The 58,116-nt window shown below is 33.8% G+C and overlaps 1 protein-coding gene, 1 long non-coding RNA gene and 1 pseudogene across 5 annotated transcripts; all 3 read right to left on the bottom strand.

Annotated features, from left to right (window-relative positions):
* Nucleotides 1–2,157: 2,157 nt before the first annotated feature.
* On the bottom strand, nucleotides 2,158–14,104 carry LOC18438505 (plasma membrane ATPase). 2 transcript variants are annotated; one of them, XM_088853543.1, is made up of 17 exons: nucleotides 13,739–14,104; nucleotides 12,035–12,154; nucleotides 10,493–10,591; nucleotides 10,222–10,359; nucleotides 9,569–9,883; nucleotides 8,427–8,753; nucleotides 8,226–8,345; nucleotides 7,988–8,110; nucleotides 7,489–7,593; nucleotides 7,092–7,401; nucleotides 6,458–6,696; nucleotides 6,277–6,309; nucleotides 6,083–6,164; nucleotides 5,821–5,981; nucleotides 4,395–4,751; nucleotides 3,469–3,651; nucleotides 2,158–2,743 (listed from the first exon to the last, which is right to left on the bottom strand). In XM_088853543.1, exons 1-16 carry the CDS (start codon nucleotides 13,790–13,792, stop codon nucleotides 3,499–3,501), a joined length of 2,736 nt encoding a protein of 911 aa, XP_088709669.1. In that variant the 5' UTR covers nucleotides 13,793–14,104; the 3' UTR covers nucleotides 2,158–2,743; nucleotides 3,469–3,498. The 2 variants fall into 2 exon arrangements, with proteins under 2 accessions (XP_088709669.1, XP_020525755.1); XM_020670096.2 differs by lacking the exons at nucleotides 12,035–12,154; nucleotides 13,739–14,104 and adding an exon at nucleotides 11,164–11,269.
* Nucleotides 14,105–28,302: 14,198 nt separating this feature from the next.
* Nucleotides 28,303–33,259, bottom strand: LOC148779521 (uncharacterized). Of its 2 annotated transcripts, none has more exons than XR_016045717.1 (3): nucleotides 32,740–33,259; nucleotides 29,635–30,032; nucleotides 28,303–28,726 (listed from the first exon to the last, which is right to left on the bottom strand). It is a non-coding gene; the product is annotated as an uncharacterized LOC148779521 (long non-coding RNA). The 2 variants fall into 2 exon arrangements; XR_016045718.1 differs by lacking the exon at nucleotides 32,740–33,259 and adding an exon at nucleotides 30,351–30,389.
* Nucleotides 33,260–38,831: 5,572 nt separating this feature from the next.
* LOC18438435 (plasma membrane ATPase-like) lies at nucleotides 38,832–49,983 on the bottom strand (annotated as a pseudogene). The gene is made up of 18 exons (XR_016045716.1): nucleotides 49,782–49,983; nucleotides 48,263–48,382; nucleotides 46,727–46,825; nucleotides 46,467–46,604; nucleotides 45,814–46,128; nucleotides 44,877–45,203; nucleotides 44,674–44,793; nucleotides 44,436–44,558; nucleotides 43,937–44,041; nucleotides 43,544–43,850; nucleotides 42,846–43,087; nucleotides 42,665–42,697; nucleotides 42,471–42,552; nucleotides 42,209–42,369; nucleotides 40,786–41,142; nucleotides 39,871–40,044; nucleotides 39,090–39,129; nucleotides 38,832–38,992 (listed from the first exon to the last, which is right to left on the bottom strand). The product of XR_016045716.1 is annotated as a plasma membrane ATPase-like (transcript).
* Nucleotides 49,984–58,116: the final 8,133 nt, after the last annotated feature.

Raw genomic sequence — 58,116 nt, 5'->3', positions numbered from 1 at the left:
GACCGCTTGTTTTGACTGTCGGACCACAATTTTGACTGAACAAGGGAAAGAGGAGAGAGAGACGTGGGTAGATATTTTCTAGGAAAGTATGTTTTGGGGTAAAAAATGAGAGAAAATGTTGGGTTGAGGGTAAGTTGCATAGGAAGTGTATACTTGGGGCTTTTTGTAATTTTTCCTATTTTTTTCTCCATAAATCTTATGCTGGAAATGTATTCTTTTTGTCCCTGGACTCCCACTCTTCATAAGTAGGATCACCTTTGAGGCTGGTTTTTTTCCATTCACAAAACTTAACTTACATTTGTTGTTGAGATACATAGTTGCAGCTCTAGAAGAAGTTTCACAATCCCCCATTTAGAAGAAAAAGTTTAAGAGAATACCTAAGTTAAAGCAAAGATTATCCATTTTCAAGAAAGACTGGGTGCTGCTGCTGCAAAGGGCTAGTTTCAAAGTGCTGTAAACTGCAAACTGCTGCAAATTGAGATTTGGTCATCAAACTGAAATTTGGTTTGCAAATATGGAGATTTGCTATGATTTGTACAAAAAGTATTTGCTTTGCAAATTTGCATCGCAAGGGTCTATGGAAGATGCAAGATTTGGAAGATAAGTCAAATTTGGAAGGCAAAGCGTGACAGAAATTTGGAAGATTTGCAAAGCAAAACACAGATGCAAAGCTTGACAGAGATTTGTAGATTTGGAAGATTTGCAAAGCAAAGCATTGCAAAATTTTTGCCGATTGTGATTTCTTGCAAAGCTTGACGGAGATTTGGAAGGCAAGAAAGAAATTGATCAGTCCTCTAATACCATGCAGAAGAAGAGGCAAGAAAGAAAGAAAAGACGGCTTTACGGTCTTTTGGCCCTACATCGCCGTTGAAAGGCTATTAAGTTGTGCCAATTATTTTATTCACCTAGTATTAAATAAAAGATAGAAGATAACAACAAAATAGAAACTACTTATCTAAATATCTCCAAAATATATCCAAAGATGTTATTCACATTTAGTTACCCCAAATATGAGATTTGGATAACTATATCATCCGTGTACCATATTTGAATAGATAGCTACACTCAATTATGTTTAACTATATCGTCTGTATACCATATTTGAATAGCTAGCTGTACTCGATTACGAACTAGGTGCATATTTCAACAAGAGACTAAAGTGAGAAAAGTAAATGAAGCGAGAGAAATTGCTTTTTCAACTAAGAGAAGAGAGGGGCGTGTATGCATCAGAGAGAATGGTTGTGATGGCAATTGTGAGTATTATTTAAAGTTAAGAACAAAAATAGAATATATACAAATAAGAAAGGCAAATGAGATGAAAGAAAAAGAGGGGTCATCCTCTTACTATATATACTATATACTAAGTACTAATTACTAAAATAAAATTTCAGTATTAAAATAAAATTTCAATATTAAAGTAAAATTCTCAAAAAAAAATCTTATACAATGCACAATATCAAAGAAAGTGGAAATCAACATGCCTAATGTAGAGAAAAAAGTATGATGGCCTTGGAGAGAAATAGGATAGTCGCCTTTGTCGCGTGTGAAGCCGAGGTTAAAAGTTTTCATTTGGGATAATATGAGCACTAAATCTAGTTGAATACATAATCTCTTTCTCTCTCTGCAAAACTATCTTATTGATATGTAATACATAATCTCTCTCTTTCTCTCTCTCTCTTATTGATATGTAATACATAATCTCTCTCTTTCTCTCTCTCTCTCAGTGAAGGCTATATGGAACCAAAACAAGGAGTCAAATACACCTATAAAGGAAATACTATACAAAAAAACCCAAAAAATTGCAGGCAAAGATTTTCTCAACATCAAATGACCTTAAAAAAATATTAAGGAAAAGAGAAAAAAAAAAAAAAGAGATCCAAACCACACAATATCGAAAGACAACAAATGACCTTAAAAATATATTAAAGAAAAGAGAAAAAAAAAAAAGAGATCCACACAATATCAAAATAAAATGGAAGGCAACAAACTATATATAGAGAAAAGAGGGATGATTGCATTTGATAGAAAGAGTGTGATTTCATTCGACAGAGAATGCTTGAACTTGAAAGAATGAGAAAAGGGGAGAGACATGAAAAGTTGTTAGAGACAGAGAGCATGGAGGAGTAATCACAACTAATAACATAAACAAATGGCATGTTTTATATTACCCCATTGATGAATTAAAAGCCGCGAAAAAGATAGATTATAAAAATTATTCTCAAATATCAACTTACAAACCCTCCTGCCTAAAGAAAAAAGATTGATATTTACAGAGAGAAAAAAAAAAAATAGAAGAATACAAATAATCTTCTACTTAAAATTCAAAGAAAAAAGATTAATATTTAGAGATAAAGAAAAAAAGAAAACACAAGAGTGTATAAACAACCTTCTACTAAAAATTCCCCTAACTTCTAAGTCCCTCACATTACCCATTTGTCTCTCTCTCTCTCTTGCTTGATTTTGGTGAGTCAATGGGCTTTTTTTCTCTCTTAAACAGTGTAATGTTCTTGGATGGTCTTGATATCTAGACCCTTCAATTCAACTTCACCACAGACTCCACATTGTTGGATGGTCTCGATATCCAGACCCTTCAACTTCACCACAGACTCCACATGCCCCTTTAGATTGTGCAGTTCTTGAAGCTTGTCACCACAGACTCCACATGCCCCTTTAGAGCATGCAGTTCTTGAAGCCTGTCACCACATACTTCACATGCCCCTTTAGAGTGTGCAGTTCTTGAAGCCTGCCCATAACACCACCACATAAAACAGTTTGATATTATTTACTTTGTCATTTGAAATACAGACATATTAATTGAACATAGAGAGAGAAACTTGCATCAAAGACAGAGAGAGCAGTGCTATTAGAGAGAGAGAGAGAGAGGCAAATAGGGCCATTAAGATAAGAGTATGTTAGCCAGTGTGTGTGAGAGAGAGAGCAACATTGACAGGATTGAGATAGAAGGAAAAACTTTATGTAAGGTTGTGACCCCATACTAATAAGTAAGGTTCACCTAAAAAATCTGATAGAAAAAAGCATTTTGATGTTGGAAAACTTTCTAATTAATCATCTCGATCTTGAGACTGATGTACTATAAAGAAAAGGAAAATTCAGTCTTAAAAGTAGTGCATATTGTAATTATTTGAACCGTCTGTTTTAAGATTTTCAAAGGTTTATGGATCTACTTGATCTGCATTGTTTTTAGGAATTTAAATTTCACAATAGGTTTAAACATGAATTTTCAAGCCATATTAAAATTTTAACTATATCTTTCAACAAAATTTAGAGGTACGCCTTACTTATACAGCATAAGATAGGCACTGTACAAACCTCACCCAAGATAAATAGAGTTGTGCCCTTTAGAGAGAGAGGGAGAGACTGCATTATGTTAGTGTTTTAGCATTCACAAGAGAGACTGAGAGTTGTATACCCTTTTTTGTGAGAGAGAGAGAGGGAGATGAGCCAGACCTAGCAACTTCGGCACGACGCTTGGCTTGCTCAGCAAGCTAGGTGAGCTCCCTGTAACTGGTCTGGTAGTTGAAGAGCTGTGACGGCTCTGGGGGGCTGCAGGGTGTGGAGGGTGCGCTGGGCAAGTGCCCATTGCGCCTCTCGCTCACCCTTCCCGTAATCCTTTTTTGTTGTGAAAGCAGTCTGCACATCCAAAACATAACAACCATATCAAACAAACAACCAATGTTGAGATACTAACACAAAATGGGTTTGAACTTATAATTTATATAGTTTGGGTATATATTAACATTAGTAGGAGCCAAAAATATGAAATGAGTGTGGACATGTTTATTCTCAATAAAAAATGTACTAAAAAATCCTTGTGTAGAGGATAAAAATTAAGGTTTGAGAAAATAAAAAATTAAAAGAGCAAAATACAAGAATTTATATGGTTTAGCAAATTCAAATTGCCCTACGTCTATAGGATGGCAAAATTCTCTTCTGTTAATTGGAAAAGCACCATGCAAATATGGAGAAAATAAAGGCTTAGATAAAAGCATCTAATATCCTTTAAATTAGAATTCTAGAGGGATGTAGTGACCATGCTGTATTTTAGAGAGAGAGAGAGGAAGACATATGAGCATAGTGAATGTAAGAAAAAATAAATAGTGCAGTGAAATGAAGTAATAATGATGAGTGGAACTTTTATGTCATTTTATAAAAGACGGCAACTTGTTTAACAGGTAGTCCATATTAGTATGAGAAATTGTAGCACTCCATTTTGTATGTTTTCTCCATGATATTTCATCACGCAGTACCACAAGCAAACAAGAAACAGAGACATCAAAGAAAGCATATCACAAATAAAGGATGAGAGAGAGCTATAAAGCACGGATAGATAGAGAAAAATAGATAGATGTAGAGAATCAAAAGGGGGTATATGCCTTGTTTTGGAGGAAGGAGTCCCATGCCTTGTCACTGAGGGCATAGCGAACCACGAATTTGAAGATGTCGAGAGGGAAATATGTGATAATGGAGTAGAGCCAAATGACACCAGCCCAACCCCACCCAATGCCGGCGATCCTCGCGAAGCCCCAATTTGCATAGACAGCGATGAGGGTGGCAATGAGCTGAGCGAAAGTAAAGGCAACCAGCAGCAAGAGGCCAGGGCGCTCGATGAAGGAAAAGCTCCTTGATCGGGTGACAAAGATGAGGGCCTGGCTCACGATGCTTACTTGCAAGTACAGTGCCGCCATGAGCTCGGTATGGTTATCCTTGATAGAGTGGACTCCAAACACGTCCTGCACACAAGCACCACGATCACCATCACCATCACCACGTCACATTCAAGGATTTACTTCTAAATTTTTGTTTCACTTATGTACCCCCAAAAGAAACAACCTAAAAAATGATTAGATTTCCTCTACTCAAGATTGGGAATCTTAAAGAAGTACATAATAATTCAATGATAAGTTTATTTTCAATATCCACCGTTAGATGTAAATTGAGAGTGTTGGGTGTGTGTCATTGACTAGGCACAAACTTCAAAATAAAATTTATCGAACAACATGATGCATTTTAAGCTATTCAAATTTCACATACAATGGTTGAGGATGATTGCGACCTGCTTGTACAAAAAGTGAATGGTCTATAGTATTCAATCCCTTTAATTATTTGAAATCGGCTTTGACACCTTAAATAAAAGAAAAAATATACAAAGAGGGTTTAAGGAGGTCACGATCACTCTTGTCCATCAATTTTTTAATTAGACGGCTGTAAGAGTGTCATTGACTAGACTTGTAGTTCAAACACGAAACATTCTCGAACTTCGTAACAACCCCAAGCTATTTATTCTACGATCTAATGGCTAAGAGTAATTATAACTTCCATGACTAAGAGTAATTATAACATCCTTGTAACAAAAATAAAGGATACAATCCCTAAAAATTTTACTGTTATCTCTACAAAAATTTTCGCAGATGATATACAATCCCTATATCTTAAGGGGCCGTCACTTGGTGTGACGGTTAAAGACTCGGGTAGCCAGCACAAAAGCGTGGGTTTGAGTCTTAAGAGCGGCCACTTTGTGTATAAAAAGCTAAAGGTTAGGACCGTTTTTAGCCCACCCCTTTTGGGACCCTGCATAGGAAGGACCAGCACCCGATTACCGCCCTTTACTATATCTTGACAAAAAGAAAAAGCATATTGACTCAAATACACACGCTCTTTTTCTCTCTAACACGTTAACGCATACAAACATGTGCCCTTCCTCACTTTCCTCTGCGTGACTGCACACATGCCCTCCCTCTCTCAGCTAGTATCTATCAATCTCTCTCTCTCTCTCTAGTGGGGTGGCGTAGCGTGGCATACCGAGAAGAAGTCAGTCTTGTGCACCACCCAGAAGAAGACCACAGTCATGACGGCAAGGTAAGTCCCGAGCACCACGCCCGTTGTGAAGATTTCCTTCAATTTCCAGCTATCTGGCATTGGCGATGGCTTCACTCTGTCCTTTGAGATTGTCATGATCGTCCCTGTATCACCACGACATTCACATTACTATAAGTTTCACATGAACAAACAGTTTGGATTTTCTCAGTATGGAAAATGGACGGATGAGATCATTGTCTCTTACCGTCGTTGAGGATGGCGATTACGAGAATCATGAAAGGAGAGAAGTCGAACTTCCATATGAGAGCAATCAACATGAAACCCAACTGCCATATTTCTCCAAAAAATATATCACAAACATAAGGAAAAAGAAAAACCAGAACCAAAACTTACAAAAATAAAATGGCAAATAGCACAATTTCGGAAGTCGGAACGTACCACCATACGAATGGTGATAGAAACCGCATATATCTGTAAATAATAAGCCAGTGTTTCAAAAAAGAGTAAGAAAAGACAAGCAGAACATTAACAGGGATGGATTAGAACATTAACAGGGATGGATTGAGAAAAAGAGATTCAGTATAATAGATAAAGGAAGTACGAGAGAGAATAAGGATACCGTGTAGTTCTTCATCCTCTGGAAGATGGCTCTGCTGGTGAGAACAGCACCCACAATAACACTGAGGCCAGGCTCGGTGAGGATGATGTCAGAGGCACTTCTAGCAGCATCGGTAGCATCAGCAACGGCAATACCAATGTCGGCTTTCTTCAAGGCAGGGGCATCGTTCACACCATCCCCTGTCATACCACATATGTGCTTCCTCTCCTGTAGCTTCTTCACAATCTCATACTTGTGCTCTGAGAGAGAGAGAGAGAGAGAGAGAGGAGCTAATTATTAGTCCATGCTCTTCTTCGTAGGTTAGAATCAAAACCTTAAAGCCATAGATTATTCAAATCTTCATTATTCAGAATTTAAAATCCAAAAGCTATTATCTTTTCATATTTGTACATCTTCATATATAAAAACCCAAAAGCTTTTGTCTGTTCAGACTTGCTCATCTTCATAGTTCATAATTGAAAACCCAAAAGCCATTGTCTATTAATACTTGCACTGCACTTTGTCTTTAATTGAGAAAAAGGCAGTCTCAAGTAGTTAGTGGTTGTACTTATGGAGTTTAAAAATAAACCCCAAAAAGTGTGCTTTGATTTAGTCCCTACAAGCACGTGCGTGAAATTTTTTGAGAATTTATTACCAGGAAAAACTCCAGCAAAACCATCGGCCTTCTGGATGAGCTCGTCAACAGGGAGGCCAGCCAGTGATTTGTCCTTGCTCTGGCTGAGCAAAGAGGACGAAGGGTACATGTTGGTACCCATTCCGAGCCTTCGTCCCGTCTCCTTGGCAATGGCGAGCTGGTCACCTGTGATCATCTTCACATTCAAACCTAAGTGGAGAGCCCTCTTGATGGTCTCCGCACTGTCATGCCTTGGAGGATCAAAGAGAGGTAACACCGCTACAAACTCCCATGGCCCCCCGGCGCTCTCTTTTGTCGCCTCCGGCACCTCCTGAATCATCCATCAAACACATAATTCAGCTCTCTCTCACTCTCACACACACACACATCCATGATAACAAGAAGGGAGAGCAATGACCTGTCTGGCAACAGCCAGAGAACGAAGCCCACGATCGGCATATTTGTCAATGATGGAGTGAACCTTATTCCTGGCATCCTCTCTTAGGTTGCATAAATCCACAATCTGTATTATCATTTTTCAATATAAGCAAATATGAATTTCAGTAAATTATGCAAACTCTTAAGCTAAACCCGCTTCCAAACATCCCAACAATTTCAATCCCTACTGCTGAACTACCTAAGATAAACAAAAGGAAACATGTCAAAACACACCTATGAGATTAACTAGTTAATATACATATGATTTTGATTTGGAATAGTACAAAAAGTATAGAATGTTAAATAGTTGAAATGTGAGATGTATCTTCATAAATTTCCCATAAATAAAACCACGTTCTAAGTCAAACAAGAGGAAGCTGTTTCACACTAATGAAGAGTAATGTATCCTTCTAATTTAGGATCTAAACATGAATAAAACAAAATCTGAAACTAATTGATGGAAATGTAGAGTATCTCACCTGCTCTGGTGCACCCTTGCTAGCACGATGCCAGGAACCATCAGACTCGATGTACGTAATGGCGGTGCGCTTGTCCACAGGGTTGAATGGCAAGAAATGCACCTCCTGTATACCTGCCCGAGCCTGAGCCAACACCATGCATTTGTAAATTTCCTCTTTATCTCTCTGAGCATTGCATTCCTTCTTATTCAATCTCGATTGTTTCTTCTTGGTGTATAATAACACAGTTGAAGCTTACCTCCTTGGGGTCAGCCAACATGCTGACAATTGCAGTGTCAATGGCATCCTGGTTCTCGACTCTCGATGCCCTGGCAGCAAGCAGCACTGCCTTGTCCCTGTCCACATCCTTTGTGAACACCTGTAACCCAGATTTTATTTAGCCAAGATGATCTCTACCAGAGAGAGAGAGAGAGAGAGAGGAAATGTAAACCAGGAGTACCTCGATCATGGTCTTGTCGACAGTAAGCTTGTTAAGGGTTAGAGTTCCAGTCTTATCACTGCAGAGGACATCCATGCCGGCCATCTCCTCAATGGCAGTCATCCTCTTGGTGATGGCACCTTGCTTTGAGAGCCTGTGGGAACCAATGGCCATGGTAACAGAGAGCACAGTGGGCATGGCAATGGGGATTCCACCAATGAGGAGGACAAGGAGATTGTCAATTCCATCCCTGTACTTCCTATGTTGAATTGGGTACATCACTATGATCTCCACCAACATTCCCAAAGCAATTGAGCAAATGCAAAAGTTACCAATTGCTGCAAGAACCTGCAAATTCCCAATACAAATTGATGTTAACATTCTTTTCTCCTGTAGTTTTTACATGTTTCCTTTTAAATAATTCTGGGTGAAGAAATGATAACACTTCATTCTTATCAGAATTCTCCTGCACTTTTTGGGACGCAACATGTTATAACTAATAAGTGCCTGCTAATGCGTAGTCTTATATGCACTTACAATTTTCCTTGAGGCTTAGAAATCCATTAGTTTTGTGTAAGTTTGAAAGAAAGATTGGAAGAAACTTCAAAATAAAGAATTGGCAACATACTGAAAATGTTCTTTCTACACACAAATGAAAATAATGAAAACTAAATTCAAATAAAATGAAAATAATGAAAACTAAATTTCAAATAAAAACTGTTCTCTCTTTTCTTTCTTTTTTTTTTTTTGTGTGTAAGATTTTTTGTTAAAAATTTTCCCAGAAAATCCCAAATTTCTGTAAATTGACAGAGTTACTAAGTCCTATCCATTTTTGGTATTTGAGTATGGACATCATATTTATGTTTTTCATTATTTAAATGACGCAAGTAAATATTCCAAATGCATTTGTTGGGTATTCCAAAGGTTATTTGTTAATCTATTGTTAAATATCTTATTAGTAATCTCTCAAAAAAGTTTCATAGTCATCATCACCACCACTATTATCATCATCTGAGCTATATCCCAACTATTTGGGGTCGTCATTTTCTACCATCTTGCTATATTAAGGGTTGTACTCTCAGTCAGACTATACCCTCAGTCCCAAAATTTTTTTATAAAACTAATTTAAATTTATACTAATAGGTTTATATACTTCATCTCACCTTTTGGAAGTGACCAACTTGGTTAGTAGAGTCGACGAGATGTGCCGCCTTGCCAAAAAAAGTGTGGACACCAGTAGCAATGACAATGGCTTCGATTTCACCTTGCTTGCAAGTGGAACCAGAGAACACCTCATCTCCAGGATGCTTAGTAACCGGAAGTGACTCACCAGTTAAGGCTGACTGATCAATCTTTAAGGGATCGCCCACCAAAAGACGAGCATCAGCTGGTACAATGTCTCCCAACTTTATGCTTATAACATCACCAGGCACCAAGATAGCAGCCTCTTGCTCACTCCACCTCCCATCTCTAAGAACCTGTTGAAAATAAAGTAACATGAGAAGAAAGAGCCTGGTTGTCAAGCCAAAATAAGTAAGAGTGGAAAGTAAAACATTGTGGTAGTCCCCTGGTTTGTTTGTTTCTTGTAAATAAAAATGTATCTTTCATTTAGCAAAAGTATTTAGAGCTTCTTGCTCGAGTATTTTTAATTTTCACAAACACCTAGGAATGCAATCTCAGGGACATTTCTCCACACAAACTCTGAGAAATTTTTCTGAGCCCGACCATTGACACACAGAATCGGATGTATTTCTACCAAGCTTAGACAATCTTATTGACTGTTTTTTTTTAGTGTTAATGGAAGCAGTGACTTTACCTTTGTCTTTGGAGCAAGACCAGCCATTAGAGCAGCTGCTGCATTTCCAGCATTGTTTTCTTCAATGAAACTGATGGTGGAGTTGATGATCAATAGAACAACAATGCCCACAAAGTCTTGCCAATCTGGTGGCTTCCCCTGCAAATTTCCAATTACAAAATTTCAGTTTTAATGTCATATCTCTTAACTTAATATTAATGCTAAAATCAGATAGCTGAACTCCAACTCATAGATATATGGCCACAGGGAAGAAGTATAAAGTAGTAAATACCCCTCCATTTGCCAGAGCAATTGCTATGAGAGCTGCCACTTCCATGACCCATGATAGAGGATTCCACATGAAACCCAAAAACTTGAGAATCTTGCCTTCCTGTTAGCCAAAACCCCAAATTTGAGTGAAAACCATAATTTTTTTTTTCCTTTTTTTTGTTAATCAATGAGGAGATGAGAAAAATTACCTATCCAACTTCTTTGAAATTCATATGAACATGCATAAATGTTAGTATTGAGTGAGGTCTTTGAAATTCATATGAACATGCATAAATGTTAGTATTGAGTGAGGTGAAAAACGTATTTTAGCCTAAGATGGTTAAAATGGTGACACCTTATATAATATAGTGCCCACACTTCCTTGAATTTTTCCATAATTTTGAGTCATCAAATTATTTAATCAAATATGTAAAGCTTTTTGAACATCAGAAATTGGTGATTGTGGATATATATATATTTTTTTATCAATAATGGTATCTTTTATGATAAAAAGTTCAATCTTCTTCTTTTTAGTCTTGCCGATTTTATTTACAAGTATCATCATTTTTTACCAACAAAATTCATACTATGTGAAATTTTGTTGAGAAATTCATCATGCATAATACCTTTGATAGTCCAAATAAAACCCAATTCCTTTATATTTACAAAGGAAAAAATAGAGAAAAAACTTACCTTCGATTGAACCCAATCCAAATTGGGGATTGCTATTTACGCCCAATTTTCTCTATTTGCACCCATGCTTTTGCTCTTAAGCACCAAAACAAATGGGGCAAAAACCAAATGAGAATTTCCACCCAAGTCTCTTAAATTGCGCAAGAATGTTTTGTTTTTTATTTCTATTTTTTTCTCTATTTGCACCCATGCTTTGCTCTTAAGCACCAAAACAAATGGGGCAATACCAAATGAGAATTTCCACCCAAGTCTCTTAAATTGCGCAAGAATGTTTTGTTTTTTATTTTTATTTTTTTGGGTGAGTCAATGGGGAGAAGCCCTTGCCTTATTAGGAATTGAGCAAAATTTTTTTTTTTTTTTGGACGAGTCAATGGAGAGAAGCCCCTACCTTGTTAGGAATTGAGTCTAAGACATAATGTTGCAAATTGTCAAGTGCTAACTAGTTAAGCTGGGACAAGTTAGTGGTAGGAAGAAACTCAAAACATTAAGTTATGGCGCTCTACCACCCTATCTACCTAGTCTCGAACCCATTCCTAAGGTTGCAATATTTCTAATGCTCTTTTTCTTGAGTGTTAAAGATTTCTAATTCTCAAAATAAAAGATGAATTAAAATGGAACCTAATTAATTTTACATATTATATGGTGAACATAAATATGAATGGGCCCTTGTCTTCGGTGGTCAAGGTGGTTGAACCATTTAACATATCAAAAATTATGAAATGAAAAATCAAATAAAAAAATCATTTCGCTTTATTATTCCTATAAAAGAAAAAAAAAGAGGGTAATGATCTATGCTCTATTAAATATCAAAGTAAAAATTTTTAAAGCTAAAAGAGAAATAGAAGTACACAAAACTTGACAAGGGTCCAACCTTTTTTTCCTCTAACTTGTTTGGGCCAAATATTTGGAGACGCTGCTCCCCCTCCTCGGAGGACAAACCCTCTTTGGTGCATTTCAAATGCTCGAAGACTTCCTCGATCGGAATCTGTTCCTGCAATTTACCAAAAAAAAATAAAAAAAGGAAAAGAAAAAACCCTTAGAAGTAAATAAATCGATGAACAAAAGTTGAGAAATATAGTCGTGGCCATCAATACGGCCCAGATGCAATCTAGGATGTTGGGCTTACACTATCCCATCAACTCATAGACTTACAGGATCTTTAAGTCAAAATAGGCATACTATATTATAATGGGTGCGGTTTGTATAGAGCTGAGGCTCTAAACAATCAAATTTGAGCCTACCTTCAAATAGTGTCAAGAAATGTGGATTCAATATTGGAAATATTTTGCTCGCCTTAAAATATATTTTTATCTTTAATTATAACATTTAAAATTTCAAAAATAGTGTAGATCGAGCAGATCTATAAAAACTTGAATAACTTAAAAATTAACGGTCAAAAAATACATTACAAGATACGCTATTTCCAAAACTTAAAATCCTTTTTTTTCTCAAGTCTATGCATCTTGATGTCGAGATGATCAATTTGAAGATATTTGAGCATCAAAACAACCTCTTCTAGTGAAATTTTTTAGGTAAGCTGTAATTTGAATGCTTAGAGCCTAAGCTATATATAAACTTTTCCCTATTATAATATAATATATAGCCATATACTCCGCTCCCTTGCAATTTTTGAGTTAAGAAAGGCTATATAATATAGTATGTAGCCATAAAATAAACACAACCATCTAATTTCAAATCTAATGGTCAAAATAAATTGTGACCACCTTATACCAAAGGTAAATGTCTTATTGTAAACATTTTTATAACATATAGCCATATAATCAGTGTACAAAAATATTCGCTGGACTCGGCCAAGTCTGGAAACACCTGACGGTAAGCTTAGCTAAGAAAATATTGTTTTTTAACTGATTGTTGATGCCACAATGTTAGGGCTTCTTCATAGAGGTGTGGGTCTGGGGCTTTACATTTTTACATAAGGTTGTAACCTTAAAATATAGAATTAAAAAAGCACATAAAAAATTTCATCATAAAAGGTTGTTTGGATGTTGGAAAACCCTCTAATTAATCACCTCAACATCGAGATGTATGAATAACAAAAGAAAAAACGATTTCGAGCCTGCAAAATAGTGGATCTTGCAACACATTGTCTGGACTATCCATTTCCAAGATTTTCATGTGTTTGTAAATCTACTTGATTCGAACTATTTTTAGAGAGTTTAAAATTTTATAATTAGATATGAAAATAGATTCTAAGCCATCCTAAGAATTTTTTTATATCAAAATTACATCTATCATAAAATTTAGAGATGCACCTTGTTTGAGGTTGCAACTTATTATTGTCAAACAAACAAAAAAACAAAAAAACAAAAAAAAAAGAAGAAGAAGAATGTTGCAACTATATGGAAACCACACTTATATTTGTATTGTATATACTATATTTATGTAAGCCCTGAAACTGTGAACCCCATGGGGTAGGGAAAGAAAGAACCAACCCAAATAACATTAAACAAAAAAGAAACAAGAAACATAAGAGGTAAAAACTAATCTATCATCTATTTCGAAAAAAAAAAAAACTATCCTGTGTGTGTGTGGGTGAGAGAGAATAGAGACTTACAAGATCAACAGCATGAAGAATGTCTTGGAGGGCAGTGCCTTCATCATCTGCCATCTCTTCAAACCAACAAAAGAGAGGATTCAGTCCCTTTCAAAATCTCTCCGTCTCCCTCTCTCTATGTGTAAATAAATATATAGGTATCTCCTTCACCCACCGATTGCCCTCAATTCTAAATCGATAAGAATTAGATTACATTGCCCTCAATTCTAAATCGATAAGAATTAGATTACATAAAAACCGAAAGTTAAGGGAATCCAAAAATCAAGTATTATCAACTTTCAGTTTCCGTTGCAATCAAATTTGTCCTACATATATAGTACGTATAGGGTTATTTCAATTATGATATATCCACTTTCCTACCAATGGACAGAGATTTACAAAGTTATGATAGAGAGAGGAAAATAGGATAATTTTAAGGAAGCCTAAGGAGAGGAGTACGTGTCGGTAATTGGGTGTGTGTGAGAGATATTCCCCAAATTTTTAAGAGGCATATTAATCTCCCTCTTTCATCTATCTAATATTTGTGAAAAAAAAAACCATATCTTTTTTTTTTTTCTTTTTTGACCAAGGTTGCAAAAAATAAAAAAAAACCACCTCTTCATAACCTAGTTTTAGATCACTTGAATTAAATCATATTTTTATCTTTTGAAACTTTTTACTATTAGTTTTTAAATAACTAAAACTTTTAAAAAACTGTTTGTAGTGCTTTAAAATAAAACATGTTCTCTTTAAAGTAAAACGTGTAAGCTCTTAATCTCTTTCTAAATATCAACCCCTAACTCAAGAACTTCTAAACTTAGAACTATAATAACTACCATTAATTTCCTCCAATAACAAAAATATAAATTATTGCTCAAATTAAGTGAGAAGTTTAGAGAGAGGGCTTGTGCGTCAAGGGAAGATTTTTTGGATACCTCTCCTTAGGTAAGACTGAACAAAATTCAATGAATAATCCAAATCATAATAATGGCTATTATTAAGTAAATATTTTTAAGGGAAAGAACTTTACCGAAAATAATATATTTTGTTCCGCACTGAGGAATGGCGATCAGGTGATCTGGAGCCCAAAAAATCTAAATTCTATAATAATTGGACATGAGTCTCTCTCTATATATCTTGAGGACGTTATTTTTTAAGAGAAAAAATACTAAAAGATAATGATTTAAAAAAAAAAAAGATTTCTAATGTATGAAAGGCAACGTGATTTTGAGAGAGAACTGAATATTTTCTTTCTAAATATCAACCCTTATCTTTATACAAACTTTGGATTATCAAGTAAGAGAAGTTGCCATTAGTCACATGAAATTACTATCTTTATGCAAACTTAAGATGATTAAAAAATATTAAGACCCACATAAAATTATTATCTAAGATTGGTATATTGTAGAAATTTTTTAGAATAATCATATTTAGGGAACCTAATATTTCAGGAGAGATAAATAGACAGAGAAAATATTGAATAAAGATTTTAGGAGAGAGAGAAGATACATGGGATTCACCTAAGAAGAGAGCGGTAGTTTTCATCTTGGAGAGCTTCAAAGTAATGGTATTTGAGAGAGCATTGGATTAAGGAGCCGTTTGGATCCATAGAAAAAGATTAGGTGAAAAAATCTATCGTATTTGAAATGTATTTCTCCATAAAAGTATTTTATATAAAATAGATTTATGCTGTTTCGATGGTATAGAGATGCATAATATTTTCATGGCTTTTGGTTTTTAAATTTTTGTTTTGTTAAATGCTCTAGATTGTATTATTAATTATAATGTAATTTTTTTTTTTTTACTAAATTTGAGATAGTTTCTTTTTCTAAAATTTTTGAGAAAAACTTAAAATTTTAAATAGTTTCTCTATTTTGAGATAGTTTTGCTGTGTAAAATTTTGAGGTAGTTTCACTATCTAAAAATTTTGAGATAGTTTTACTGTATAAAAGTTTTGAGGTAATTTCTCTCTCTAAGACTTAAAATTTGAGAGTTTCTCTATTTAAAAATTTGAGATAGTTTTATCTCTCTAAAATTTTCAGGTACTTTCCAATTCTAAAACTTAAAATTTGGCATAGTTTTTATCTCTAAAGCCTAAAATTTGAGATATTATCTCTCTAAAATTTCTGAGATAGTTTTTGTCTCTTAAATTTTTTATGTACTTTCTCTCTATAAAACTCAAAATTTGAGATAGTTGCTATCTATAAAAATTTTTAGGTACTCTTTCGTTATAAAACTTAAAATTTAAGATAGTTTCTCTCTCTAAAAATTTTGGGATGGTTTTTATCTCTAAAATTTATAATTTGAGATAGTTTATCTCTCTAAAACTTAAATTTTGAGATAGTTTATCTTTCTAAAAATTTGATATAGTTTCTCTCTCTAAAAGTTTTCAAGTGCTTTCTCTCTCTATAAATCTTAAGATTTGAGATAGTTTCTCTCTAAAAATTTTGAGATAGTTTCTCTCTTTAAAGCGTCTTTGGGTACTTTTGTATTTAAAATTCGATATGGTTTCTCTCTTTAAAATTTTAATATGTTTTTTCTCTCTAGAACTTAATTTAAAATAGTTTCTCTCCATAAAAATTTTAAGATAGTTTTTCTCTCTAAAAATTTTTTAGGTAGTTTTTCTCTCTAAAATTAGATATAATTTCTCTCTCTAAAATTAGATATAGTTTATCTCTCTAAAATTTTTAAATACTTTCTCTATCTAAAACTTAAAATGTGAAATATTTCTCTCGTGAGATATTTATCTATCTAATTCGTTGGGGTGTTTTCGTGGAATTAATTGTATAAAGTAGGGGTCTTTGTAAGTATTTTATAAAATAGGCTAGCAGGGAAATCTAGTTGGAAATCAATTTAAGAGCGTAAAGGGAATGATATATTTATTTATTTATTGCTTGAAATGAGGAAAATAATTTCGTTGAAAATACTTTTTAGCCCAAAAAATTGTAGCAGGGAAATCTAGTTGGAAATCAATTTAGGAGGGTAAAGGGAATAATACATATTTATTTATTTTTGGCTAAATATTTTGGCTTGAAATGAGGAAAATAATTTTAGCGAAAATACTTTTTAACCCCAAAATTTCGATCCTAACACTTGAAATGTGCCATCTCCACATTAAAACATTTTTAAAAATGCATTTTCAAGTATCTAAAAGGCCCCTAAATGATGATGGTTCGAGATAAGTCCTCTTTAAAAAATGGCCCTCAGTGGTCAGTGTTACTTATTTATTTTATTTGAATTTAACATATATATATATATATATAGAGAGAGAGAGAGAGGGGGTAAAAGCCTTTTTGTTGATTCAAATCTATTAAAAAGATTTACAGTTCAGTTCAGCACGGTTTTTTTGTTAAGAAACTCTTTTCATTGATAGGCACCTCTCAAACTTAAAAACATTTTATGGCTGGGGATCTCTAATGACTACGACATGTCATATTCATCAATCCACATCAATTCCTTTACTGTATCATAATTTTACTCATTAATGGAACACGCCTAGAGTATTATGACTCATAATTTTATTTCCATGTTGAATGGTTATATTAATTTGTAGTAATTTAAGGTATTTTATTTCCGAATAAACTCGCATGTTCTTATATCATATATTCCGTTGCTGATTAATTTACTTGACATATTGTTGATATGAGTTGAAATGCGAAAAAAGCTTATGCTTTGTCATGTTCTCATTTTTCAAACTTTACTCAAAGAATCATGATCTGCCATAATTCTCTATGAAATAGAAATAATGATGTATGTCCATTAGTAGTTCATGAAGCTATATTATAGATAATGAAGTCATTCTATGAGGTGCCAATGAAGTTTGTGTTTTTTAATTTTGATAAACTACATGGTTATTGTTGAAATGGTAACTATAGTATGTACATTAGATGTACTTTTGAATTTAAATAGAAACATATGGGTTAAATGTTAAATGGTTAAGGGTGTGGTTATGTAATCACGAGGCCCTAAACCATCAAAGTAAGGCATGCCTTCAAATAATGTTGAAAGACATTGTTTCAATACTGAAAATCTTTGTGTTAACCTAAAAATTTATTTTCATCTCTAACTATAAAATTTAAAGCTTAAGAAATAGTGTAGATCGAGTGGATCTATGAAGACTTGAAAATCTTGAAAATCTTGAAAATTGACCATCCAAGAATGCATTACAAGATGCGTGATTTCCATGTCTTGAAATTTTTTTTTTTTTCTCGAGGTCGAGATGATCAATGTGAGGTATTTTGGGCATTGAAACAACCTCTCCTAATAAATTTTTGATTTACGCCTTAATTTGATTGTTTAAGGCCTTGCCCTTATATAACCCTTTTACAATAGTTAATGCCACTGGATTATTTTTATGTGCTTTCCCTAAATTAAAATAAAGATAAAAAGATAGACCCTGCCATCTCAATTTTTAGGAACACGGAATTCAGAACCGAAACTGAAATTCTGTTGTTTAGTAGTTAGAGAGAGAAACCAAGAGGACTTTTAGATTGATAAATTCTTTAGTAGTCAGAGAGAGAAACCAAAAGGATTTTTAGAAAGAGAGAAACCAAAAGGATTTTTAGATCGATAAATTCTTGCATATTATTCTTCTTTAGTAGTTAGAGAGAGAAACCAAAAGGGTTTTTAAATCGATAAATTTCTGCATATTATTCTTGTGAATGCTTGAAGAATTGATGTTATGGATGCTTGAAAAATTGATGTTAACGATGTTGGAGATACTTCCATTAAAGGTAAATAGGCAAATTCAGAGTAGTTTGTTAATCAAACTTCTCTCCTCTCCTTCTTCTCTCATTAGAGATCCTCTCCCTCTTCTCTCTTATCAGAGAAAACTTTTCTTTCTGAGAGACATGATTCATTATGCAAAGAAACAACTTTTCAGAATCGATTCATAAATATGTTTGATTGCTGATGCATAGTGTGTTTCCTATAGGAAGGATTTCTCATATGACTCAAAATCAATTCACCCACAACTGAATTCAATTTTCTTACCATGGAATTTTGAGTTAATCCTATCACCCGAAACATTATCTTCATGGCAATAGGGTGGGATGTGATCAAACACGAGAAACGGATTTTGTGGATCTACAATTAGACAATTCATATTTAGAGGTCACTTGATATCGGGCTTCACCTTTATGGTGGATCGATTCGTTGCTTCTATAAAAGTTGGACAAGGGGATCTACCAAAGTGTAGATTTCAATTTTCTTTTTCTCCGATTAGATCACTTACAAAAGTTCAAGTACAATAACACTCAATTGAAATAAACAAATGTATAATCAAAAGTGGTTTTCACTTGCTACCACTAATTACAACTACTTTTATTCAATAAATAAGACACATGGATTAAAAAACGGATCGGTGACTTAGATCGGGCACCCAAAAAACCCATATGGATCTGTGAATCGACGATCCGGATAGAAAATCAGCCAAATCGGTTGGATTAAGCTTTAAAAAAATCTAAAAAAAATATTAAAATTCATTATATAAATGTTATTTTTTAAGAATCCAATAAGAAATCAGGATACTACGTTATTAATTTTCATTTTTTTCATCAATATATGAATATTAAGTTTTTTTCTCTGTATGAACTTATTTAAATAAAAATGCTTGTTGTATTTTTTTTAAAAAATAAGAAATGAGTTTTTTTGACCAAAATATGAGCTTATTTTAACAAAAATAAGAAATGAGTTTTTTTGACAAAAATACTTGTAATTTTTTTTATAATAACTTTATATTCTTTTTACAATAACCTTTTATTTTATTTTATTTTCTAACAAGAAAACAAATTGATAAGAACCTTTCATTTTTTTTTATACGAAACTTTTTATTTTGTAGATAAGAAAAAAAAAATTGACAAAAAGCGAAATTGATAAAAACCTTTTATTTTTATTTTTTAAAAAACGCCTTTAATTTTTATATAAGAAAAAAATTAGACAAAAAATTTTATTGTTTTTATACGAAAATTTTTTATTTTATTGATAAGAAAAAAATTAGACAAAAAGCAAAATTGATAAAAAGCTTTTATTTTTTGGATAAGAAAATAAGTCGACAAAAAAAACAAAAAGTGAAATTGATAAAAACCTTTTATTTTTATTTTTTAGTAAAATCCTTTAATTTTTTTATAAGAAAAAAATTTGACAAAATTTTTTATGGTTTTTATACGAAACTTTTTATTTTATTGATAAGAAAAAATTTAACAAAAAGCGAAATTGATAAAAACCTTTTATTTTTTGGATAAGAAAATAATTTGAAAAAAAAACCAACTCAAGAATCGAACCCGCGTCCGTCTCACATTGAGGACGTGCAACAACTAGTTAAGGCATTTGCAACTTGTTTATAGAACAGTTAACAAAATATATAATATATGAGCATTTTAAGGTATTACCTATTCACATAGTCCCACATCGAACAGAGAGAAGCAAATTTATATGCATAAATAGTTCTTTGTACTCATTCTTTGTAGCGCGTGTGAAGCAATGAAATTACACGAAGCGGGTGGATCATAAGCACACGTGCGTGAAGAACTTAGGGCCAGGCGAAGCTTGCTGCGGGTCATTTTGCCTCAAAATTCCCTAAATTTTATGAAAATGCCCTTGACTGCAGGTCCCTGACGTCATGACTCGCGCGTCATGACTCGAAGAATCGGGCGAGTTATTGTGCGAATCGGCTTATAATGTTTTATGGGAATAAGAAGCATAATAAACAAAATACTCCAAACTGCTTGGTAAGATGTTCGATGATTATCTCAACTGAACTTAGTATACCCCACATTGGTCTCCTCCTCCACTGACGTATGGACACGTCATGACCCGAGGAACCGACATCATGACTCGAAGAACCAACATTATCACTCGAAGAACCGGGCAAGTTATTGCGCGAACCGGCTCACAATGTTTTATGGGAATAAGAAAGCATAATAAATAAAATACTCCAAACTACTTGGTAAGATGTCCGATGATTATCTCAACTGGACTTAGTACACCCCACACTGGTCTCCTCCTCTAATGACATAAATTTTGATAGCATAGAACTTTAGATCAAAACCTCAATGCCTTAGAATATATACCTTCAATGCTTATAACATATGAATGGGGCGTGCCCGTATTTTTGATCTCTTATATGGGGGTGTGCCCCTATTTTTGATCTCTTATATGGAGGCGTGCCCCTATCTCTCTTAAAGAGATGAGATCTTGGATGAGAGAGAGATAGAGAAACCCTAGGGGAGTGGCATGCCACCTTAGAAGTGATCAGAGAGAGAAGAGAGAGATCTAATGTTGATAATGAGAGGTGAGGAGGCCCCAATTTATGGATTTTTCAAGGGAATCAAGTTTCATTTGGAATAGCCTAGATTGATTTAGACTTATTGATATTAAGAGGCCTGTGGGGTGAGAAATCTGAGCAATCAATTATTTAAATCAACCATCATGATTTAAATGAATGTGTTAGAACCTTATCATTCAGCTTTCTAAACCTTTATCCCATCAAATAGAAAATATGAAAAATATCAGATAACGTTTGACTTAATTATATTCCTTTTAGAAGTCCAATCACCATAGGACTCCCTAAAGCATATTCATATTCCTTTCAGAATTTTAATTAAAAAGGATCCAAAATAAAGAAGACTACCCACTTCAAATGGGGAGTGGCCATCTAGGGCCCCCTTTAGTGGGCCCCCATGCAAATCCCATTGGGGTCTTGATGGGCCTCCCAATATGCATTTTAAAACAATAAAATTGACTTTTAATATTTGAGAAATAAATTTTATTTTTCTCTGATTATTTAAATAATGAAAATTGAATAAATTCAAAAATAAAATATATAGAGACTTACAAAAATTTAAATACTCAATCTAAAAATCAATTAACATCAAAATAAAATAAAACTAAATAAATTTGATGGGAATAATATCCTTCTAGGTTTAAGAATTAATATTTCTGAGGCACTCCATCTTTTATTGTGGACTATAATTCATACTTGTTTTTTCTCAAACTGACCCAATAGTTTCCATGACCAAAAACCATTGAAGGGTTGATAATTGGACTATCATCATCAACCAATAGGAAATGGGAATAATCCCAGTCTATGGATTACAAATTCTCCCCTAGAAACGAACCCATAGTCACTAAAACTGGACACAACCACAACTCTATGGTGCATATGGGTAATCTCTCTCACATGTGTATGCTACACCCTCAATGGTGCCTTGTTTTCCCAATATGACTATTATATGCACACGTTGTGTGATTGTTTAGTGATAAGGCTTTGACCATCGTCTTTAGAGGCCAACCATCACACACAAGAGTCACATAGTCTATTGGCTCACTTTCCTGAGTAACTCCGACCTCATCAAGGGATAAACCATGAACCCATGTCGGATTTATTTTATGCCTAGTTATTTATTGGTTTTCAACTCGATTGGCCTAGCATGTCAAGCCAAGCCTGAGTATCAATAAATGACATTTGCCTATCTTGGTCTCTCTGGACCATAATCTTTATAATTTTTATAATGTTCACATGATAGATATATATGAAATTAATTATACTAAAGATATAATTTTAAGAAATTATAAAAATAATTTGAATCCTAATCAAATATTATGAATATTTCATAATCATATAAGTCACTCGTAATATTATCATCTCTGAGTTATTAAGACGACAATTTTTATATATTGTTTAATATCCAGTTACATTGTATAAAGAGAAAGGCATATATATCCCTTTGATTTTCTCTGTTTACATAGATATCTAATTATTATGGATTGTTTTTCACACATACCATATGACATATTTTTGTATTTTTTTTAATTTATAAAACAATATTTACTTATAAGTAAATAATTTGCTTACTAATATTATTTTAAATTAATTTTAATTATTAAAAAAAATATTATTGAAAAAAAAAGATGAAACACAAAATTATTTAAATTAAAATAAAAAATAATTACCTCAAAACATAAGTCATAAATAGAATTATAATCATATTAAACTTATGTGATATGTTTTTGTATTTTTTTTTTTTCTAATTCTCTTTCATAATATTTGATAAATAACAAATTTACTAATATGAATACTAATAATTGTAAAGTACATATAGAATAATATAAATAAAATATTTAAAAATATCTAAAAGAAGCCCGAATGTGAAAATGGATCCAACAAATTTTCTCTGTTGAAATACATCCGTGTACAAATAACTACTGAACCCAAATCCTGTATTTAGGTAATTAGATGTAAAGAATACCATGATGATATATTTAAGAGATATTTGGAGTTATCAATTTCTTTTTAGTTATTCTCTTGTATTTTCTATATAGGTTCAAAAAACCGAACCACATAAAGCTGTACTTTCCTTGATCTAGAGCTGCAACCGTGTATCTCAACAACAAATGTAAGTTAGGTATTGTCAATGAAAAAAACCAGCCACAAACCCTCAGGTCGTGGCTTATAAACTCAATGGAACCACAACTTGGTGAAAGGATGTATTTCTAGCATACTACTGAAGATTTATAGAATCCTTTGAAAGACATTTATAGAGAAAAAAATAATGCATAATGCAGCCAAGATGTTTCAACTCTAGCAAGATATATGTCAATTTAAACAACAAAGAAAGCCATTTAGTGAGTATATTGGAATGCTTGGAGGCATGTGCGATGAGTTGTCCCAATATACTTCGATAACTATTTTAGCAGAATAAGAGAAGTCGAACAAGATAAAACCTTTGCTATGTTGGTTGGCCTTGCTCTTGAGTATGAGGCTATTAGAAGTAAAATCTTAATGGTTTCTGAATTTCCTTCCTATACTTCTCCATGTGCCACTATTCAGAAAGAAGAAACTAGGCGCAAGGTGTTGGGATCGATTGGTGAAAACAACAAGGGTTTATAATATTCACAGTTATTGTGCATTCATATCAATATAAACAAGCAATTGAAATTACACAATATCAAAGCAAGAATATGGAATGAAATATCCAGCAACATTCAATTCACATAGCACAAAGATTTAACATGGTTTGGTTACAAATCGTGACTTATATCTACGAGAGAATGACACGAGACTTTATTTAATGATTTGGGAAGATTACAAAGTGAAGTCGAGCTTAAAATATCAATTTCCAGCAGCCATTCTCACTCTAAATAGAGTCCAAAAACAAAGCACCAAGAACATCAAAAAATGAGTTCTCTTTAACACTTTCTCTCACTAAAACATGACACACAACAAACCCAAAATGGAATTCAAGCCTTTTGCTCATTTTTTTCTCTAAAACAGAGCATACTAAACCCTCAAGAGAAAACTCAATTGCAACCCAATCTCTCTATCTTTTTTTCACTCTTTCACTCTCTAAACAAAAGGCTTTTAATTACTTTAAAAGAGTAAAGTTCCTACAACACCACATTAGATGCAATCCAATCGCCCAAAATAAAAGAAAGAAAAGTTAAATAAAACTCCCACACGTCTAATTTGTTTTCACACACATAACACAAGATTATGTACCTATTATTAAAAAGGATGATCTCAACGACAATATTGAAAAATCAATCTTTCTTATTGAGTATCAAAAACCAAAAAAAAATTATTACTACCAATGACATATTCGAGATTCGTGGTCATGCTCGACCTAAGTGTACTCATTGAAAAAAGTTTGAAAACACTAGAGAAAGGTGTTGGGTTCTCTATGGAAAATCCCCTGGTAGGGGGAAACGTGTTGCTCAAGTTCTTCAAAGTGAGATGCTCCTCTCTGTTGATCAGTTAAAAGAGTTACTTAACCAAATTGGGAAGACAAATATTGCTTTCTCTTCTGAGATACCGCTTACTACTCAAGGTAATTTTTCTTCTCTCTTATCCTCTAAACATTGTTATACTTGGATTATTGATGTTGAAGCTACAGATCATATGACTGGCCATTGTGAAGGACTCGAAGGGTTTGAACACACGTCTTCAATGAGTCATGTGTCATGGTACCAGTTTGTGGAGTAGGAAATATTAACTTTTTTTTTTTTTTTTCTAAGGATAAGCCATTTGAAGTTTTATATATTCTTTTTTTCCTTTCAAATATTTTGTCAGTTAGTCAAATCACAAAAGCCTATGATTGCTTGGTTATTTTTTCTGCTGCCAGTGTGGTTTTTCAAGATCAGGTATATGGGAAGAACACTAGTGAGGGTAACCAATCACATGGGTTGTACCTATTGGACCAAAACTCAAAAAATGTTTTTGCAGGAAAAGTGCAATCCGAGGACAATACACGACATTGCAAATTATAAAGCAGGCGGTCTCTAGTATTGATGCATCCTTTGCATCTTGTGAGATCTGTTGGTACACTAAACATACCATATTTCCATTTTAAAATTATGATAGAATCAATAATAATAACTTTGATATCAATCATTCAGACTTATGAGGACTTGCTCCATTAGCCTTTTTTTTTCTGGTTTTAGATATGTGCTTTTCTTTTATCGATGATATAACTAATTATGTTTGGATTTATCTATTGAAGTTTAAGAGTGATGTCTTCATTGCCTTTAAGGAATTCCATGCCATGATAAAAAATCAATTCGCTGCTAAAGTGAAAATTTTCAGAACTGACAATAGCACAAAATATACAAACAAATCATATTTGATGGATCATGAGATTATTCATCAGATGTCATGTGTAGAAACCCCTCAACAAAATAGAATTGTTGAGAGGAAAAACATGCATCTTCTAGAAGTAACACGTACCTTACTTTTTCAAATAAATGTTTTGCAAATGAATGTTTTGTCTGAGGGGATTCTTACAACTTGTCATCTTACAAATCGACTGCTGACTAGAATCTTGGATAATAGAAGCCCCTATGAAATGTTGCGTGGTTGCTCTCCTACTAATCATAATTTAAAGATATTTGGTTGTGAATGCTTTGTACATTTAGTAGAAAAATTATAGAGACAAACTTGCTAAACAATCCATTAAATGTCTATTAATGGGATATTCACCTACCAAGAAGGGTTATAAATGCTATGACCAAAAAACTAGGCGAAATTATATTTCACGGAATGTTGAATTCAATGAACAAATTCTTTATTTTCAAATTGATAAGCTTAAGGGGAAGATTAGTAAGACAATCTCTACCGAAGATCTCTAAAAAATAGATGGTCTTGATTCCAAAGTTGAAATCATTAAGAGTATTACGCCAAGTCAAAAAATACCTCAAGAATCCATTCTTGAAGCACCACAAGACTCCAATAAGGATGTTCATTCAAATGAATATCAAGGGGAAATAATTCCTCAAGACTTTCAGCCAAGACGATCTAGTCGTATTAGTCAACTTCCTCTGGGTCTAAAGGATTATTATACATATCATGTCAAGGAAAGCAATCACAAAATTAGTTACCTATTGAAAAACAGATGGATTTTAAGAAATTATCTCCTAAATATTGTGTTTTTTGACCAAAAGTTCCTCAACTAAAGAATCCACTAGCTTCGAGGAAGCTAATTTAAATGCAGTATGGAGGACTGCAATGAAAGATGAACTTGTTGCTTTAAAGAAAAATCATACTTGGGATGTTGTTATTCTTCCTAAAGAGAAAAAACCAGTTGGATGTAAGCGGGTCGGGTCTACAAAACGAAATACAAAAGTGATGGAACTATTGAGAGATACAAGGCGAGACTTGTTGTAAAGGGATTTACTCAAATGTATGGTGTTGACTACAGTGAAACCTTTACTCTTGTGGACAAAAGGAATACTGTTAGAGCTCTAGTGTCTATCGCTGCCAACAATAATCGGCCTTTATATCAATTAGATATAAAAAATGCCTTCTTGCACGGAGATTTGGAAGAAGTTTACATGAAACTTCCACCTGGTCATCCTCAAGAAGGCAACAAAAGGCTTGCAGGCTCAAGAGCGCAATTTGTGGGCTTAAATAGTCTCCCGGGGCATGGTTTGCAAAGTTAAGTCAAGCTCTTGTTGATATTGGATTTTCTCAGAGTAATGCTGATTCATTCATGTTTGTAAAAGAAGGCAATCCAAGAATATTATTGTCCTTATCTATGTTGATGACATTGTTATAACATGAAATGATTCAAATGACATAACAAAATTGAAAGATTACCTTCATACGAAGTCTGATATTAAAGATGGGGGAAAACTTAAATATTTTCTTGGAATTGAGGTTGCATACTCTAACAAAGGAATTTTTATTTCCCAAAGGAAATATGTTTTAGACTTTTTGCGTGAAACTGGCAAGTTAGGTTGTAAACCTATTGATACTCCAATTGAGACAAATTATAAAGCCAACATAGACTCAGGCAAGATGTTTCAACGTTTGGTTGGTCGACTTATATATCTCACTGTCACTAAACCTGATATTGCTTATGCGGTCAATATGGTAAATCAATTCATGCACTCTCCAAAAATTGCTCATCTGCAAGCTGTCAATCGAATTTTAAGGTACCTTAAGTCATTTCTTGGGAAAGCAATTTTAATGAAAAAGAATGGTCATACTAATATTATTGCCTTTTCTGAAGCTGGTTGGGAAAGTAGTTCTACAGATAAAAGATCCACCATAGGATATTGTACATTTGTAAGGGTAACTTGTAAAAGTAAGAAACAATCGGTGGTTGCTCAATCTAGTGCAGAGGTCGAATATAGAGCCATGACAACTACAACCTGCGAATTAATTTGAGTAAAATTTCTTCTCAAAGATATGGGTTTCAATATTTTGCATCTAATGATTATGAACTGCGACTACCAAGCTGCTATACATATCGCATCAAATCCCGTATTTCATAAACAGACTAAACACATAGAGACATATTGTCTTTTGTGAGAAAGAATGTTCAAGCCAAGAAAATTACTACTCCATTTGTCAGAAGAAAAAATCAACTTGCTGATATCCTTACAAGGCCACAAGCTAAATACAATTTCAAGAAACATTAAGCAAGTTAGGCTTGATAGATGTCAACACACCAACTTGAGGGGGAGTGTTGAAATATATCCGTGTACAGCTAATTGCTGAAAAATGATACACAGATAATATAGTTATCCAAATCTCATATTTTGGATAACTAGATGTAAAGAATATCATGATTTTATATTTGGAAAATATTTGGGGATATTAATTTTTTTTTAGTTGTTATCTTGTATTTTCTATTTAATACTAGACGAATAAAATAATGGGCACGACTGAAAAGCCCTTTGACTATGGATGTAAGTACAAGAAACTATAGCACGTAAAACTGTATTTTTCTCTCTCTTCTTACCTTTTCTTTCTCAATTTTTTCTACACTTTCCCTTTTCTATAACTCTCTCTATAATCAAATATGCCAATTTAAGATTGAAAATTTATTTTTGTGACTAGTATTTAATATACGTACAACGTACGTGCACACATCACTAGTGTATATGAAGCAGATGGATGCTTTGAACTCGAGAGAATGGGAAAAGTAGAGATACATGCAAAAGTTGAGCGAGAGAGCATGGAGGGGTAATCACAACTAATAATTTCACATAAACAAAAAGTGTGTTTTCCCCTTGCCTTTCTATTAATAATAAGTTTTGCTATTTGTAAAAAAATAAAAATAAAAAAAATAAAAAAAAGCAAAACAAAACAAATAGAATAGCGTGTTTTATATTTACCCCATTTACGACTTGAAAGCCGAGAAAAAGATGCCATTATAGAAAATTAATCTCAACTTACAAACCCTTCTGCCTAAACAAAAATGGTTAATATGTAAGGAGAGAGAAAAAAAAATGAGAACACAAAAATACAAACAACCTTCTAAAAATTCAAAGAAAAAAGTTTAATATTCAAAGAGAGAAAAAAAAAAAAAAACACATGAATACAAACACAAACTCCCCCAACTTCTAGGTCCCTCACAATTCCCATTTGTCTCTCTCTCTTGCTTGATTTTGGTGAGTCAGTGACATCTTCTCTCTCTTAAACAGTATAATGTTGTTGGTTGGTCTCGATGTCCAGACCCTTCAACTTCACCACAGATTCCACTATGAGATTTCACTTACAACAGATAACTGAAAAAAAGTCATAACTCACGATTCAAAGGGCATAAACTAACAAGGTAGTCTACTAGATGACAAATATGATGAACTCAAATATGAGGTTGAGTTTCATCACTGGCAATATCATGTCCTTGTGATGTCAATTTCCCATGAAATTAATGTCTTTTTTCTATAATTGGATATCCCAGTCAAAAATAAACAAACAAAATGAAAAAATCCACATCAAACCCATTAGTGATTAGTGAATATGGAAGAATAATCCAAATGCAAAACTATTAAAAATATATATATATATAAAAAAAAAAAGGAAGGATGACAAATCATCATACATTTTACGACAAAAGCCTAATTAAAAATATGGTAACACACTAACCTTTCAATATGAAATCAATTCAGCCCAAATCAGTGACTTTTGGTTACCAAAAGTCCTCTTTTTGCAACCACTCCATGCTCCAAAAAGAATTGGGAATAATATCTTTCGATTTCTTGAGAAGTTAAGAACTTTTTTGCTCTCTTGATAAATCTTTGTTTTTTTAGAGGTTTTATCTATCTAAAACTCACTCCAAAACCCTTTTCCCCTTTCAAGGGGGGAAAATGACAAAGAAACGTCTTGACCGAGAAATGTCTTGACCGAGAGCCTATTTCTACCCTCAGCCAAGGGTTGTCGAGGCGCCGCCTAGGTGGGCGCCTTGGCAGCACCTCGAGCATGTCCGCCTAGGCTGTTGTTGGCCAGGCCGTCTAGGCTGCTGGGCGGCCGACTTTGTCCTCCTTGATTACTATAATAGATGAATGGCATGAAGAAACAACCATAATTACGGAAAGATCCTCAATCAGCAATTTCCACTACATAGAGAATTGAGATATATAAACTATGCCACCTGGTCATTAAAATTTATGTTCACAATAAAGAATCAACTAACCTCGTTGTAGCAAGTTATTTGCCACTGGGGGAAAAGAACGCAGAATGAATACCCCTTTGATGCTTGACTATTTGTAATGGATCATCTCTGATACATCTAAGATCCCAGATGCAAGCTTTCCCGTCGGAGGAGCTAGTGCACATCATGTTGTTGTTTTCTCGATATAAATCTATAGTGTTAATCCTCTGAGAATGTAAGGAATATGAGGTTGAGATGCCTTTTGTTCTCTCATCCCAAACCTTAAATTCCCCTTGACCCTCAGCAAAATATAAGGAATTACTGTCACGGGTCCGAGCCGAAAGAGCAAAAATCTCATCATCGCAATTGTAAACCATATCAAATTTTCCCTCCTCGACATTCATCAGCCGGATAAACCCATCATAACTGCTGGTGAAGATCTGCAAAGTTTTTAAAAAATTACTCAGTGCCATATCAAAGGAGGGAATCTACACACTGCATTTCACATGCTAAGCATCTCCCAAAATATAACATTGAAATGTATGCAGTGAATGAAATCAGCTAACAATTATAATGTAGCAGATGTAACTCACTGTAGGGAAGTAATTCAAGAAACAAGCCAAGACCAAGTCTAAGAGAGTCTTAATCATGTATACAATGAAAACAAGCTAATTTAATACAAACACAAACTTCCTGTTGTAAATATTAAAATGATTGCCAAAACAATTAGAGGAAACTAATGAAAATTCCAAAATTACAGTGATTTCATCAATGAACATCAAGATGAAGGGGACTGTGATGAATAGGACCTAGTCATATGATATAGATGTTGAAAGTGCAGTAGCCAGTAAGGGGCATAACTGGAATATTGATTCAATAGGGTTATGTGTGAGTTATTTACTTATACAAGGGCATTTCTTGTAATTTTTCACATCAATATAGAAAATATATGTGACTGATCCCATAGGGGGATCACGCCACTCTTTTTCCTCTTTCTGTCATGCAACTCTCTTTCACCTCTCTCTCTCCTGACCTCTCTGCTTCCTCTTTCTAGATCTTTTTCCTCTTTCTCCCCACATCTTCTCTATCGCTCATACACTCAGCACGCATTGGGGCTTTTTGATAGGCACTAACCTTGTAAGATACGGCCCTCTCATGTGCCCTTTTGGCGAGAGAGCGTTACACTACTAAAAGGAGTCCCAATGAGTCGTGGCTCACATAAGTTTTGGTGTTGCAACCTCCCAAACACAATCCAATCCTAACTCTCATCCTATCATAGAGAGTAAGGATAAATCATGATTGTCGGCATAAGTATCTCATCATATCATAACAGATGCATGTCTTCATGCGCTGATATTTTAATAATAACATGTTAACATGCACACCTATCTTATTAAAAGCATGCTGCTATGCACATGTATCTTATCAGAAGCATGCTGCCACGCACACATATCTTATTAGAAGCATGTTGCCATGCACACATATCTTATTTAGAAGCATGTTGCCATGCACACATATCTTATCAATAGCATGTCTCATATGTAATTACAAGGAACCTCAACATTTCTATGTTGTACATATAGTCATGAGAGGCATCACTATGTCATACAATCATGCATATCAATTCAAAAGACCTTATTATGTCAATTGTAGGCTATATATCAATGTAGTAGATGTCAGACAACAATGCTTTTCCATAAAATAATTCAAAGTAATTACTTGCACATAACACTTGTACATAACCCGTGCATATAACACATAATATTTGCATATATATAACATTTTCAATATCTAAAATTTATGCTACAAATATTATAGTTATATATGGACATATGTAAAACTTATAGTTTCAGAAATATTATGATTAAATGCAGAATTATTTATGGGAATACTATAGGAATATCGGTTTTCTTCAAATAATGATTTTACAGGAAAAATGAAGCCACCTATGGGTCACTTTGAGATGAATATGGTATTATCGTTGCCGAAGTGGAACTTGAATCAAAGGTGCTTAAGTTGAGAGAAAATCCCATTGGAGAGGAGAGAGACAGAACCAGTTGATGGCTTAGTTTATGGGCTACCATGAATCATGATCCAACGATATTGTTATGGCCCTTGATAGACGGAATGGGGGAACATGATTTGTATAGTTGCTAAAATCGTTATGATGTAATTAGACTTTTTAATTTTCTTTTAAAATTTGAAATTTAGATTTTTTTAGGATTATTTCGAGTTTCTAGTTTTCTAAAGGGTATTTATGTCTTTTATATGTAGAGAATTGAGGGGCAAAATTGAAATTTTATTTTTTTTATTTTAACGAAGAAGGGTTGGGATTTTGTTAGGCTTCTTTGCGAACAAATTAAGCTTTGGGGTTGTTTTCTTTTATAAATATGCAACTCTTGGATAAAAAAAAAAAAAAAAAAAGAGAATGAAGAGAATAAAAGTCTATCCTGGGTCTTGTGAAGAGATCCATTTTGGGGTCCACCCTGAAAATGGACAGAAAAGCAGATAAGAGCTATAAACATCAAAAGAGAGAGAGAGAGAGAGAGAGAGAGAGAGACGTGGAAGATATAGGGACCAGCACGATTGCTAAAATGTCAGAGAATTCATGAGAAAGAAACTGGAGCAGAAACATAAGAACTTAAAACTGTTAAAATTGACCGGTAAAATTTCAGAGAAAAAAAAATCAGAGAAAAAAGCAAAAACCTTCAAAAACAGAGACCTTGAAATAAATAAACAGTGCCATAAGAACTGGTTCCATGAGAGAGAGAGTAAATAAACCGCACCATAAGCAAAGGTAAATTTTAAAAGGAAATTTTAGAAGGAAAACTTAAAAGGCAAAGCGAGAGAGACCCTGAAAATAGATAAAAAGAGCACCATGAGAATGATGAAATGTTAGAGGGAAGTAGAGGGCAAACTATGAGAGATATATCCAGAGTGCTGTTAGAAATAGTCAAATTTAGAGAGCGCTTGAGGGAAATCCATCAAAAAGAGGAACCCTCATATACAGATAAATGGTGCTATAGAAAATGGCGGAAGGGAAATCCATGAGAGAGAAAGAGAGAGAGCCTGAAAATAGGAAAACAGGACCACAAGAACTGAAACTTCAAAGAATAACATTCTAGAGAGAGAAAAAGAGAGAGAGACCTGGGATGCTTGGTAGCAACCGAGGAAAGGAGGGATTGGACGTTAAAAAAGGCGAGCATCCGCTGGTTTTTTTCTATGTTTTCGAGCCTCCTGCGCTCGTACTCTGTCATCCCTTCTTCGTCCTTCTTCACAACACCATCTTTCTTCGTCTCTTCTTCTTCTTTTTTGGAGCCTCCTGCGTTTCACAACACCCATTTGCTTCCTTTCGATTTGCACAACTACACTTTTCCTCTGTAACAAAACCCTAGACCTAGAGAGAGAAAAAAATTACAGTCTTTTTATCTGTAACAAAACCCTAGACATAGACAGGGAAAGGGAGAAGACATAAAACAAGCTTTTTGGCCCCTCAGAAATGGGCCAACACCCAGCCCAAAAAACTTGGCGCCAAAAATTTACGTTGGCGCGGAAACTGTGTGCTCCCGCGGGAGCGCATCCTGCGTTCACTCCATTGGACCCAAGTACTATTGTTTCAAAATTCAAACCCATGCGTTTTGGGATGTTTTCACATAGGCTCGAGTAAACAAGTTCTAGGCTCGAGTAAATAAGTTCTAGATAATATCCGTTCTGTTAGCCATTTCGGCCATATGTTGTATTATGTTTAGGGGAAGCTTTTTATGTGACCTCACTCAGCTATCAGATGTAAGTAGACGGCAGAGATGGCTTGAGTCTAACCGTAAGATTAGATGGCTTGTAGTTTTTTATTTTTTATTTTTATTTTACAAATAAATTTTTTTAAAAATTGGGACATGCGTAGATCCGATAGGGCCTTATATGATAAATAATAATAATAATAATAAAATATTTTCAGTATTAAAAAATTACCAAAATACTCCTAAAATTTGCAAGTGTATTTTGGTTATTTATTTTTAAAAAAGTATTTGTTTTTTATTCTTTCCATTCACCTTAATTTTATGACGGGAAGTCGAAATTTTATCCAAAAATATTTTCTAGATAAAAAATGAAAAATAAAACAATGTTTAACATGATAGTGTTATATAAACAATCGTAGTCATTCAATTAAGATCAAACAGCTAAGAAGTGGGATCACATATAACTTAATTTATATATTGTTAGGGTCACATAGAAACATTTCCCTTATCTGGGCTTTTTTTATCGTGTCTCTTTATATGTAATACTATTTATTTATTTTTGGTGAATTCAGGAGTTTTCTTTGCTATTCCTCGCTAAGAATATATGGTTTTCCAACAAATTGCTTGGAATGTAAGTAAAAACAGCTTTTTGAAAAGATAAATTTGTATCTAAAATTGTCTTTATGATTATCTCATACAATCTTATAATATTCGCTACCAGACATGACATTTCATTGTTAAAATTAGCTTTGGTAAAATAGTGAATTATAATTCAAACATGCCTTAAGGTAACTGAGATAAAATGAATCTTATCTTGATGAAGCAGTTCAGGAATATGTAGGTTAAATGAATTTTATTGTTCTTGGGCTAAAATAATATCCTAAAATTTTTGTACATGATATTTTTAATTTTTGTCTTTATCCATTTCTATATCCTAACGTATTTAATTTCAATTAATCCGACAATCTCTCACATGCACGTGGAGGTACTTTTCTCAAACAGTTTAAGAATCACATCTTCTAAAATCTCCCCCAAAAATGTGTTGCCTATTTTTAGGATCAAACCTCCTAAACTTGTTGCTGGAGCTTGTCATTTCTTTTGTTTCTAAAATTAATTCTACCATGTATATTGCTTCCTAACTTCCTAAAATATTGTGGATTTCAAATTTATGATAAAATATGAAAAAAAAATTGATAGTTTATTCAATTTACATGACTTCCTAAAGTATTATAAATTTAAAAAAAAAAATCTCTTATGTATCATCATAATTATCCAAGACTTATCCCAACTACTTGGGTTTACCTACACGAATCTTATTTCTTCATTCTACTCTATAGTCATACGCGAAATAAGACCATAAGTCAATATATCTTTTCTCACTACTTCCATCTATGTCATTTTGGGTCTCCCCTTATCATTTTAGAACCAAACTACCCCTCCTAATCATATATTGCAGTGACTATTGAAGATATTGTATTGCAGAAAGTGTATATTTCATAAGAATATTACTTATTGTAATTTATAGTATTGTGCAAGTTACCTTTGGATGTATTATATATACATGTTAATAATAGTCAATGCATACAAGTTTTTCCTCCACCTCTTTGTATTTTTAACATGGTATCCGAGCCACAAATTCATTATCAACTTGTTTTTGTTTGCTATCTGTTCTTGTTTGCGAGCGGCTCCTTCTTCCTTGATCGACCATCCTGTGGCTGTAGAAATCAATCTCTACACCATCCGAAACCAACACTATCGGAATTTTCAAAGTATTCAAGACAAGTTGATCTCTTCCCATCCTTGCGGCCATCTTGGATCTCTCTCTCGAAGCAAGATCAGTTTGCGCTTTTTTTTTTTTTTTGTTCTTCTTATCAAATTTTTTTAAATTGCCCTGCAGTATCTCTAGATCCCATTGTTCTTGTCGTCTTTCCTTTTTTGTCTTCTTTCTTTTTTTGCACTTGTTCATTGCAGTGTCTTTGCTCAATCACAAGTTTAAGTCAGTTTACATCTTATTTATGTCTCTTTTTGTTTGCATCTTATTTCATATAGAGAGAGAAATAGAGAGCAGAAAAAGCTTTTTGCCTTTCTAATTTCCTCCGCGACAAATCTATTGATCCTATATTCGAGACTTAGAAACTGAGTATGGGTTTTCTTTAGAAAGGAAAATACGTCGTTTTACTGTGAAACATATCTTTCTCTTGGTTTAATATTTTCAGATCCTAGGGGTTTTCTTAAGGAGAGACAAATTTCTTCTTGTTCCTTCTCAATTTGACATCTAATATTTTATTTTTTTCCCTCTCAGACAAAAAATAAAATAAAATTTTTTCTTTCTATTCCCAAATCCACTTTCTCTCTCTAAGCAGCACTTCGAGAGCCCTATTCCGATATCCAAAGACCCGTGTCAAGCTCCACATCTTTGACCTCACTTTTGTTTTTTTAGCTACTTTTGCTTGTTAAAAAATTATTTTTGTTTTCAACTTGAGTTTTGTTCTTAGATCAAGTTTTCTAATTATAAAATTTGTACATGGGTTATGAGAAATGAGATATGTTGGCTATAAAACTTGATGGGAAAAACTATCCCGATTGGTGCTTCTATTTTCTGTTTTTTGTTGAAGGAAAAGGTTTATGGGGATTTGTTGATAGAACTGAACCACAACCTGATCCATCTAATACAAAAGAAACCTAGTAATGAAAATCAACAATGTAAAAATTGTTTCATGGATTATCGACTCTGTGGATATGGATATTGACAAGCTAATAAGAGGCTCTGTCATGCGAAAGAAATGTGGGAATATATTGAAAAGATTTATCAGCAATCAAATCTTGCAAGGCGATTCCGACCCAAGTATGATATGTTTACTTATGGACAGGAGGAGAAAAACATCCAAGAACATTATGCTAGTTTTATGAACTTGTGGACAAAATATGAATCTGTAAGTATGACTATTATCACTAGTGCTTGTTGCATTAGAAGTCTTAATGCAGTTGCACATAGAATATAAAATCATTCGAGGCAATATTTTGAATCGTGAAACACTGCCCAATGTGGACATCATCCTAGGTGAGTTACTTCGTGAGGAGACGATAATTGTAACACAGGCTACCATTGAGGGAAAGAAGGATATACAGTTTGTATTTGTGGCTCAACTAGCCAAAGGAAAGCTATTACAAAAGAACCTATATTTGCTGTAATGTTATGCCTGTTAGGAATATGGTCATATAGCTTCACACTGTAAGAATAAATTTTTTTGTAATTATTGCAAACGTCTTTGATATATTAATACAGAGTGTGGAAATGTATTCTTTTTGTCCTTGGACTCCCACTCTTCATAAGTAGGATCACCTTTGAGGCTGGTTTTTTTCCATTCACAAAACTTAACTTACATTTGTTGTTGAGATACATAGTTGCAGCTCTAGAAGAAGTTTCACAATCCCCCATTTAGAAGAAAAAGTTTAAGAGAATACCTAATTTAAAGCAAAGATTATCCATTTTCAAGAAAGACTGGGTGCTGCTGCTGCTGCAAAGGGCTAGTTTCAAAGTGCTGTAAACTGCAAACTGCTGCAAATTGAGATTTGGTCATCAAACTTAAATTTGGTTTGCAAATATGGAGATTTCACTTGCAAATTGATGCGCTATGATTTGTACAAAAAGTATTTGCTTTGCAAATTTGCTTCGCAAGGGTCCATGGAAGATGCAAGATTTCGAAGATAAGTCAAATTTGGAAGGCAAAGCGTGACAGAAATTTGGAAGATTTGCAAAGCAAAACACAGATGCAAAGCTTGACAGAGATTTGTAGATTTGGAAGATTTGCAAAGCAAAGCATTGCAAAATTTTTGCCGATTGTGATTTCTTACAAAGCTTGACGGAGATTTGGAAGGCAAGAAAGAAATTGACCAGTCCTCTAATACCATGCAAAAGAAGAGGCAAGAAAGAAAGAAAAGACGACTTTACGGTCTTTTGGCCCTACATCCCCGTTGAAAGGCTATTAAGTTGTGCCAATTATTTTATTCACCTCGTATTAAATAAAAGATAGAAGATAACAACAAAATAGAAACTAATTATCCAAATATCTCCAAAATATATCCAAAGATGTTATTCATATTTAGTTACCCCAAATATGAGTTTTGGATAACTATATCATCTGTGTACCATATTTGAATAGCTAGCTACACTCAATTATGTTTAACTATATCGGCTGTGTACCATATTTGAGTAGCTAGTTGTACTCGATTACGAACTAGGTGCATATTTCAACAAGAGACTAAAGTAATAAAAGTAAATGAAGGGAGAGAAATTGCTTTTTCAACTAAGAGAAGAGAGATGCATCAGAGAGAATGGTTGTGATGACAATTGTGAGTATTATTTAAAGTTAAGGACAAAAATAGAATATATACAAATAAGAAAGGCAAATGAGATGAAAGAAAAAGAGGGGTCATCCTCTTACTATATATACTATATACTAAGTACTAATTATTAAAATAAAATTTCAGTATTAAATAAAATTTCAATATTAAAGTAAAATTCTCAAAAGAAAATCTTATACAATGCACAATATCAAAAAAAGTGGAAATCAACATGCCTAATGTAGAGAAAAAAGTATGATGGCCTTGGAGAGAAATAGGATAGTCGCCTTTGTCCCATGTGAAGCCGAGGTTAAAAGTTTTCATTTGGAATAATATGAGCACTAAATCTAGTTGAATACATAATCTCTTTCTCTCTCTGCAAAACTATCTTATTGATATTTAATACATAATCTCTCTCTCTCTCTCTCTCTCTCTCTCTCTCTCTCTCTCTCTCTCTCTCTCTCTCTCTCTCTCTCTCTCTCTCTCTCTGTGAAGGCTATATGGAACCAAAACAAGGAGTCAAATACCCCTATAAAGGAAATACTATACAAAAAAACCCAAAAAATTGCAGGCAAAGATTTTCTTAACATCAAATGACCTTAAAAAAATATTAAGGAAAAGAGAAAAAAAAAAAAAAGAGATCCAAACCACACAATATCGAAAGACAACAAATGACCTTAAAAATATATTAAAGAAAAGAGAAAAAAAAAGAGAGATTCAAACCACACAATATCAAAATAAAATGGAAGGCAACAAACTATATATAGAGAAAAGAGGCATGATTGCATTTAATAGAAAGAGTGTGATTGCATTCGACAGAGAATGCTTGAACTTGAAAGAATGAGAAAAGGGGAGAGACATGAAAAGTTGTTAGAGACAGAGAGCATGGAGGAGTAATCACAACTAATAACATAAACAAATGACATGTTTTATATTGCTCCATTGATGACTTAAAAGCCGCGAAAAAGATAGATTATAAAAATTATTCTCAAATATCAACTTACAAACCCTTCTGCCTAAAGAAAAAAGATTGATATTTACAGAGAGAAAAAAAGAAAACAGAAGAATACAAATAACCTTCTACTTAAAATTCAAAGAAAAAAGATTAATATTTAGAGATAGAGAAAAAAAGAAAACACAAAAGTGTATAAACAACCTTCTACTAAAAATTCCCCTAACTTCTAAGTCCCTCACATTACCCATTTGTCTCTCTCTCTCTCTTGCTTGATTTTGGTGAGTCAGTGGGCCTTTTTACTCTCTTAAACAGTGTAATGTTCTTGGATGGTCTCGATATCCAGACCCTTCAACTTCACCACAGACTCCACATGCCCTTTTAGATTGTGCAGTTTTTGAAGCTTGTCACCACGGACTCCACATGCCCCTTTAAAGCATGCAATTCTTGAAGCCTGTCACCACAGACTTCACATGCCCCTTTAGAGTGTGCAGTTCTTGAAGCCTGCCCATAACACCACCACATAAAACAGTTTGATATTATTTACTTTGTCATTTGAAATACAGACATATTAATTGAACATAGAGAGAGAAACTTGCATTAAAGACAGAGAGAGCAGTGCTATTAGAGAGAGAGAGAGAGAGAGAGAGAGAGAGAGAGAGAGAGAGAGGCAAATAGGGCCATTAAGATAAGAGTATGTTAGCCAGTGTGTGTGAGAGAGAGAGCAACATTGACAGGATTGAGATAGAAGGAAAAACTTTATGTAAGGTTGTGACCCCATACTAATAAGTAAGGTTCACCTAAAAAATCTGATAGAAAAAAGCATTTTGATGTTGGAAAACTTTCTAATTAATCATCTCGATCTTGAGACTAATGTACTATAAAGAAAAAAAAAATTCAGTCTTAAAAGTAGTGCATATTGTAACCGTCTGTTTTTAAGATTTTCAAAGGTTTATGGATCTACTTGATCTGCATTGTTTTTAGGAATTTAAATTTGACAATAGGTTTAAACATGAATTTTCAAGCCATTCTAAAATTTTAACTATATCTTTCAACAAAATTTAGAGGTGCGCCTTACTTATACAGCATAAGATAGGCACTGTACAAACCTCACCCAAGATAAATAGAGTTGTGCCCTTTAGAGAGAGAGGGAGAGGCTGCATTATGTTAGTGTTTTAGCATTCAAAAGAGAGACTGAGTGTTGTATGCCCTTTTTTGTGAGAGAGAGAGGGAGATGAGCCAGACCTAGCAACTTCGGCACGATGCTTGGCTTGCTCAGCAAGCTAGGTGAGCTCCCTGTAGCTGGTCTAGTAGTTGAAGAGCTGTGACGGCTTCGGAGGGCTGCAGGGTGTGCTGGGCAAGTGCCCATTGCGCCTCTCTCTCACCCTTCCCGTAATCCTTTTTTGTTGTGAAAGCAGTCTGCACATCCAAAACATAACAACCATATCAAACAAACAACCAAAGTTGAGATACAAACACAAAATGGGTTTGAACTTATAATTTATATAGTTTGGGTATATATTAACATTAGTAGGAGCCAAAAATATGAAATGAGTGTGGACATGTTTATTCTCAATAAAAAATGTACTAAAAAATCCTTGTGTAGGGGATAAAAATTAAGGTTTGAGAAAATAAAAAATTAAAAGAGCAAAATACAAGAATTTATATGGTTTAGCAAATTTAAATTGCCCTACGTCTATAGGATGGCAAAATTTTCTTATGTTGATTGGAAAAGCACCATGCAAATATGGAGAAAATGAAGGCTTAGATAAAAGCATCTAATATCCTTTAAATTAGAATTCTAGAGGGATGTAGTGACCATGCTGCATTTTAGAGAGAGAGAGGAAGACATAGGAGCATAGTGAATGTGAGAAAAAATAAATAGTGCAGTGAAATGAAGTAATAATGATGAGTGGAACTTTTATGTCGTTTTATAAAAGATGGCAACTTGTTTAACAAGTAGTCCATATTAGTCTGAGGAATTATAGCACTCCATTTTGTATGTTTTCTCCATGATATTTCATCACGCAGTACCACAAGCAAACAATAAACAGAGACATCAAAGAAAGCATATCACAAATAAAGGATGAGAGAGAGCTATAAAGCACGGATAGATAGACAAAAATAGATAGATGTAGAGAGTCAGAAGGGGGTATATGCCTTATTTTGGAGGAAGGAGTCCCATGCCTTGCCACTGAGGGCATAGCGAACCACGAATTTGAAGATGTCGAGAGGGAAATATGTGATAATGGAGTACAGCCAAATGACACCAGCCCAACCCCACCCAATGCCGGCGATCCTCGCGAAGCCCCAATTTGCATAGACAGCGATGAGGGTGGCAATGAGCTGAGCGAAGGCAAAGGCAACCAGCAGCAAGAGGCCAGGGCGCTCGATGAAGGAAAAGCTCCTTGATCGGGTGACAAAGATGAGGGCCTGGCTCACGATGCTTACTTGCAAGTACAGTGCCGCCATGAGCTCGGCATGGTTATCCTTGATGGAGTGGACTCCAAACACGTCCTGCACACAAGCACCACGATCACCATCACCATCACCACGTCACATTCGAGGATTTACTTTTAAATTTTTGTTTCACTTATGTACCCCCAAAAGAAACAACCTAAAAAATGATTAGATTTCCTCTACTCAAGATTGGGAATCTTAAAGAAGTACATAATAATTCAATGATAAGTTTATTTTCAATATCCACCGTTAGATGTAAATTGAGAGTGTTGGGTGTGTGTCATTGACTAGGCACAAACTTCAAAATAAAATTTATCGAACAACATGATGCATTTTAAGCTATTCAAATTTCACATACAATGGTTGAGGATGATTGCGACCTGCTTGTACAAAAAGTGAATGGTCTTATAGTATTCAATCTCTTTAATTATTTGAAATCGGCTTTGACACCTTAAATAAAAGAAAAAATATACAAAGAGGGTTTAAGGAGGTCACGATCACTCATGTCCATCAATTTTTTAATTAGACGGTTGTAAGAGTGTCATTGACTAGACTTGTAGTTCAAACACGAAACATTCTCGAACTTCGTAACAACCCCAAGCTATTTATTCTACGATCTAATGGCTAAGAGTAATTATAACCTCCATGACTAAGAGTAATTATAACATCCTTGTAACAAAAATAAAGGATACAATCCCTAAAAATTTTACTGTTATCTCTACAAAAATTTTCGCAGATGATATACAATCCCTATATCTTAAGGGGCCGTCACTTGGTGTGACGGTTAAAGACTCGGGTAGCCAGCACAAAAGCGTGGGTTTGAGTCTTAAGAGCGGCCACTTTGTGCATAAAAAGCTAAAGGTTAGGACCGTTTTTAGCCCACCCCTTTTGGGACCCTGCATAGGAAGGACCAGCACCCGATTACGACCCTTTACTATATCTTGACAAAAAGAAAAAGCATATTGACTCAAATACACACGCTCTTTTTCTCTCTAACACGTTAACGCATACAAACATGTGCCCTTCCTCACTTTCCTCTGCGTGACTGCACACATGCCCTCTCTCAGCTAGTATCTACCAATCTCTCTCTCTCTCTCTAGTGGGGTGGCGTAGCGTGGCATACCGAGAAGAAGTCAGTCTTGTGCACCACCCAGAAGAAGACCACAGTCATGACGGCAAGGTAAGTCCCGAGCACCACGCCCGTTGTGAAGATTTCCTTCAATTTCCAGCTATCTGGCATTGGCGATGGCTTCACTCTGTCCTTTGAGATTGTCATGATCGTCCCTGTATCACCACGACATTCACATTACTACAAGTTTCACATGAACAAACAGTTTGGATTTTCTCAATATGGAAAATGGACGGATGAGATCATTGTCTCTTACCGTCGTTGAGGATGGCGATTACGAGAATCATGAAAGGAGAGAAGTCGAACTTCTATATGAGAGCAATCAACATGAAACCCAACTGCCATATTTCTCCAAAAAATATATCACAAACATAAGGAAAAAGAAAAACCAGAACCAAAACTTACAAAAATAAAATGGCAAATAGCACAATTTCGGAAGTCGGAACGTACCACCATACGAATGGTGATAGAAAACGCATATATCTGTAAATAATAAGCCAGTGTTTCAAAAAAGAGTAAGAAAAGACAAGCAGAACATTAACAGGGATGGATTAGAACATTAATAGGGATGGATTGAGAAAAAGAGATTCAGTATAATAGATAAAGGAAGTACGAGAGAGAATAAGGATACCGTGTAGTTCTTCATCCTCTGGAAGATGGCTCTGCTGGTGAGAACAACACTCACAATAACACTGAGGCCAGGCTCAGTGAGGATGATGTCAGAGGCACTTCTAGCAGCATCGGTAGCATCAGCAACGGCAATACCAATGTCGACTTTCTTCAAGGCCGGGGCATCGTTCACGCCATCCCCTGTCATACCACATATGTGCTTCCTCTCCTGCAGCTTCTTCACAATCTCATACTTGTGCTCTGAGAGAGAGAGAGAGAGAGAGAGAGAGAGAGAGAGAGAGAGAGAGAGAGAGAGAGAGAGAGAGAGAGAGAGAGAGAGAGAGAGAGGAGCTATTTATTAGTCGATGCTCTTCTTCGTAGGTTAGAATCAAAACCTAAAAGCCATAGATTATTTAAATCTTCATAATTCAGAATTTAAAATCCAAAAGCTATTATCTTTTCATATTTGCACATCTTCATATAGAAAAAACCCAAAAGCTTTTGTCTGTTCAGACTTGCTCATCTTCATAGTTCAGAATTGAAAACCCAAAAGCCATTGTCTATTAATACTTGCACTGCACTTTGTCTTTAATTGAGAAAAAGGCAGTCTCAAGTAGTTAGTGGTTGTACTTATGGAGTTTAAAAATAAACCCCAAAAAGTGTGCTCTGATTTAGTCCCTACAAGCACATGTGTGAAATTTTTTCAGAATTTATTATCAGGAAAAACTCCAGCAAAACCATCGGCCTTCTGGATGAGCTTGTCAACAGGGAGGCCAGCCAGTGATTTGTCCTTGCTCTGGCTAAGCAGAGAGGACGAAGGGTACATGTTGGTGCCCATTCCGAGCCTTCGTCCCGTCTCCTTGGCAATGGCGAGCTGGTCACCTGTGATCATCTTCACATTCAAACCTAAGTGGAGAGCCCTCTTGATGGTCTCTGCACTGTCTTGCCTTGGAGGATCAAAGAGAGGTAACACCGCTACAAACTCCCATGGCCCCCCGGCGCTCTCTTTTGTCGCCTCTGGCACCTCCTGAATCATCCATCAAACAATAATTCAGCTCTCTCTCACTCTCACACACACACACATCCATGATAACAAGAAGGGAGAGCAATGACCTGTCTGGCAATAGCCAGAGAACGATGCCCACGATCGGCATATTTGTCAATGATAGAGTGAACCTTATTCCTGGCATCCTCTCTCAGGTTGCATAAATCCACAATCTGTATTATTATTTTTCAATATAAACAAATATGAATTTCGGTAAATTATGCAAACTCTTAAGCTAAACCCCCTTCCAAACATCCCAACAATTTCAATCCCTACTGCTGAACTACCTAAGATAAACAAAAGGAAACATGTCAAAACACACCTATGAGATTAACTAGTTAATATACATATGATTTTGATTTGGAATAGTACAAAAAGTATAGAATGTTAAATAGTTGAAATGTGAAATGTATTTTCATAAATTTCCCATAAATAAAACCACGTTCTAAGTCAAACAAGAGGAAGCTGATTCACACTAATGAAGAGTAATGTATCCTTTTAATTTAGGATCTAAACATGAATAAAACAAAATCTGAAACTAATTGATGGAAAAGTAGAGTGTCTCACCTGCTCTGGTGCACCCTTGCTAGCACGATGCCAGGAACCATCAGACTCGATGTACGTAATGGCGGTGCGCTTGTCCACAGGGTTGAATGGCAAGAAATGCATCTCCTGTATACCTGCCCGGGCCTGAGCCAACACCATGCATTTGTAAATTTCCTCTTTATCTCTCTGAGCATTGCATTCCTTTTTATTCACTCTCGATTGTTTCTTCTTGGTGTATAATAACACAGTTGAAGCTTACCTCCTTGGGGTCAGCCAACATACTGACAATTGCAGTGTCAATGGCATCCTGGTTCTTGACTCTCGATGCCCTCGCAGCAAGCAGCACTGCCTTGTCCCTGTCCACATCCTTTGTGAACACCTGTAACCCAGATTTTATTTAGCCAAGATGATCTCTACCAGAGAGAGAGAGAGAGAGAGAGAGGAAATGTAAACCAGGAGTACCTCGATCATGGTCTTGTCGACAGTAAGCTTGTTAAGGGTTAGAGTTCCAGTCTTATCACTGCAGAGGACATCCATGCCGGCCATCTCCTCAATGGCAGTCATCCTCTTGGTGATGGCACCTTGCTCTGAGAGCCTGTGGGAACCAATGGCCATGGTAACAGAGAGCACAGTGGGCATGGCAATGGGGATTCCACCAATGAGGAGGACAAGGAGATTGTCAATTCCATCCCTGTACTTCCTATGTTGAATTGGGTACATCACTATGATCTCCACCAACATTCCCAAAGCAATTGAGCAAATGCAAAAGTTACCAATTGCTGCAAGAACCTGCAAATTCCCAATACAAATTGATGTTAACATTCTTTTCTCCTGTAGTTTTGACATGTTTCCTTTCAAATAATTCTGGGTGAAGAAATGATAACACTTCATTCTTATCAGAATTCTCCTGCACTTTTTGGGACGCAACATGTTATAACTAATAAGTGCCTGCTAATGCATAGTCTTATATGCACTTACAATTTTCCTTGAGGCTTAGAAATCCATTAGTTTTTTGTAAGTTTGAAAGAAAGATTGGAAGAAACTTCATTTTTGGTATTTGAGTATGGACATCATATTTATGTTTTTCATTATTTAAATGACGCAAGTAAATATTCCAAATGCATTTGTTGGGTATTCCAAAGGTTATTTGTTAGTCTTAAAATCTATTGTTAAATATCTTATTAGTAATCTCTCAAAAAAGTTTCATAGTCATCATCACCACCACTACTATCATCATCTGAGCTATATCCCAACTATTTGGGGTCGTCTACATGAATCATTTTCTACCATCTTGCTATATTAAGGGTTGTTCTCTCAGTTAGACTATACCCTCAGTCCCAAAAAATTTTTATAAAACTAATTTAAATTTATACTAATAGGTTTATATACTTCATCTCACCTTTTGGAAGTGACCAACTTGGTTAGTAGAGTCGACGAGATGTGCCGCCTTGCCAAAAAAAGTGTGGACACCAGTAGCAATGACAATGGCTTCGATTTCACCTTGCTTGCAAGTGGAACCAGAGAACACCTCATCTCCAGGATGCTTAGTAACCGGAAGTGACTCACCAGTTAAGGCTGACTGATCAATCTTTAATGGATCGCCCACCAAAAGACGAGCATCAGCTGGTACAATATCTCCCAACTTTATGCTTATAACATCACCAGGCACCAAGATAGCAGCCTCTTGCTCACTCCATTTCCCATCTCTAAGAACCTGTTGAAAATAAAGTAACATGAGAAGAAAGAGCCTGGTTGTCAAGCCAAAATAAGTAAGAGTGGAAAGTAAAACATTGGGGTAGTCCCCTGGTTTGTTTGTTTCTTGTAAATAAAAATGTGTCTTTCATTTAACAAAAGTATTTAGAGCTTCTTGCTCGAGTATTTTTAATTTTCACAAACACCTAGGAATGCAATCTCAGGGACATTTCTCCACACAAACTCTGAGAAATTTTTCTGAGCCCGACCATTGACACACAGAATCGGATGTATTTCTACCAAGCTTAGACAATCTTATTGACTGTTTTTTTTTAGTGTTAATGGAAGCAGTGACTTTACCTTTGTCTTTGGAGCAAGACCAGCCATTAGAGCAGCTGCTGCATTTCCGGCATTGTTTTCTTCAATGAAACTGATGGTGGAGTTGATGATCAATAGAACAACAATGCCCACAAAGTCTTGCCAATCTGGTGGCTTCCCCTGCAAATTTCCAATTACAAAATTTCAGTTTTAATGTCATATCTCTTTACTTAATATTAATACTAAAATCAGATAGCTGTAACTCCAACTCATAGCTATATGGCCACAGGGAAGAAGTATACCCCTCCATTTGCCAGAGCAATTGCTATGAGAGCTGCCACTTCCATGACCCATGATAGAGGATTCCACATGAAACCCAAAAACTTGAGAATCTTGCCTTCCTGTTAGCCAAAACCCCAAATTTGAGTGAAAACCGTAATTTTTTTTTTCCTTTTTTTTGTTAATCAATGAGGAGATGAGAAAAATTACCTATCCAACTTCTTTGAAATTCATATGAACATGCATAAATGTTAGTATTGAGTGAGGTCTTTGAAATTCATATGAACATGCATAAATGTTAGTATTGAGTGAGGTGAAAAGCGTATTTTAGTCTAAGATGGTTAAAATGGTGACACCTTATATAATATAGTGCCCACTTCCTTGAATTTTCCATAATTTTGAGTGATCAAATTATTTAATCAAATATGTAAAGTTTTTGGAACATCAGAAATTGGTGATTGTGGATATATATATTTTTTATCAATAATGGTATCTTTTATGATAAAAAGTTCAATCTTCTTCTTTTTAGGCTTGCCGATTTTATTTACAAGTATCATCATTTTTTACCAACAAAATTCATACTATGTGAAATTTTGTTGAGAAATTCATCATGCATAATACCTTTGATAGTCCAAATAAAACCCAATTCCTTTATATTTACAAAGGAAAAAATAGAGAAAAACCTTACCTTCGATTGAACCCAATCCAAATTGGGGATTGCTATTTACGCCCAATTTTCTCTATTTGCACCCATGCTTTTGCTTTTAAGCACCAAAACAAATGGGGAAAATACCAAATGAGAATTTCCACCCAAGTCTCTTAAATTGCGCAAGACTGTTTTGTTTTTTATTTTTATTTTTTTCTCTATTTGCGCCCATGCTTTTGCTCTTGAGCACCAAAACAAATGGGGCAATACCAAATGAGAATTTCCACCCAAGTCTCTTAAATTGCGCAAGAATGTTTTGTTTTTTATTTTTATTTTTTTGGGTGAGTCAATGGGGAGAAGCCCTTGCCTTATTAGGAATTGAGCAAATTTTTTTTTTTTTTTTTGGACGAGTCAATGGGGAGAAGCCCCTACCTTGTTAGGAATTGAGTCTAAGACAATGTTGCAAATTGTCTAGTGCTAACTAATTAAGCTGGGACAAGTTAGTAATAGGAAGAAACTCAAGACATTAAGTTATGGCGCTCTACCACCCTGTCTACCTAGTCTCGAACCCATTCCTAAGGTTGCAATATTTCTAATGCTCTTTTTCTTGAGTGTCAAAGATTTCTATTTCTCAAAATAAAAGATGAATTAAAATGGAACCCAATTAATTTTACATATTATATGGTGAACATAAATATGAATGGGCCCTTGTCTTCAGTGGTCAAGGTGGTTGAACCATTTAACATGTCAAAAATTATGAAATGAAAAATCAAATAAAAAAGTCATTTAGATTTATTATTCTTATAAAAGAAAAAAAAAGAGGGTAATGATCCATGCTCTATTAAATATCAAAGTAAAAATTTTTAAAGCTAAAAGAGAAATAGAAGTAAACAAAAATTGACAAGGGTCCAACCTTTTTCTCCTCTAACTTGTTTGGGCCAAATATTTGGAGACGCTGCTCCCCCTCCTCGGAGGACAAACCCTCTTTGGTGCATTTCAAATGCTCGCAGACTTCCTCGATCGGAATCTGTTCCTGCAATTTATAATGGGTGCGGTTTGTATAGAGCTGAGGCTCTAAACAATCAAATTTGAGCCTACCTTCAAATAGTGTCAAGAAATGTGGATTCAATATTGGAAATATTTTGCTCGCCTTAAAATATATTTTTATCTTTAATTATAACATTTAAAATTTCAAAAACAGTGTAGATCGAGCAGATCTATAAAAACTTGAATAACTTAAAAATTAACGGTCAAAAAATACATTACAAGATACGCTATTTCCAAAACTTAAAATCCTTTTTTTTCTCAAGTCTATGCATCTTGATGTCGAGATGATCAATTTGAAGATATTTGAGCATCAAAACAACCTCTTTTAGTGAAATTTTTTAGGTAAGCTGTAATTTGAATGGTTAGAGCCTAAGCTATATATAAACTTTTCCCTATTATAATATAATATATAGCCATATACTCCTGTCCTTTGCAATTTTTGAGTTAAGAAAGGCTATATAATATAGTATGTAGCCATAAAATAAACACAACCATCTAATTTCAAATCTAATGGTCAAAATAAATTGTGACCACCTTATACCAAAGGTAAATGTCTTATTGTAAACATTTTTATAACATATAGCCATATAATCAGTGTACAACAAAATTCGCTGGACTCGGCCAAGTCTGGAAACACCTGACGGTAAGCTTAGCTAAGAAAATATTGTTTTTTAAATGATTGTTGATGCCACAATGTTAGGGCTTCTTCATAGAGGTGTGGGTCTGGGGCTTTACATTTTTATATAAGGTTGTAACCTTAAAATATAGAATTAAAAAAGCACATAAAAAATTTCATCATAAAAGGTTGTTTGGATGTTGGAAAACCCTCTAATTAATCACCTCAACATCGAGATGTATGAATAACAAAAGAAAAAACGATTTCGAGCCTGCAAAATAGTGGATCTTGCAACACATTGTCTAGACTGTCCATTTCCAAGATTTTCATGTGTTTGTAAATCTACTTGATTCGAACTATTTTTAGAGAGTTTAAAATTTTATAATTAGATATGAAAATAGATTCTAAGCCATCCTAAGAATTTTTTTATATCAAAATTACATCTATCATAAAATTTAGAGATGCACCTTGTTTGAGGTTGCAACTTATTATTGTCAAAAAAACAAAAAAACAAAAAAACAAAAAAAAAAGAAGAAGAAGAAGGTTGCAACTATATGGAAACCACACTTATATTTGTATTGTATATACTATATTTATGTAAGCCCTGAAACTGTGAACCCCATGGGGTAGGGAAAGAAAGAACCAACCCAAATAACATTAAACAAAAAAGAAACAAGAAACATAAGAGGTAAAAACTAATCTATCATCTATTTCGAAAAAAAAAAAAACTATCCTGTGTGTGTGTGGGTGAGAGAGAATAGAGACTTACAAGATCAACAGCATGAAGAATGTCTTGGAGGGCAGTGCCTTCATCATCTGCCATCTCTTCAAACCAACAAAAGAGAGGATTCAGTCCCTTTCAAAATCTCTCCGTCTCCCTCTCTCTATGTGTAAATAAATATATAGGTATCTCCTTCACCCACCGATTGCCCTCAATTCTAAATCGATAAGAATTAGATTACATTGCCCTCAATTCTAAATCGATAAGAATTAGATTACATAAAAACCGAAAGTTAAGGGAATCCAAAAATCAAGTATTATCAACTTTCAGTTTCCGTTGCAATCAAATTTGTCCTACATATATAGTACGTATAGGGTTATTTCAATTATGATATATCCACTTTCCTACCAATGGACAGAGATTTACAAAGTTATGATAGAGAGAGGAAAATAGGATAATTTTAAGGAAGCCTAAGGAGAGGAGTACGTGTCGGTAATTGGGTGTGTGTGAGAGATATTCCCCAAATTTTTAAGAGGCATATTAATCTCCCTCTTTCATCTATCTAATATTTGTGAAAAAAAAAACCATATCTTTTTTTTTTTTCTTTTTTGACCAAGGTTGCAAAAAATAAAAAAAAACCACCTCTTCATAACCTAGTTTTAGATCACTTGAATTAAATCATATTTTTATCTTTTGAAACTTTTTACTATTAGTTTTTAAATAACTAAAACTTTTAAAAAACTGTTTGTAGTGCTTTAAAATAAAACATGTTCTCTTTAAAGTAAAACGTGTAAGCTCTTAATCTCTTTCTAAATATCAACCCCTAACTCAAGAACTTCTAAACTTAGAACTATAATAACTACCATTAATTTCCTCCAATAACAAAAATATAAATTATTGCTCAAATTAAGTGAGAAGTTTAGAGAGAGGGCTTGTGCGTCAAGGGAAGATTTTTTGGATACCTCTCCTTAGGTAAGACTGAACAAAATTCAATGAATAATCCAAATCATAATAATGGCTATTATTAAGTAAATATTTTTAAGGGAAAGAACTTTACCGAAAATAATATATTTTGTTCCGCACTGAGGAATGGCGATCAGGTGATCTGGAGCCCAAAAAATCTAAATTTTATAATAATTGGACATGAGTCTCTCTCTATATATCTTGAGGACGTTATTTTTTAAGAGAAAAAATACTAAAAGATAATGATTTAAAAAAAAAAAAGATTTCTAATATATGAAAGGCAACGTGATTTTGAGAGAGAACTGAATATTTTCTTTCTAAATATCAACCCTTATCTTTATACAAACTTTGGATTATCAAGTAAGAGAAGTTGCCATTAGTCACATGAAATTACTATCTTTATGCAAACTTAAGATGATTAAAAAATATTAAGACCCACATAAAATTATTATCTAAGATTGGTATATTGTAGAAATTTTTTAGAATAATCATATTTAGGGAACCTAATATTTCAGGAGAGATAAATAGACAGAGAAAATATTGAATAAAGATTTTAGGAGAGAGAGAAGATACATGGGATTCACCTAAGAAGAGAGCGGTAGTTTTCATCTTGGAGAGCTTCAAAGTAATGGTATTTGAGAGAGCATTGGATTAAGGAGCCGTTTGGATCCATAGAAAAAGATTAGGTGAAAAAATCTATCTTATTTGAAATGTATTTCTCCATAAAAGTATTTTATATAAAATAGATTTATGCTGTTTCGATGGTATAGAGATGCATAATATTTTCATGGCTTTTGGTTTTTAAATTTTTGTTTTGTTAAATGCTCTAGATTGTATTATTAATTATAATGTAATTTTTTTTTTTTTACTAAATTTGAGATAGTTTCTTTTTCTAAAATTTTTGAGAAAAACTTAAATTTTTAAATAGTTTCTCTATTTTGAGATAGTTTTGCTGTGTAAAATTTTGAGGTAGTTTCACTATCTAAAAATTTTGAGATAGTTTTACTGTATAAAAATTTTGAGGTAGTTTCTCTCTCTAAGACTTAAAATTTGAGAGTTTCTCTATTTAAAAATTTGAGATAGTTTTATCTCTCTAAAATTTTCAGGTACTTTCCAATTCTAAAACTTAAAATTTGGTATAGTTTTTATCTCTAAAGCCTAAAATTTGAGATATTATCTCTCTAAAATTTCTGAGATAGTTTTTGTCTCTTAAATTTTTTATGTACTTTCTCTCTATAAAACTCAAAATTTGAGATAGTTGCTATCTATAAAAATTTTTAGGTACTCTTTCGTTATAAAACTTAAAATTTAAGATAGTTTCTCTCTCTAAAAATTTTGGGATGGTTTTTATCTCTAAAATTTATAATTTGAGATAGTTTATCTCTCTAAAACTTAAATTTTGAGATAGTTTATCTTTCTAAAAATTTGATATAGTTTCTCTCTCTAAAAGTTTTCAAGTGCTTTCTCTCTCTATAAATCTTAAGATTTGAGATAGTTTCTCTCTAAAAATTTTGAGATAGTTTCTCTCTTTAAAGCGTCTTTGGGTACTTTTGTATTTAAAATTCGATATGGTTTCTCTCTTTAAAATTTTAATATGTTTTTTCTCTCTAGAACTTAATTTAAAATAGTTTCTCTCCATAAAAATTTTAAGATAGTTTTTCTCTCTAAAAATTTTTTAGGTAGTTTTTCTCTCTAAAATTAGATATAATTTCTCTCTCTAAAATTAGATATAGTTTATCTCTCTAAAATTTTTAAATACTTTCTCTATCTAAAACTTAAAATGTGAAATATTTCTCTCGTGAGATATTTATCTATCTAATTCGTTGGGGTGTTTTCGTGGAATTAATTGTATAAAGTAGGGGTCTTTGTAAGTATTTTATAAAATAGGCTAGCAGGGAAATCTAGTTGGAAATCAATTTAGGAGCGTAAAGGGAATGATATATTTATTTATTTTTTGCTTGAAATGAGGAAAATAATTTCGTTGAAAATACTTTTTAGCCCAAAAAATTGTAGCAGGGAAATCTAGTTGGAAATCAATTTAGGAGGGTAAAGGGAATAATACATATTTATTTATTTTTGGCTAAATATTTTTGGCTTGAAATGAGGAAAATAATTTTAGCGAGAATACTTTTTAACCCCAAAATTTCGATCCTAACACTTGAAATGTGCCATCTCCACATTAAAACATTTTTAAAAATGCATTTCCAAGTATCTAAAAGGCCCCTAAATGATGATGGTTCGAGATAAGTCCTCTTTAAAAAATGGCCCTCAGCGGTCAGTGTTACTTATTTATTTTATTTGAATTTAACATATATATATATATATAGAGAGAGAGAGAGAGGGGGGGTAAAAGCCTTTTTGTTGATTCAAATCTATTAAAAAGATTTACAGTTCAGTTCAGCACGGTTTTTTTGTTAAGAAACTCTTTTCATTGATAGGCACCTCTCAAACTTAAAAACATTTTATGGCTGGGGATCTCTAATGACTACGACATGTCATATTCATCAATCCACATCAATTCCTTTACTGTATCATAATTTTACTCATTAATGGAACACGCCTAGAGTATTATGACTCATAATTTTATTTCCATGTTGAATGGTTATATTAATTTGTAGTAATTTAAGGTATTTTATTTCCGAATAAACTCGCATGTTCTTATATCATATATTCCGTTGCTGATTAATTTACTTGACATATTGTTGATATGAGTTGAAATGCGAAAAAAGCTTATGCTTTGTCATGTTCTCGTTTTTCAAACTTTACTCACAGAATCATGATCTGCCATAATTCTCTATGAAATAGAAATAATGATGTATGTCCATTAGTAGTTCATGAAGCTATTTTATAGATAATGAAGTCATTCTATGAGGTGCCAATGAAGTTTGTTTTTTTTAATTTTGATAAACTACATGGTTATTGTTGAAATGGTAACTATAGTATGTACATTAGATGTACTTTTGAATTTAAATAGAAACATATGGGTTAAATGTTAAATGGTTAAGGGTGTGGTTATGTAATCACGAGGCCCTAAACCATCAAAGTAAGGCATGCCTTCAAATAATGTTGAAAGACATTGTTTCAATACTGAAAATCTTTGTGTTAACCTAAAAATTTATTTTCATCTCTAACTATAAAATTTAAAGCTTAAGAAATAGTGTAGATCGAGTGGATCTATGAAGACTTGAAAATCTTGAAAATCTTGAAAATTGACCATCCAAGAATGCATTACAAGATGCGTGATTTCCATGTCTTGAAATTTTTTTTTTTTTCTTGGGGTCGAGATGATCAATGTGAGGTATTTTGGGCATTGAAACAACCTCTCCTAATAAATTTTTGATTTACGCCTTAATTTGATTGTTTAAGGCCTTGGCCTTATATAACCCTTTTACAATAGTTAATGCCACTGGATGATTTTTATGTGCTTTCCCTAAATTAAAATAAAGATAAAAAGATAGACCCTGCCGTCTCAATTTTTAGGAACACGGAATTCAGAACCGAAACTGAAATTCTGTTGTTTAGTAGTTAGAGAGAGAAACCAAGAGGACTTTTAGATTGATAAATTCTTTAGTAGTCAGAGAGAGAAACCAAAAGGATTTTTAGAGAGAGAGAAACCAAAAGGATTTTTAGATCGATAAATTCTTGCATATTATTCTTCTTTAGTAGTTAGAGAGAGAAACCAAAAGGGTTTTTAAATCGATAAATTTCTGCATATTATTCTTGTGGATGCTTGAAGAATTGATGTTATGGATGCTTGAAAAATTGATGTTAACGATGTTGGAGATACTTCCATTAAAGGTAAATAGGCAAATTCAGAGTAGTTTGTTAATCAAACTTCTCTCCTCTCCTTCTTCTCTCATTAGAGATCCTCTCCCTCTTCTCTCTCATCAGAGAAAACTTTTCTTTCTGAGAGACATGATTCATTATGCAAAGAAACAACTTTTTAGAATCGATTCATAAATATGTTTGATTGCCGATGCATAGTGTGTTTCCTATGGGATGGATTTCTCATATGACTCAAAATCAATTCACCCACAACTGAATTCAATTTACTTACCCTGGAATTTTGAGTTAATCCTATCACCCGAAACATTATCTTCATGGCAATAGGGTGGGATGTGATCAAACACGAGAAACGGATTTTGTGGATCTACAATTAGACAATTCATATTTAGAGGTCACTTGATATCGGGCTTCACCTTTATGGTGGATCGATTCGTTGCTTCTATAAAAGTTGGACAAGGGGATCTACCAAAGTGTAGATTTCAATTTTCTTTTTCTCCGATTAGATCAATTACAAAAGTTCAAGTACAATAACACTTAATTGAAATAAACAAATGTATAATCAAAAGTGGTTTTCACTTGCTACCATTAATTATAACTACTTTTATTCAATAAATAAGACCAATGGATTAAAAAACGGATAGGTGACTTAGATCGGGTACCCCAAAAACCCATATGGATCTATGAATCGATGATCCGGATCGAAAATCAGCCAAATCGGTTGGATTAAGCTTTAAAAAAATCTAAAAAAAATATTAAAATTCATTATATAAATGTTGTTTTTTAAGAATCCAATAAGAAATCAGGATACTACGTTATTAATTTTTATTTTTTTCATCAATATATGAATATTAAGTTTTTTTCTCTGTATGAACTTATTTTAATAAAAATACTTGTTGTATTTTTTTAAAAAAATAAGAAATGAGTTTTTTTGACAAAAATATGAGCTTGTTTTAACAAAAATAAGAAATGAGTTTTTTTGACAAAAATACTTGTAATTTTTTTTATAATAACTTTATATTTTTTTTACAATAACCTTTTATTTTATTTTATTTTTTGACAAGAAAAAAAATTGATAAGAACTTTTCATTTTTTTTTATACGAAACTTCTTATTTTGTAGATAATAATAAAAAAAAATGACAAAAAGAGCAATTGATAAAAACCTTTTATTTTTATTTTTAAAAAAATGCCTTTAATTTTTATATAAGAAAAAAATTTGACAAAAAATTTCATTGTTTTTATACGAAAAATTTTTATTTTATCGATTAGAAAAAAATTTGACAAAAAGCGAAATTGATAAAAACCTTTTATTTTTTGGATAAGAAAATATGTTGACAAAAAAAACAAAAAGAGAAATTGATAAAAACTTTTTATTTTTATTTTTTTAGAAAAATCCTTGAATTTTTTTTATAAGAAAAAAATTTGTCAAAAAATTTCATGGTTTTTATACGAAACTTTTTATTTTATTGAGAAGAAAAAATTTGACAAAAAGCGAAATTGATAAAAACCTTTTATTTTTTGGATAAGAAAATAATTTGAGAAAAAAAAAAAGGAAAAAAAAACCAACTCAAGAATTGAACCCGCGTCTGTCTCACATTGAGAACGTGCAACAACTAGTAAGGCATTTGCAACTTAGTGTTTATAGAACAGTTAACAAAATATATAATATATGAACATTTTAAGGTATTACCGATTCACATTGTCCCACATCGAAGGGAGGGAAGCAAATTTATATGCATAAATAGTTCTTTGTACTCATTCTTTGTAGCGCGTGTGAAGCAATGAAATTACACGAAGCGTGTGGATCATGAGCACACGTGCGTGAAGAACTTAGGGCCGGGCGAAACGTGCTGCGGGTCCTTTGGCCTCGAAATTCCCTAAATTTTATAAAAATGCCCTTGACTGCAGGTCCCTGACGTCATGACGAGAAGAACCGACGTCATGACTCGAAGAACCGGGCGAGTTATTGTGCGAATCAGCTCATAATGTTTTATGGGAATAAGAAGCATAATAAATAAAATACTCCAAACTGCTTGGTAAGATGTCCGATGATTATCTCAGCTGGACTTAGTATACCCCACATTGGTCTCCTCCTCCACTGACGTATGGACACGTCATGACCCGAAGAACCGACATCATGACTCGAAGAACCAACATCATCACTCGAAGAACCGGGCAAGTTATTGTGCGAACCGGCTCACAATGTTTTATGGGAATAAGAAAGCATAATAAATAAAATACTCCAAACTACTTGGTAAGATGTCCGATGATTATCTCAACTGGACTTAGTACACCCCACACTGGTCTCCTCCTCTAATGACATAAAATTTGATAGCATAGAACTTTAGATCAAAACCTCAATGCCTTAGAATATATACCTTCAATGCTTTAGAACATATGAATGGGGCGTGCCCGTATTTTTGATCTCTTATATGGGGGTGTGCCCCTATTTTTGATCTCTTATATGGAGATGAGATCTTGGATGAGAGAGAGATAGAGAAACCCTAGGGGAGAGGCATGCCACCTTAGAAGTGATCAGAGAGAGAAGAGAGAGATCTAATGTTGATAATGAAAGGTGAGGAGGCCCCAATTTATGGTTTTTTCAAGGGAATCAAGTTTCATTTGGAATAGCCTAGATTGATTTAGACTTATTGATATTAAGAGACCTGTGGGGTGAGAGATCTGAGCAATCAATTATTTAAATCAACCATCATGATTTAAATGAATGTGTTAGAATCTTATCATTCAGCTTTCTAAACCTTTATCCCATCAAATAGAAAATATGAAAAATATCAAATAACGTTTGACTTAATTATATTCCTTTTAGAAGTCCAATCACCATAGGATTCCATTTAGTGAGTATATTGGAATGCTTGGAGGCATGTGGGATGAGTTGTCCCAATATACTCCAATAACTATTTTAGCAGAATAAGAGAAGTTGAACAAGATAAAACCTTTGCTATGTTGGTTGGCCTTGCTCTTGAGTATGAGGCTATTAGAAGTCAAATCTTAATGGTTTCTGAATTTCCTTCCTATACTTCTCCATGTGCCACTATTCAGAAAGAAGAAACTAGGCGTAAGGTTTTGGGATCAATTGGTGAAAACAACAAGGGTTTATAATATTCACAGTTATTGTGTATTCATATCAATATAAACAAGCAATTGAAATTACACAATATCAAAGCAAGAATATGGAATGAAATATCCAGCAACATTCAATCTACATGGCACAAAGATTTAACATGGTTTGGTTACAAATCGTGACCTATATCTACGAGAGAATGACACGAGACTTTATTTAATGATTTGGGAAGATTACAAATTGAAATCGAGCTTAAAATATCAATTTCCAGCAGCCATTCTCACTCTAAATAGAGTCCAAAAACAAGGCACCAAGAACATCAAAAAATGAGTTCTCTTTAACACTTTCTCTCACGAAAACATGACACACAACAAACCCAAAATGGAGTTCAAGCCTTTTGCTCAATTTTTTTCTCTAAAACAGAGCATACTAAGCCCTCAAGAGAAAACTCAATTGCAACCCAATCTCTCTATCTTTTTCTCACTCTTTCACTCTCTAAACAAAAGGCTTTTAATTACTTTAAAATAGTAAAGTTCCTACAACACCACATTAGA

This window comes from Amborella trichopoda, chromosome 12 (assembly GCF_054954075.1).
Source record: "Amborella trichopoda isolate Santa Cruz 75 chromosome 12, AtrichopodaSantaCruz75HAP2 v2.0, whole genome shotgun sequence".
NCBI classification, from domain to species: Eukaryota; Viridiplantae; Streptophyta; class Magnoliopsida; order Amborellales; family Amborellaceae; genus Amborella; species Amborella trichopoda.
Note: the sequence above shows the minus strand (reverse complement) of the source record. Positions and strands in the feature narration are given on the sequence as shown.

Coding starts and splice junctions, on each gene's coding strand:
- LOC18438505 (XM_088853543.1), bottom strand. CDS start 13,792: ATGGCAGATGATGAAGGCACTGCCCTCCAAGACATTCTTCATGCTGTT. Junction 12,155..13,738: donor TTCTTCATGCTGTTGATCTT/GTAAGTCTCTAT, acceptor GGTAAATTGCAG/GAACAGATTCCGATCGAGGA. Junction 8,754..9,568: donor AAGTTGGTCACTTCCAAAAG/GTGAGATGAAGT, acceptor GGGAATTTGCAG/GTTCTTGCAGCAATTGGTAA.